The sequence below is a fragment of the Mytilus californianus genome, unplaced genomic scaffold, assembly GCF_021869535.1.
Source record: "Mytilus californianus isolate M0D057914Y unplaced genomic scaffold, xbMytCali1.0.p SCAF_7, whole genome shotgun sequence".
Taxonomy (NCBI): Eukaryota; Metazoa; Mollusca; class Bivalvia; order Mytilida; family Mytilidae; genus Mytilus; species Mytilus californianus.
This window is the reverse complement of record NW_026262723.1, coordinates 2,979,528-3,051,616: the sequence shown is the minus strand read 5'-3', so window position 1 is coordinate 3,051,616 and position 72,089 is coordinate 2,979,528. Positions and strand designations below refer to the sequence as shown.

Sequence of the window (72,089 nt, the reverse complement as noted above, 5' to 3'; positions counted from 1 at the left end):
ACCAAAGAGCAGAAAACAGCCCAAGGCCACCAATGGGTCTTCAACACAGGCTCCTGACTAAGCCATTTTCAACTGATTTTTATAGTTTGTTCTTATGTTGTGCTGTAACACCACTATCCAAGGTTAGGGGAGGGTTGAGCGCTCACAAACATGTTTAACCCCGCCACATTCTTTATGTGCCTGTCCCAAGTCAGGAGCCTGTAGTTGAGTGCTTATCGTTGATTCATGTCTGTCATATTTGTTTTTCGTAAATTGTTTTGTTATAAATTAGGCCGTTAGTTTTCTCAATTGAATTGTTTCATATTTTTCATGTCGGGGCCTATTATAGCCGACTATACGGTATGGGTTTTTCTCATTTTTTAAGGCCGTACGGTTGCCTATAAATGCTTACATCCACTTTCTCTCCGAGCACTATGGCCTCCTTCAACAATAAAGCTGACCACCACGATATAGCCAATAGTACTGAATGTGGCGTTACTACACCAAAACAATCAATCAACCAATCTGTTGTGTGAAAATGTTCATTTTTTTGTTTATAGTAGATCTATTTTTTTTATCTTCACAGAACGTCACAAAACATGACTGGACTATTGCGTTTTATACTAAGTCTTGTAAAAACAAAATAAACAACTGAAACCGCCGAATCCGAAAAATAACCCGTTTGAAAACGGTCTAAAAATGTCAAAGAAAATTAAGTGTAAAACGATACCCAGTTATATGTTGAAATTGGAATAATTGTATTCCTGGTCCATATTACTTTCTATCAGAAAACATTAATCCATGTATATTTACGAGAGCATATATTAAAAAAAATATATATGAATTTTGTTACATAAAAATTAGAATATTTTTATAAATCGGATTTCGGCCTGCAAAATGTGGTTAAATTTTGGTCTATATAAAAAGGGATATAGTTTTCATACTTTGCCAAATTTAAAAATAATAATGCACAGTATGGATCGCCGACCTTTTTTAAGCTTAAGTTTGTAAATTATCATATTTTGTAAGGATTATAAAATGGAGAATGGAAATGGGGAATGTGTCAAAGAGACAACAACCCGACCATAGAACAGACAACAGCAGAAGGTCACCAACAGGTCTTCAATGCAGCGAGAAATTCCCGCACCCGGAGTCGTCCTTCAGCTGGCCCCTAAACAAATATATATACTAGTTCAGTGATAATGAACGCCATACTAAACTCCAAATTGTACACAAGAAACTAAAATTAAAAATAATACAAGACTGACAAAGGCTAGAGGCTCCTGACTTGGGACAGGCGCAAAAATGCGGCGGGGTTAAACATGTTTATGAGATCTCAACCCTCCCCCTATACCTCTAGCCAATGTAGAAAAGTAAACGCATAACAATACGCACATTAAAATTCAGTTCAAGAGAAGTCCGAGTCTGATGTCAGAAGATGTAACATATACATGGAAAAGGTACATTTATGTGAATAAAAAGAAAACTAAACGTTAAAGTTTAAAATAATATATATAAATGAGACGATAGCTCTTATAATGTGCTTTCCGGTGAGGATTATTTGTCCGGTTTTAACCCGATAAAATATGAAATATGAATTATAAACACTAGTTTAAGCCACACTTTATGAAAAAAATAATATAACGGACCTCTTATGAATCAAGTGTTGATAAAATGAGATCATGAAAAGAATATCAACTACTTTCAAAGAAAAAAATTAAGAAGCATTTGAATATTAATGTAAACTGAAAAAAGACACATTCAGAGAGAGAAATTTTTAAATAACAATAAACAAAAAGAAACGTATAATAGGAGAAAGAGACAAAAATAAACCACCAAAATATTAAACATTTCACTCGCCAAGATTGAAGAAGTCTTGCGATAAAGAGAACATTGCTAAATTCTAAGAAAAAGAAGAAACTGATAATACACAAACAGTAAAAGAAAATTAAGAAAATAAGACATCGAAGGTTATAAACGAAGACATTCGTTGTGATATTTTGGAAGCAAGCTCGTCCTAAGAGTACAGAGGTAGTATCATTTTTTCCCTGCATTTGTTTCATTCATTGTATCCAATAAGTTTTAAAGTTTCAAAACATTCATATTTTGAAAATGAAAGACGCTAAATAATATACAAAAAGATTTTAAATCATGTAACATACATTCAAGAAACCAACATGTTATTCAGTGCTAATCATTGCTGTTGAGTATAATTTTGACACAAAAATACAAATGTTGCACGAGTATTTAATATAAGATTATAATTCTATGGAAATTTGGATATCATCGATGTTTGCATTTATAATTATAATTTATAAATGCAAACACCGACTTGAAAAAAAAAATATAATGAAGCAACTTTGGAAATCTCTGCAAAAGAATACTTATTAAAGAATGTAAATTCTACGGTCACTTTAAATGGCATTTTCACATATACTAGTAATATCTTAATTGTCATATATAAGACTTCTGCCCATTAGTTCTAAAGACTGTTTTATAAAGGAGCCAATATTTTTTAACATGTTCCATGATAGAGGGGTTTAGCATTTCTTTTACTTTTTGTTCTTGGGTAAGAGACATAACATCATGAGAAGGTGAAATAATTAAAAAAAGATTATCCCTTAGTTTTTTTGTTAATTTTACATTCAAGGACGAAATTAAAAGTGTTTACGCTTGAATCGTTCTTTGAAACAACGTCAAATCCTCGTTTTATTGAGAACGTCGTGTAACGCTCAGTGGTACCAATACCGTGCGTAACGTCATAGTAAAAAGTGAACTATGTCGAAGAGACATTTATTGTCGAAATGCTCATCTGGTGCAGTTAAATTGGTATCGTTAATGTTATTTATAGTAAGTATTTTTTGTCATTTTATTTTATCTAAATTTTAATTTTTAAAACACATACTTCTGTGGTTTTTATATGGAGGTATGATGCTTTCTCGTTGCTGTTTATAAATTCTACTAATTACCACTAATTACCTGCATTAAACCAGCGTTCCCCATTCCACGAAAACGTAACCTTCACTTTAATATGTTCCAAGTATCTTATTTGACAGCCACAATGTTACAAGTTGTTTGTGTATCACAATCAATGAAGATACTGTCGCTGCGGAAACGTCCTGTAACTGTACTAGAGAGCGAGAAGACTTAATAAAGTAAGTTAAACGCTTTGGAAAAGTCAGGTATGAAATGTACAAGAAGTGTAAGTCATAGAGAAAACGGAATTAAGTACCTGAAACGCTTTGGGAGTGCGTGTACTTATATTTGTACTAGAATCTGTAACTGTAATTGTACTAGAAAGAAAAATGAATTTAAGTAATTGAAACGCTTTGAAAGCTCCCAGAACTTTTAAAATTACTAAAATTAACAATCAATTAAAGTAAATGAAACGTTTTGGAAAATTCCAGAACTGTACTAGGATAAACAATGAATTGAAATAGCAAAACATTTTGGAAATGTCCTGATTGAATACATGTAAAATTGTACCTAGAAATGACAAGAGGACTTAATTAAGTTACTGAAACACTCTAGAAACATCATTTGACTGTGCCAGATAAAGAAACGACTAAAGTAACTTAAACTTTTAAGAAAAGTCTGCAACTGTACTGTAAAAAACGTAAAAAAATATTTTTTAGAAGACACGACCCGCTGTATCTGTATTATTATTTTACATAATTAAAACCGAAATGTATGTATCAACAACATATAGTTTTTTATTTAGAATTGGATATTGGCTGATTTAAAGACAAATTTAAGATAATTTTTTCGCCGATTTCATGTGCTTTCTATACAAATATTCAACTATTTTGGAGATCAGCCCCAGTTTTTGGCGGGGTTCGTATTACTCAGTCTTTAGTTCGTTTTCTATGTTGTGTTTTGTTTGCTATTGTTTGTCTGTTTGTCTTTTTCTGTTTTAGCCATGGCGTTGTCAGTTTATTTTCAACTTATCAGTTTGAATGTCCCTTTGGTATCTTTCACCCCTCTCTTGAAAGAATTCAATCAGTAATATTTCAGAAAATAAAAGACATATATGAATTATTTTTTCGATTTTCATTGATAGTTCAACGAGCCAAGGTTGTATGCCAAATTTTACCAAAATCTGTGACATAGCCCATTTACTGTAGCTTGACCTTAAATAAATGTATGGTATATCAATCAGTTTCTTTTACATTATCAATTGACTTACATTTCAGATCTTTTACTTTGGCTGCAGCTCAACTGCTTAGGAACGAACATCCATTGTTCTGCTAACGAAACCATTTTGTACGCATCTATCAACCCGAATCCTAATCTTGGATGAGCTTAAAATAAATATTTGCGAATCGCATTAGATAGGTTAAAAATCATAAAAAAAAGAAATGAATGATAAATAATTTAAAAATTGATATACATTTATAGATGTATTTCTTTGTTTTATTCTTTCCAGTTAAGCAGATAAATATTGATTTTGTTATCAGTAAATTAAAACCATACTAAATATTACACATATGTACTTTCACGGTACTACAATCTGTCGATACCTATATTTTGGCATTGCACAAGGTCATGTTTTTCTCTGACTGTTAATGACGTCTTTACACTAAATCCATTGGATGTTGGATGTGTACTGATTGATATTTTAGACCTAGATACATGATTATTTTTTTTATTTGTTGTTATTGGCTTTGAACTAGCTGTCAGTAACTTCGAGTACTCTCAGATCTGTATACTTAGTGTTTTTTTTGTTTTTAAGGGATGAGGGATTGATACATGTATATCCTGCCACGTCCTGTCTATGTTTGTGTTTGGTGTTTTTCTTTGTATCGATCTGATGATTTAAGCCTTTTTCAACTGATTTTTATAGTCTGTTTTAAGACTTATGTTGTGCTGTTGCACCACTGTCCGAGGTTAGGGGGAGGGCTGAGCTCTCACAAACATGTTCAACCCCGCCACATTCTTTATGTGCCTGTCCCAAGTCAGGAGCCTGTAGTTCAGTGGTTGTTGTTGGTTCATGTCTGTCATATTTGTTTTTCGTTTTGTTATAAATTAGGCCGTTAGTTTTCTCAATTGAATTGTTTCATATTTTTCATGTCGGGGCCTTTTATAGCCGACTATACGGTATGGGGTTTTCTCATTGTCAAAGGTCGAACGGATGCCTATTATTGCTTATATTCATTTCATTTGAACTTATGTGGATAGTTATCTCATTGGCAATCATACCACATCTATTACTTTTATATTTATAAGTATCAGAAAATAATCGGTTTCTCATAAGAATTGATTAATACATACTTAAAAATCCTGCGCCATTCCTTTGCCATTCGACTAACGTGCCTTTTAGATTAGTGTTTGCTGTACAGACTATAAGATGTTGAACATCACGCCATGATAAATCAGGTCTACAAGGAACGACAGAATGTGTTATGTTTTCACGTAATGACAAAACTGACAGTGGAGAAACTGTTAACATAATTGGAAAATTATCTTCCTTTCAAATAGAACACTTAAAGATAAAATATGCTTATTATTTTGTCTCACGTTTGTCCACAATAAAGGTTCTAAAAAAATCTCGAATAGGCGAGTCAACTATCAAAAGCAGGCTACACATAAAAATTTATATAATGAAAACCCCATCATTAATTTTTGCTGGAAATGGAGCTAGGACGGCCTGTAATCGTCGCCTGATCACCTCCTTTTTTTAAACATGTTTAACGTTTCGTTATTGCCTCTAAATTTCTACAAAATGTTGTCGATAATTGATTCTAATGGCAAAAAATACTTACTTTCAAAATATTTTATAAATATTAGTTACCTAGCTTCCAAGACAAGGGCAATAACTCCGCTAACTGTGGGAGCAGCAATTGATGTACCAGAATCCGTCTTACTACACTCTGATATTGGGTTTAGTAAATTCTAAAAGAAATGTATAAACTAAATGTCCTGTCATTGAAAATTGTTATGAACACAATCTACACTATATATAAGAATCCGATTTTTATATTTTGAAAATCTCAGAAATATGAACACAGACAACGACTTTCTTCCCTAATGATTTAACTTATTGTCAGACCTCAGATGAAAAAGACATTGTTCATAAACATGTTGTTTCAAATAACAGCAACAGACGATATCTATGACTTAGCTTTATTCGACCACAAATTTAGACTGAGTTAAAGAAAAATAGTTGCATGGAATTCCTCCATCCTTGCAAAAAGAAGGTCGTCGATTTAGATGTGGCGGGATGTAAAAATACACGGCCGAGTCCGGCCAAACTTTTCTGCCCCTAATGCAACATACCCTTTATTCCCAGTAGCATTTTACATTTTCCGCCATTTATTTCGACCCAGGCTTTGCACATATTTTTGAATTCATAGTTAGTTTGTTTTAGTCCTGAGTGTTGCTTACATATTTGTCACATGATGTACCATGTGTGCAACCGATCATTGAAGGCCCAATAATTTGTAGAGGAAACAGTAGTTTACCGATGGTCAAATCTAAACAATTCAGGATACAAATCAAGGTCAAATAAACTGTAGGAATCACGTGACCTTCAAAAGGCGCGAGACCGGATGTTTCGACAGGGTGAGCGTCTTCTGCTACAAATGCATGCACCATCCGCCATGCGAATCTATACTCATTCTTTATTGATTTCGTGGTGTTACATGTTAATGTATTCCTTATTTACCACTTTTAAATCGTCGTCACCGCCATATGCTACTACCATGATTGACGATCCGACTGGAGCATAAGATGGCGGTTCCGTTCTGGCGTTGACAGCAGATACAATAATAGCATATAAGCTATTTCTAAGAGAAAACGTATTTGTTTTGAAGCGTGGACCATCATTGCCTGCTGACATGACGTAGATATTTCCTTTGCCTTTACGACCCTGTAAAAATAAGCTAATTATCAATTAACACGTTTTATGTGTTTTATACTGTGAATTGCAATATGAAATATTTTAAATTAAATAATGTAATTGTGTCTACACAAATCAATAGTTCGCAATATGTTTGAAATTCATGTATATATATTTAAACTTAATGAAAACGCTCATTCATCGTATTTGCCAGTCACCTGTCACTGAATACAATTTTGGTAGTAGTATGACGCCTCTTAGCAGATGAAGCTTATTTAATCATCTATAGACATTTCAATGCATGTAACTCTGTTTGAATTCTATATGCTCATTCTCTTTTTTTTTTTGGCTTGAAAAAGAGAGGCGAAAGATACCAAAGGGACAATCAAACTCACAAGTCGAAAATAAACTGACAGCGCCATGGCTAAAAACGACAAAGACCAACAGACATACAACAGTACATTAAACACAACATAGAAAACTAAAGACTGAGCAACACGAACCATACCAAAAACTGGGAGTGATCTCAGGTGCTCCGAAAGGGTAGCAAATCCTGCTCCACATGTGGCACATGCGTTTTGCTCATGTACGTATACACCCGGTGATAAGTCTAATTCATTTGGTAGTTAACATTAGAGGAAAAGGGGACGGGATTGTAGTTACGACAATTGGAAAATATCCGTCGTCATCTGTGAAACAGATATTCCATATCAGTCAACCAACTCGTGATGGCGTCAGTAAAATTTACGAAGGGATGATTTCAACTTCACCACTTGGAACTCTTGGTTTTATAGCTTCTTTGTGAGCAGCATCCCGCTATCAAGGAAATCATGATAGTAAATACAAGCCCTGGAATATCGTATTAAATGGGATAAATATACTCCGTATGCAGGCGTAGCTGTAATGTTGCTACATACAAATGGAAAGTTCACAATTGGGAAGCTGAAATCATCTCTTTTTTTGTGAAGTTTTGTTTTCAACCGACCCTCATTGTCAATTTCTAGATGTAAGTTAAGATATATGAGAACGACTTAACTATATCTGTTGTATTCTTAATCTCAAATTATTGCAAATTCGATGGGATAGATGCATTCAACATAGGCACCAAATTTTGAATTATTTTAGTAAGAGAACATCATCTGCATAGAGGAACATGTAGTTAAAGTATACTGCTTACTTCTTTTCTTTCTTCCTATGAAGTTCCTGTATGAAATCAGCCTCATACTAATAAAGGAACAAGTCGGCAAGAGTGTCCGATTGTTTGCTGAAAAACACGTCCTTCAAACGTAACAAATATGTTGTCAATCAAGAAATCAAGCATCTTGATAATGTCAGTTTCAGAGATTTTTTTGAAACAGAGATATTTTCCACAAAGTACGATTTATCCCTCCCTAAGATAAGATACTTGTTCCTACGTTCTAGATTATAGTCTCTTTTTGGTTATTTGGTACCTTTATTCGTATTTAGCTTCTGAAGGTATTTTAAAAAAACTGCATGGTTGTAAAACAAGGAGTTAGGAAATTTATCTCAATTTGTGATCTATGTCCGTCCCAAAATACATTTCATAAGTCAGTTTTTATCTTCCAGGTTTTAAAAAGACAGCAAAGAGAATTTCCAAAGTTAATCTGATAAAATCTAGGTTGTTTACTGAATACTTTGCAATTATTTTATGTAGGACAAACAAATTAGACATTGCTTTTAGACAAAAAAAAATCAATGACTCAAGCACACATTGTACTTACCTTGGTACCGCCTTCCGCCATTGCAAATTCACAAACGGGAACGTGCATGAATTTACTCGTAAATTTCTTTGGACCCCATGATCCATTGTAAATGTCAATTTTACCCAGTATATGTGTCTGTGCAGATGCACAGTCCGAATCTGTTGCTTTTCTACCAATGGATATTGCTGAAATGATAAAAAAAGTAACCTGCAGTTAACATGTAATGTAAATGTGAATGTAATTTTTATTTTTGATATCTTATTTCTCAGCACTATATCGAGAGCCGTCTATATATGACAAAGGTTAGATCTTGTTCCTGATCCAACTCATATATATGATGGGTTGGGTTAGGTTTAAAGCATACAGAAATGAAGATCTCCCTATCTAGACCTTCAAATAGAGACTTAGGGAGCTACCATTTGATTTTCATGGGGGGGGGGGGGGCTAGGATGAAATTTGAAAAAAAATAGGCAGGAAAGGAGTTTTGAGTAAAAAAAAAGGCAGGATGAGATTATTTGCAAAAAAAAAAGGCAGGATGAAAATTTATGTAATAATATTAGGGATAATCTAAAATAAAAGGCAGGACCGAATAGAGTGAAAAATAAAAAGGCAGGACCAAATAGAGGGAAAAATAAAAAGGCAGGACCAAATAGAGGGAAAAATAAAAAGGCAGGACAAAATTTTTCATCCTAGCCCCCCCCCCCCCCATAAAAATCAAATGGTAGCTCCATTACATATTTCCGCCACATTCAGTATGTGCTTGTCTCGTCAGGAACCTGTAGTTCAGAGCTTTTCGTGTGTCGCTGTTTATGTTTTCTTTTTTGAATTGTTTCACATTTTGTCATTTCGGGGCCTTTAGTAGCTTACTGTACGGTATAGTTTTACTCATCGTTGAAGTTAAAACGGTGGAATATAGAAAAAAAAAACGGTTGCTACATGTAACATCTACGTCATTTACACTCTTGTGAACCATTGACAATCATACCAATTGTGTACTTTTCTTTAATTTTATAATATATATATATATATATATATATATATATATATATATATATATATATATACTGAAGAGACATTAATTGTCGAAATCCGGATATGGTGTAAACCTTTGCACCTTTTGTTTGCGGTATACCATCTTTTCCGCAAGTTTATTGTTTTCTGTTTAGTATTAAATTTATAATTAAGATCCATTTATTACATCGGTGATCCCTTTATTTGGCAATCGCCAATGGCATTCCGCAGGGTTTAAGAACATTTGTTGTTCGACCTGTTAGTCAAATGCGTTTTGTTAAAATATACTTTTTCACTTTTTTGGTCTTTTGGAAAATGTTGTTTGTGCTGTATTTAGACCCCTCTAACAAGAAATTTGTTTTGCATGCACACGTATAAAAATTGCGGTTTTTATCCAACGCAATCATAGGTTTGAACGTTGTTTTCAATTTAGACTTGTATATATATATATATATATATATATATATATATATATATATATATATATATATATTATATATATATATATATATATTATATATGGTTTGATGTTTCTTGTTTCTTATCGGTTTCCAAAAATAGAACCATCGAATCAATGTCATTTTAAACTACACTATTTACATATGTAATATATAAATTAAGGACTTTTACTCAGTTAATACGTTATTTATATGGACCTGTTAGATTCGTCCTCGGTCAATATAATCTGAACAGGTCCATATATAACGTATTGACCTCGTCGAAAGTCCATAATTGATGAGTATACAGTGTTACATTTATTTCATATATAAGAGTGACATTAGTTACTTTAGAGCTAAGAAGGTAGAATGTTCACGTGATCCAAACATGTTGAGTCCTGGGGAAAAAATGCATATGATGGAATAATGAACAATGATCGTCGGTTAGCTATATAACATGTCTGTAAGGAGCATTCGCATTTTCATATCTTCGAGAAAACCTTGAAGTAAATCCCAAATAGGGAAATAAATAAAGAGAGAGAACGCTCACATGTGCATATATCCGTTATTTGATATGAGGTATAATAAAGTGTTAATGAAATACTTTCTGCAGACACGCGATATTTTAGAACAAAATAAAGACCATCTGGGATATTCATAGGGGCTAAAAACTATCTTAAATCCATAAAGCAAACTAAACTCTTTTTTATTACAGCAATTAGGTGAAATAAAGTGTTACTTAAATACTTGCTGCAAGAACGCGATATTCTAGGGATTCAATGAACTTAACAATTGGATGGTCCAAGGAACTTAAACATTGGAAGCACATTGATCAGAAGAAAAATGCCTACTCTTAATTATTTTTAATATAACATTAACATATATAGAATAAACACTATTGGAAGCCATTTTTATTTGTATGGTTTTTTTTCAAATTTACATATTCATTTATCCGTTTTTCTTTTGTAAAGGTTACTAGTTTTGACGAATAAATATAGCACTACTATAGATACACCATTTTAAAACGGACAGTTTGATAAAGCTAGTTGACAGATGATTAATTTAATTGGTGCCGTTTTCAGGTTGTCTGCATATTGATATTGTAAAATATCAGCTGCTAGTCACAATATGAAGTTTTTTGTCGAGTGAGCACAGCGAACGAGTTCAAAAAGGCTTCATATTGTGTCGAGCAGCTGATATTTTACAATATCAATATGCACACAACCTGATAATCGATTTATCGGATTGTACATGTATGTGTGTAGTTGAATGATAGAAGCAAGTGTTTTTTCTTTGTTTCACTAACAAACCGGAAGATGACGTGATAAGTTCAGGTCAAACTTATCAACGTCGGTTCATACATTATGACGTCGATGATATATCCGGGTCAAAGTTATTAAGGCCAGGTCAACGTATTTGACGTCTCAAAGCCGTGATATGCAATTTTATGAAGAGCTAAGCAGAGTGATACAGACAGTTGGAACACAGATAATAACGTGTTATTGCACATTCTGTTATATCAGTTCAATTAAACCAGTATTTTTGTACCGATTCCCGTAGCATCAGGAGCGACCCCAACGAGACAAAAATCATTTCCACCTTGTGCAATGGCCACACCTGCTACGTAAGTACCATGCCTGTAAGTATAACAATACTATATTTAGCAATTACCTTAAATGCCAATATATATATTTCATATTTCAAATTATAGCATGGCCTATAGGGTACTATATATAATAACGATGTCCGCGCATTTACTATGTTCATAACTAAAAAAAAGAACAGTGTCCGTGCACTTTCTATGTTCATATCTAAAACAAAGAACAATGTCTGCTCATTTTCTTTGCTCATAATTAAAACAAAGAACAATATCCTCTCATTTTCTATGTTCACAACTTAAACAAAGAACAATGTCTGAGCATTTTGTATGTTCACAACTAAAACAAAGAACAATGTTCTCCGCCATTTTCTATGATCTTAACTAAAACAAAGAACAATGTTCTCCGTCATTTTCTATGATCTTAACTAAAACAAAGAACAATGTTCTCCGTCATTTTCTATGTTCTTAACTAAAACAAAGAACAATGTTCTCCGTCATTTTCTATGTTCATAATTAAAAACAAGAACAGTGTCTATGAATTTTCTATGTTCATGATTAAAACATAAAACAATGTCCGCGCATTTTCTATGTTGAACTTCATAACTAAAACAAAGTAGTACACTTGAGTTCTTGATATTTTGTTCCAGAATGTTGTACATGTACAACTGATTTACAGATGATATGCGACTCTTGACTCTTCCGGAGCACCTGAGATCACCCCAAGTTTTTGGTGGGGTTCGTGTTGCTTAGTCTTTAGTTTTCTATGTTGTGTCATCTGTACAATTATTTGTCTGTTTGTCTTTTTATTTTTGGCCATGGCGTTGTCAGTTTGTTTTCGATCTATGAGTTTGACTGTCCCTCTGGTATCTTTCGTCCCTCTTTGATATGTTTGCTTGCTCTTTTATATCCAAATTGTTTTGTTTTTGTCACTAGCCTATAATAAAGAACTGAAATGAAATGAATGTATATTGTGTTCTAGAAAACCATATTTAGTTACACATACATATAAGACTGCATATCTTCTAATTAAAGAACGAGTGTAGAGTATATATGAACTGGTAGTGTAAACCAATCAATGGTCGATTGATGTATACGAAACGGCAAAATAGTTATTTGGTGTTTTTTCCTAAACTACATAACGGTTGATTAGTATGTTTTAGGAGCACAAATCAACATTCCGTACTTTTGTATATTGCGGTTTCTCTCCATGTCATTGCCAATTTATTTTAAGTGTGTTGTAGTACTGATCCTTCCCCGTTTCCCCTCATATTTTTAGCAGTTAAGTAAATTATTAAACAGTACTTACACATAGGGTGAAGGTGAAGTCGGGTATGGTGAATTCTTACTGTAATCCCAATTAACAGTGTTGTCTTGAACCTAGGTCACAATAATATACATAAAAGTATATTGTGATATTCAACAGTACAGTTTTACACAGTAAAATATTGGGTATTCAACACGTACAAATGTACCCTGATGAAGTGCCAACTGTAACCATGTATTATTCTGTCAAGCAGTTATAGTTAATATATGAACTGATTCATGCCATGCGGAATATTAATGTATGGCAATGGGTTGCCCTGATTTTTTTCTATAATCGAGGAGCAGGATTTTCACGTAACAATTACAGTATCGTCAACTTCGGAAAACCCTGCGTTTGATGTCAGCTTTATAAACAAGAGCTAAAAAGATTTCTAGCGCAACCAATAATAACCACGTTATAAGTATATACTAATCAAGAAAAGCTGGCATGTCAGTTACTGCTAGTAGTCCTTTGTTGATTTATGTTGATCATTGTCATTTTGCTTAGTTTCTTCTGTTACCTTTTCTAACATATGACCCGGACTACTTTTTAATTTAGTTTTACTGTGTGTATTGTTGTGGGTTTGTTTATTCTACATTAGCTAGAGGTATAAGGGGAGGGTTGAGATCTCACAAATAAACATGTTTAAACCTATAAACCCGCCGCATTTTTGCGGCTGTCTCAAATCAGGAACCTCAAGCCTTTGTTAGTCTTGTGGGCTTTTTTTTAAATTTTGGTTTATTTGTATGTTTTGGAGTTTAGTGTGGCGTCGATTTCGCTAAACTAGTATGCATTATTGATTAGGGGCCAGCTGAAGCCCGCTTCCGGATGCAGGATTTTCACGTTTAGCTGAAAATCCATTGGTGGCCTTGGGCTGTTTTCTGTTTTTTGGTCGGGTGGTTGTCTCTTTGACAAATTTCCCGTTTCCATTCTCTAGTTTAAGTGTTCTGTGTATTTTGTAAATCTCTTTAGCGTATATTTACCACTCGCTTGACGAGATCTCGATGATTTGTCTGTATATATTCTAGCTCAACAAAAGCAATTGTTTGATCCTTTCCTGTATACGACTTACTTTCCCATGTAATTGGTATACTTTGCGAGGGAGTTATTGAACCATTCTGAAACGAAGAAAATTGGATATTTTTAAATTCACTGCCGTTTTTTCTTCCTACATCTTTTATCAAAAACAAAGTATTTTTTCAATTACATACAAGAACAAAGTTATTTTTTTCACACCTTTTTCTATTCATTTTTTTTATAACATTAACGATACCAATTTTCTGCACCAGATAAGAAAGTTTGAATCAAACGATATATTTCTAATCAAACGATGTATTCATAAAACATATTTCCCATAAAAAAAGGGAGATTTTGGTCGGTGCCTATAAGCCTATTTGTTCTGAAGAAACGTTTGCCTGGTTAATGTAAAAAATACTAAACATGGATATGATATGAAAGCGCAAAATGTTAAGCTTTATTTTTTTTTAAATTTGCTTATTTTTTTAAATTATTACATATTAAGCAAAGCTCAATGATAAAAACTCTGAAATCAAAATCTGTTGAAACATTGTCAACAGGAACATCATAGCAACCCTCTCACAGACAGCTAAAACAATCAATCTTCTACCTGCATTCAATTTAAAAATACATGATGCATGGTTCAATTATAAATCCTAGCTAAGTAAACACATACTAAATTCCATAGCCGCTGTACTTCAGAATCATACATCGTGTCATCCATTAAATATTCAAATTCAACTTCAACAGCCGTGACCTAAATATATAATTGAAATCAGATAAAACACAAACGATGGATTTTTTTAAAAGAATTTCGCTGAATTCGGCACAACTCGGCAGATCTACATTTAACAACCAGAAGCGTAATCTCCCGAAGTGCTCACATTTCTTATTGTTCATAATATTTTGTAAACCATCGGAACTTTTTCATAGGAAAAGCATTAAACAAAATGTATACAGCAATCCTTATATTTCTTTATAGTTTTAAAAGCATACAAATAATTCTGCCGAAACTTCTGCTATTTCTAATATATCAGTTTTAAACAGCCTGCCATGTCAATGATTTATTCTAAATTACAAACAATTTGCAAACAATCCGATATTTAGAGAAAATAAAGTAAATTCCGTTTTCTCTTATTCTTCGAACTCCTTCACACTGTCAGTATAAAATGAAAAAGTAATACCTTTGGTTCCTGCCGTAAAGAAACTAAATCTTCATCAAACCATTGGTTATATACAAATATTACATCTCTAACTTCAATGTTAATCTTTAACAGATAGTAAAGATATGGTCCTATATTAACCTGGAATGATAATATATCATGTATTTAGATATTTTGATAATTAATTGAATTGCGACTGCACATTTGACTCAGTACGAGTGACAGATGAGTTAATCTCGAATCAGTTTTGATTAATGATTTCTTTTAAATTGTTGTCTTACGTGAACTAGCACTGCTAATACATTCAACAGTTGCAGAAATGAAGTAATTTAATAATGGTTAATATCGTGAACATATAGTAAAACTTCCTTGTCTTGGCGTTTAAGATTAAGGGATTACTGTGTACTAAGGAGTCTACTACCAGATTGAAGTGTGGACATTTGTTATATTACCTTTTTTGTTCTTCAAACGAATATTTAAGAAACAATATTAATACTTGCAATATAGAAAATTCAGATGGCGAAATAAAAACACGAAAACAGAAAAAAAACTTGAAAAGACGAAGAAAGAAGAAACAAAGAGATTTGAGTCATGATTTAATGCATTTGTCAATCTTATTTACTAGTATATCCATTTCAAGGATGGGAACATACTCTTGTTAAAGAAAATACTTACATGTACTTACTTAGCTGTGTGTCGATCTGAAAAATACTTACATGTACTTACTTAGCTGTGTGTCGATCTGAAAAATACTTACATGTACTTACTTAGCTGTGTGTCGATCTGAAAAATACTTACATGTACTTACTTAGCTGTGTGTCGATCTGAAAAATACTTACATGTACTTACTTAGCTGTGTGTCGATCTGAAAAATACTTACATGTACTTACTTAGCTGTGTGTCGATCTGAAAAATACTTACATGTACTTACTTAGCTGTGTGTCGATTTGAGGTGCCAAGGCTTTTTGGACTGATCTGCAGTAAGTTCTTTTGTTGTTATACCTCTGTCCCAGACTAAGGGAGGATTGAGCGCTTGCAAATTACATTACAAGTCACACTATGTAACTATGTGCGTGTCCAAGTCAGAAACCTGTTATTCAGTGGTCGTTGCAATTGTTAATTGGTGTTTATCATATTTGGTTTTCGTTTATAAATCAGGCTGTTTGTTTTTCGTTTGAATTGTTCCATATGTTGTCATGCCTGAGCCTTTTATTACTTACTATACGGCATGTGTTTAGCTCATTGTATAACTAAAGTTGCTTAAATCCACATCATGTCGACTCTAGTGGATAGTTAACGCATTGTCAATCATACCACATCTCCCTTTTTAATGAAATTCAATACAGTTTAAACATTTATTGGACTTACCAATAAAAGATATCCAATTCAAAGATTGGAAAAGTATATATAAGAATAATTATACTTATTGGTATAAATATGCTTAAAAATGATGTAAAGGAATGTTTGATTGGAGTATAGCGTTCAATACACGATTACTCCATTTGTATCAATAAATCATCTAGGTCTTCTTTGTATTTAATATCATAACTGTATTATAACATCTATGAGCTTTGATTTAATTTCGATTAATGTAACATAAGAAAACTGTTTGTCAGCTTTTAAGAAATCACAAAGTTCGATTTAACAGTCGTCATGTGAACGAAAGTATTTCACCCTATACTTTTTTAGATGAGATTAAAATTGCCTCTTTTGCTTCACTCCATATTGCTATTTGTTTTTGTCATATGTAGGACGGGAAAAGTCACCCTTATCCTCATGGGGCACCCCGGTTGTACTTTTACCATTTTCTTCGGCGAGGGGTCGGGGAGAGTTCAATTGTGTCTTTAAGTCATGTGCTGAGGGGTTTTAATATACATTACATGTAGTATATTGAACGCAGTCTTGTCCGATTGTAAAGACAGTAAATCCGATTCCCCGTGTTCGGAAAGTGTCATGCTCGCTTCAAGTTTAAGACCTTTACACCAACTCGTTGGGGTCATTAGGGCCCTATTCATTAAACACTCCTTTTTCTATTGACAGTCAAATTTTCCTGCGTTGCATAATTTCAGTATTTCTGTCATTATAAAATGTGTGCTCGTCCTGATTATCGATAAAATATTTGCTGCTGGACGTACAACAAAAATCAATCAATCAATAAATGAAACTTATTGTCAGCAGTATCAAATACTTATAGTTCAATATGAAACAGTGAGTGAATGAAATACTTACCTCTCGAAGAAAAATGAAATGTAGATGTTTTTTGAGGATTTCCATCAAATTCGAAAAAGTTGCTCCAGGAAAAAGCGCGATTTTTATCTTGTCCGATGTCATTTCAAACCCTTCATAAATCATACCTTGTGTAACTTTGACAGAAAATATTAATAAAATGAAAAATGTAAAAGACCACATCGCATTCAGTAATATAAAGTTTTGACTCTTTCAAAGGTTAGTTATTAAGTAATTGAGCAGTTAGAACTGTGACGCACTGAGAACATTTGGCTCACCTAAATGATCAATATTTAATATAAAAAAGCAATCAGGTACATTGAAATTCCTATAAAACAACATATTTCTGTAATAATTATAAAATCATAAGATAGAATAACGCTAGTTTATATCCGTTTGATATTGAATTAAATGTAGAAATACTACAATTTGATATTTTTTTTTTCAAATTCTTAAAGTTTCAAAAGTTTAACCAAGTCTTACTGTATTTTCATATAGAGAATCGTGTTTCGAATAACGCGTCATCAGTAATATGTCCATACAAATAAATGAACCAACCCATTACTTCAATACTCCAAGGGTTGACTGGAGTAAAGTCTTATGGTCCACTCTAGACTTCTAGCATTCGGGAATAAAACCCTTGCTTAAGTGGGGCGTCCGTTTGTCTTTGCGGGATGTATAAATACGCATTAACGTTGAATCGGAATGTGGACGTAAACACCGACCTCCCGTGTATGGTGCGTTAATGCTTTACAATCTTTACGTTTATAAGCCTTGTACAACTCTCTTATGGGTTCACAGGTGGTCAGTCACAGGGCAAACTATCTGACTCTTTCAAGTAGCAGTTCTAATTTCCCGTTGTTCATACTGCTCGACCTAACTAGCAAAATTTACCGATTGTATTTATTATTAATTTGTTCTCCTCGTCCTGAACATTCGTGGAAAGTTTGCCACTGGATGTTTTTAAGACGTAAAATTGACTAATCGAAAATCTGGTCACTTTCTCATCCAGTTATAATTTGTTAGAAACATATAAAAAAATGTTCAAAATAAGATTTGAAAAGATGTGTAGGACATTCGAAAATTTTACCGACAATTCTGTAAAGGTAGGTAGCGACTCTCAAAAAGGTTTTTTTATGGAACTAAAACATGATTTTAAAGTTGAATGAGTGACTTCATAATATTGGCATATGATTAATTACTGTTTTGTTCAATTTTGTGTTCTTTTTTAATACTTCAAACACCTCAAAAATCAGAGAGAATCTATTGTTTAGTCAGTCCGCTAATAGATACAAGAAGATGTGGTTTGAATGGCAATAAGACAACTCTCCATCCAAGTCACAATTTGTAAAAGTAAACCATTATAGGTCAAAGTAAGGCCTTCAACACAGAGCCTTGGCTCACACCGAACAGCAAGCTACATGTATAAATTGCCCCAAAACGACTAGTGTAAAACCATTCAAACAGGAAAACCAACGGTCTAATTTCAATTTTAATTCCAAGAACACAGAACTAACACAAGAGACATGAAAAGAAAAAAAAAACATTAAAAAGAGGCAACGTATAAAGAACGAATACTAAGCCGAAAGATGGAACGAATAATTAGCCGAAAGGTAACAGAGTATTAGTGAACGTGGAGACGGGGACATATGTACCAATAGGGTTATTTCACCACTACGAACCCATAACTAACACCAAAGACAAGAGAATAAAAGAAAAGAAAGCATTAAAAAAGCGCAACGTATAAGAGGCGAATAAGGAACAAATAAGTAATGAATAAGTAACCGGTTATCAGTCGAGCGCGGAAACTGGTACATATGCGCTAACTGTGTTATTTTAATTCCACGAAGCCAGAACTAACAATAGAGACACGAAAAGAAATAAAAGAAAATCATTTAAAAGGTACAACGTATAAAAAGCGAATAAGGAACAAAAAAATAATAGGGTAATAGTCGAGCGCGGAAACAGGTACATATTCATACGCGCTAATAGGGTAATTTCACCTCTTCGAACTAGAGAAAAAGAAAATAAAGCATTAAAAAGGTGCAACGTATAAAAAGCGAATATGGAACAAATAAGTAGTTAATAAGCAACAGGGTATCAGTCGATCGTAGGAACTGGTACATATGCGCTAACTGTGTTATTTTAACTCCATGAAGCTAGAACTAACACCAGAGACATGAAAAGAAATAAAAAGAAATCATTATAGAGGGGCAACGTATAAGGAATGAATTAGTAACCGGGTATCAGTCGAGCGCGGAAAAGGGTACACACGCGCTTAGAGGGTAATTTCACCTCTACCAACCAAGAACTAACACCAGGAACAAGAAAATAAAAGAAAATAAAGCATTAAAAAGGTGTAAAGTATAAAAATAGAATATGGAACAAATAAGTAGCGAATAAGTAACAGGGTATCAGTCGAGCGCGGAAACAGGAACATATGCTCTAATGGGGTAATTTCAACTAAACTCACCGAAAACCAGAACCAAAACCAGAGACATAAAAAAAAAAGAAATAAAAAGAAAACATTAAAAAGTGCAACGTTTATATAATAAGCGACTAAGGAACGAATTAGTATGAGGGTATCAGTCGAGCGTGGAAACGGGTAAATACGCGCTTATAAGGTAACTTCACCTCTTTGAACCAATAACTAACCCAGAGAAAAGAAAAGAAACCATTAAAAAGGTGCAACGTATAAAAGGCGAATAAGGATCAATAAAGTAGCGAATAAGTAACAGGGTATCAGTCGAGCGCGGAGATGGGGACATATGCGCTAACAGGATAAATTCAACTCACCGAACCTATAGCTAACAACAGAGACAAGAAAATAAAAGAAAAAAAGGCATTAAAAAGGTTGAACGTATAAAAAAAACGAATAAGGGACAAATACGTAGCGAATAAGTAACTGGGTATCAGTCGAGCGCAGAAACTTGTAAATATGAGCTAATTGGGTTATTCTTAACTCCACGAAACCATAAACTTACACCAGAGACATGGAAAGAAATAAAAAGAAATCATTAAAAAGGGGCAACGTATAAAAAGCAAATAAGGAACGAATAATTAACAGGGTATCCGTCGAGCGCGGAAACGGGAACATACGCGCCATTAGGGTGATTTTACCTCTACGAACCAAGAACTAACACCAGAGACAAGAAAATAAAAGAAAGTAAAACATTAAAAAGGTGTAACGTATAAAAATCGAATAAGGACAAAATAAGAAGCAAGTCAGTAACAGGGTATCAGTCGAGCGCGGAGATGGGGATATAAGCGCTAACAGAGTAACTTAAACTCACTGAACCCATAGCTTACACCAGAGACAAGAAGATGAAAGAAAAGAAAGTATTAAAAGGTGGAATGTATAAAAAGCGAAAAAGGAACAATTAAGTAGCGAATAAGTAACAGGGTATAGTCGAGCGCGGAAACGGGTACATACACGCTAACAGGGTAATGTTACCTGTAAGAACCAATACCTAACACCAGAGACAAAAAAGAAAAGAAAAAAAATCATTAACATATTGAAAGATCAAGGTGTAAACGTGTTTGCAGCAAATATTCGGGATATAGTTGATGAAGCACTAGATCTTAGACTACCAAAACGTAGACCTTTTTATAACAGCAATGTTAACCTGAATAACGGATCAAGAGGCGGATATTGTGGACGTGGTGGATATCATGGTCGCGGTTATAACACTTATAACAATTATCAAAGTCGGGGTCGTGGATACGGGTAGCCTTAATATGCTGATACATTTGTATTTAGCTTTTCTTATTAAAGAAGATAAAGTTGCCAGTTATAATTAAGTTTTGTTTGATATATTGTAAACAATTGTAGCTAGATTTTGTTTTGCTTTCTGTTTTATCTAAACTTAAATTGTCATTTATATAGGACAAGAAAAGATAATTTCAGTTTTGCCTTTCCTTAGTTAGAGGAGTTTGTTATTTCATAAGAGGGAAAAGAGTTTTATTACTTTACAAGGATTTCATATTCATATTACGTGTCCAAAAGCTGACTGTCAAAGTTAATAAATGATTATTGTACAATTACATGTAACCAGTGGTGAGAGGGAATTTTAAAAGATTATCATTAATAAAGCAATTATGACCAGTCAAAAGAGTAATAATTTTTTCCACAACATAACAATTTGTGTTTGGAACATAGATGGGCTTATTTCAAAGTACCATATGATAAAATAACGGATCCCCTTTTTTCTTCAAGGGATAAGAAAATATGATGTTATACTATTGACTGAGACCCATGTAGGTTATAACACTACAGTCAATATTGGGGGTTTTAACTATTACCCTATTTGTAGACCACAATCAGCTAATTCTAGATACTAAGGGGCTTAGGTATTTTTATCAAATATGAAGTTCGCAGGGGCATTAATATTTTGATAAATACATATAAAGATTATCAATGGTTGCAATTTGATAAACATTATTTTAATCTAAGTACAGATATATTCCTATGTTTGGCATATATTATACCAGCTACATCATTTTATGCTGATCAATCAGAAGATGACACACAAGAAAACATAGAAAAAGATATTATAAATTTTAGTCATCAAGGTAGTAGTATATTGTGTGGGGACTTAAATGCAAGGACAGGGTCAGAGCCAGATTTTATAATAAATGATGTTATTGATACACATATACCCATGTATGATAATTATAGTTGTGATATTATTCAAGAAAAGAGATGTAGTTATGATATGAAAGTAGATTCAAGAGGTAAACAGCTTCTGGACTTGTGTATTGCGTCCAAATTACGTACTTTAAATGGGAGAATGTGGGGCGATTCTTATGGTAAATACACTTGTATAAAATCAGTAGGTAGTAGTGTGGTTGACTATGTTATCATGTCGGAAGACTTGATTGAAGATACTTTATTTTTTCACGTTGCTGATTTTTTATCAACTCTGTCAGACTGTCACTGTAAACTGACATTTGGCCTGTTAGCTAGTTACTCACATAAAGCTAAGGAGCAAGACAATACTATTTTATTTCCAGGAAAATATATATGGTCAGAAACCTCTACACAAAAACTTCAAGATACTTTATGCCAGCCAATTATTAGAAACAGTATTAAAATTTTTTAGACACAAAATTTAATCTTTCAGAGGACTATATTGAAAAGGCAGCTAATGAATGTTTTGATATAATATATAATGCTGCCAGTAAATGTTTAATATTCCGTAAAACCAAGAAAAAAGTTGTACGTAAATACAAAAACAAAAAATGGTTTGACATAGACCTGGTACAAAAACGTAAAAGCCTTATTTCTAAAGGTGAGCTGTTATCAAATTTCCCTGGGACCCAATTATAAAAGGGTCTTACTATAAATGTTATGGGGAGTATAATAAGCTACGTAAATATAAACAAAGAAAATTTATACAAAACATTCTTGACAGTCTGGATAATCTAAGGGATAATAATCCAAAGAGTTATTGGAATCTCATGAAAGAATTAAAAGAAGACAATTCGGATGGTCCAGAACATTCTATTCAAACTAACGTCTGGTTTTCATATTTTCAATCTTTAAATCTCAACTCTGCCAAATTTAAAGACAGAATAGAGGAAATTAACAAGAAAGTAAAAAAATTATGTGACTGGATTACAAAATAACCCTAAAAGAAATTTTGGAAGCTATAGATAAACTAAAGAATAATAAAGCTGCAGGACTAGATGGTATCCCAAACGAGATATTGAAATCAGAGGGTAGTATATTTGCACCTGTTTTGCAGAAACTTTTTAACTTGATATTCTGCTCTGGAACATACCCTCGCAAATGGTCATTTTCTTATCTATGTCCAATTTTTAAAGCAATGAGTCCTAGTAAACCTGAAAATTACAGAGGCATAGCAATTAATTCATGCATTGGAAAATTATTTAACAGTATTCTCAATAAAAGACTTGACATACATCTTGATAAAAATAATATAATTTATCCATGTCAGGTTGGTTTTTCAAAAAAGAGTAGAACGTCTGACCATATGTTTGTTTTAAAAACCATATTAGATAAATATACTAACAGAAAAGGGGGGAAAATTTATGCTTCCTTTGTGGATTTTAAAAAGGCTTTTGATAGGGTCATACACTGTGGTATTAGATACAAATTATTGGAAAATAACATATCTGGAAAATTTTATACTATTTTAAAAGATATGTTCAGAAAAAATGAAAAATTCAGTGAAAGTGGATAATGTATTAACGCCATCATTCAGCTCGCTAGTTGGGGTAAGGCAAGGGGATGTTCTAAGCCCAAATTTATTTAAGCTTTTCATGAACGATTTGCCTCCAAGATTTGAGCCGAGTCCAGATGCTGTTTATATCAATGGGCGTAGAATTGATTGTCTTATGTACGCCGATGACATTATTATATTATCAAACACTATACAGGGTCTTCAAAACCGACTTGATATACTGCATACTTATTGTATTGATTGGTGTCTAGATGTAAACGTGTCCAAAATAAAAGTTTTAATTTTTAACAAGCCTGGAAAATTTTTGAAGGAATCACTTTGTTTAGATAATGAGGCTATAGAATGTGTTAACAGATATAAGTATTTAGGGATAGTCTTTACTTCTAGTGGTCTTTTTCAGCAGGGGAAAGAAGAGCTATTCAAAAAGTCCTTAAGGGCAAAATTTAAACTACAAAAATCCATGTCAGCTTGTAATCCAAGTATTGATACTGCAATTCATTTATATGATCACACAATAAAACCAATTTTATTATATTGTAGTGAAATTTGGGGTACATTTAAGATTAACTCTGCTGCTTGCAAGAAAAAAACTAATTATCTGTTTGACTTAATTTACATAAATGATTATTTGGAAAAATCACATTTCAGATATCTAAAGTATATTCTTGGTGTAAATAATAAAAGCCTCAAATTTGGCAGTGTTATCAGAGGTTGCAAGATTTCCTCTCTATTTTTCTGTCATTATATCTATGGTATAATATGTACACAGGCTTAACAAATTGGACGATGGGTTACTTTATGATGCTTATGTTTGTAATAAAATTTTAGATGCAGGAAACATTAATTGTTGGTATTCATCTAAGAGATATGTACTTCAATCACTTGATATACAAAATTTGAATACAAAGTTCAATAAATTAATTAAATTTGTAAAATGTAAACTTTGTAACAGTTTTAAAACATTTTGGGTGGTCAAAAGATCTGATACCTTATCACAAGGTATACGTAATAGTTAATTAGAAAATTATTTAAACCTTAAGACTTACTTCGTAAAGGAGGCTTATTTATCAATTAAAGATTTTAATATAAGAAGAGCTATATGTAAAATGAGAATAAGTTCACATGATCTTAAAATTGAGAAAGATAGATATAGTAAAAAATACATAGAGAGAACTCAGCGTCTATGTCATCACTGCCTATCACATGGTTCAAGTTCTATTGAAGATGAGACACATTTTATAGCAATTTGTCCTTTATATAACGAACAGAGAAAATTATTATGGGATAAAGTAAACAGTTTTTGTACTAATTTTAAAGAATTACCCAAGGATAAAAAATATTTCTGGCTGTTCACAAATGAGCATTTACCAACTCTTATGTTTCTAGGCAATTATATTATTAAGTGTTTAGAAATAAGATCCAGGTGGATACAAAATATATAAAATAATATTTAATTATTATGAAATTATTGTAATAGTTATGTAAGACACATGATGTGTTAGGCTCTGATCCTGTCCATAACATGATAGTATTATATTAGGATCTAGTTTTTCTTTTTTCCAATCATATTGTGCATAATATTGTTGTAAATGATGCCCTTTATGGGTTCTTGATTAGATTAATAAAATTCTTATCTTATCTTATCTTCTTATATTTGATTTGCCTCCTTTTGCACAGAAGCGTAATCTGTCAGATGGGATTTGTCGAACTGGATTTCAATCAGATTGAAATGTTCGAATATACACGGTCGTCAAATGCACAATCAAGGAAATATTAAAAACATGCCAAAATATTCACTTGTTTCAGTAATGATATTATAATAATAATTTAAATCAAATACTAAACACGAATATGCGTAAAAGCATTTCGACAGGGCATTAGTCGTAATGCTCATGTAATATAAAAATAAGAAGATGTAGTATGATTGCCAATGAGACTACTCTCCACAAGAGACCAAATGACACAAAATTTAACAACTATAGGTCACTGTACGGCCTTCAACAATGAGTAAAACCCATACCGCATAGTCAGCTATAAAAGGCCCCGAAATGACAAATGTAAAACAATTCAAACGAGAAAACTAACGGCCTGATTTATGTAAATAATGAACGAAAAACAAAAATGATATACAGCAACAAACGACAACCACTGAATTACAGGTTCCCGACTTGGGACAGGCACATGCAGAATGTGGCGGGGTTAAACATGTTATCGGGCGCCCAACCCTCCCCTAACATGAGACAGTGGTGTAACAGTACAACATATGAACAAACAATAAAAATCAGTTGAAAAGGTTTTAACTCATCAAATCGATACAAAGCACTAACACAAGTAACAGAAACACAGAGTGGACGTGGCAGGGAAATCATACATCCCCACAACAAAACGACACTTAGTACAAATCTGAAAGTACTCGTAGTTACTAACAGCTAGTTCAAATCCATTAACAACGAGTACGCATTCGGTAATAAGTCTAGTTATTTAATAGATCGACACAGAAAATATCAAAGAAAGCGATTTATAAAAGCTTTAGAATATTCTCGGTACAAACATATATGTCGAATTCTCAGCATTATCCTGTTGATTTATCATGTAATTTATTTGACTCATTATTAAAACCAGTATAATTATATATATAATAATAAAATTTGGTTTATGGAAGAATATAATTCAATTTTAAGAGACATTATTAGAGCAAGGATGCATGGAACTTACTGTGACTATGGCCGATTGATAGAGCTTTGAATGAATGCATCATCAATTTTAAAAAACAAGTCTAGGAATTAAGAAAACTCCATGCAATATTGCTGCAATTTTGAATTTGAACGGTTGCCATATATATATTTGTTCAGACTTAACTGTCAAGGAAAACACCCTCTTGTTCAAGCAGCCTTCAGAAAAAATGCCTCAGAAAATTTTGAGGTAAATTTTAATTAAAATACGCATGAAACTACTTAACACCTCGTTCCGATTATGCAAAAAAAATTTATAAAAGAAAAACAATAAGTCAAACACTAATTTAAGAGTTTTTTTAAACTATAATTCAATACTTTCAAGTTTTAATCAATGATTCTTACAAAATCAAGTTAATTCATCATTATTTTAGCTTGACGTCTAAATTTAATTTAGCTTATTTCAAAATACATTTTTCTAAATATAAGTTTATCTTGAAATACAACTTTTTTTTTTTTTTTTTTTTAAATATTTAACATCTTCCCACCAGAGATGGCGGCCTTTATTTGTTGCGATCTGCAGACATTTAAACTATATTGAATTTTTTCGTACATATGCACAAGGACATTATAAAGCTTTGTTTGTTAACGCTTCTGTTGTCAATGCAATCATACTTTGAAAACCACTAACCGTGATTTTTATCCAGGTAAGCATGTTATTTAAATTGCGAAGATCTTCATCGACATAAATGAAACATGATTTACGTTATTTTGAATAAGCTTGTTTTTATCATAGATCTAGACTAATAACTAAAGGGAAACAGCTGTAACAAAATTTATTAAAACACACTATTCATGTTCACCAAGCTTAAAGCGTGAGGGAAACACGTTTAAAATATTCTAACTTTGATCATAAAAATAAACAACCTTTTAATTGTTCAACCTATTGTAACGTTAGATGCGTGAGCTCTTTTTAAAACATGATTACTTGGTGCATTATTTCTTTGCAGAGTATATTTATATGTTTACTGGAGCAAAAAGCCATATTCTAATAAACACTTCCGGTTAGGGGCACATGTACATACAATTATGTAGTAAATTTTAGTAGCAGGTAATTTTAATGGTTATTCAATGTTGCTTTGATTTAATTATATGTATTGCATTGACTGAAAACAACGCTATGTGTGTATGGCCTTGTCAAAATTTCTAATACAAGGAAGGAATCGATCATTGACTGTAAACAACCATATACATATGCTCTCGTTGAAACGTTTCGAATAGAAGGAGGATCGATCAGTTGGATTTCATAAAACTAAAATTTTTCATTAATTTCCTTACAAGATAGTTGAATTATCAGTTTACATCTTATTCAGATACACTGTCGAAAATCAACATAAGATACATCGAATTATTGAGACGAAGTTACTTCCAGCGACAAATATTACATGTTTATTCAGGGAGAAGTCGTATGAACCTTACTTACATTTATCATGTAATCTATAAAACTGAGAATGGAAATGGGGAATATGTCAAAGAGACAACAACCCGACCAAAGAGCAGACAACAGCCGAAGGCCACCAATGGGTCTTCAACGCAGCGAGAAAATCCCGCACCCGGAAATGGTCCTCAGCTGGCCCCTAAATAAAATTGTGTACTAGTTCAGTGAAAATGGACGTCACAATAAACTCCAAAACATATAAATGAACTAAAATAAAAAAACATACCATTGCACTATACATATACAGCTTGACAGATAACATGAAGCGACAAACGTATCATGATATACGTTTATAGTCTCCTGACTCCCCTCTTCCGACCGGCAGTAAACCCCTTGCCAAAGTGGGCGTCCGTTTGGCTGTGCGGGATGTACAAGTATGCAGCCACGTCCCGTCAGAATGGGGACGTTAATCCTTTGTCTTATGTAGTGAGAGTGCCACGCTTTCTGCGCGTTAAGAACCCTTGTAACAACTCTTTGGGGGGTCCGTAGGTGGCCTGTTGCAAGGCAAAATGTCTGTCCTTATCCAATATGCCCTAATTTTCCAGTGGCAGTTTAAATTTCCCCGACCTTCATCCAGGACGGCCTTTATTGCAGGACATACCTATTGCATTTATTGTTAATTTGTTCTCGTCCTGAACATGCATGACATATTTGCAACTGGACGTTAAGCCACCAACAATCATTCAATCAATATAGTCTCCTGGTGTCCCTATTCTGATCTGAGCGACCGGTTATATTCCAATTAAGAAACAGTTCATGGCAGCTGGAAATTTGTTTTCATTAAACCACGGGTTAGGCATTTATATTCGATTACTAAAATTTATCCCGAGCGATACAATTTGAAACATGAAATTAGATTAGCTTAATCTTCCGAACTTGAATTAAACATTTCACAATAAAAAATAACAAAATCCATAAGTAAAATATTGCAAATATAAAAAAAACAATGATTGTACGAAATTCTGTTGTAAAATGTTCTACGATATGCTCTCTTTTGGTTGACATAGATCACGTGACATAGATATGGGATCCGGTTGGAGAATTGTTAGCTGTTTTCACTCTTCGAATAGATTTGGTAAGATTTTTCAATATATTTTTCAATTTTATAAGCCTGTGTGTTATACATTTTTGACATACTATAATTATAAACAGTACAAGAAATCACAATCAACTACAGGATCACCGGGGCATCTAATGTTATCTTAAGCTATTCACTGATGATAATCGACTATTACTACATGTACCACTAGTGGACAAGGAACGAAGTGATGGTCGACTTTTATTGTTGCCGTATATATTATGTTGATGTTTATTTTCAGCATTGTTTTTAGAGTTTACATTAGTCCTGTTAATATATAACTCTGTTTTAAAGAAATTCGTGCGCTCAAGGTAACTATGCACTGTGTTTTAAAGACATTCGTGCGCTTAAGGTATGCACTGGCGTAAATTATTGATTGATTGATTGTTGTTTATTTAACATCGATCCAATGGCAAATATTTCATTTATATTTTATGACGAGAACACACTAATAATAATAATAGGATGGCTTTGATAAGTAGGTCGATCAAGGTGATCATACACCTACGTGAAGGGGCAGAAAATTTTCCTTGTAGCTGGCCACATATAGACCCCTTGAATAATTCTTGTATGGAGTTAACGTGTCACCATCCTACACAAGGCATATGATTTAATATGTCCATTCGGATTGAACGTTGCTATGTAAAATACACCCCCAAAAGCAAACGGGCTCCTCTTATAATAAGTCTTGATTTATATATCCTTCTTATTTAAAGGGACATTAGCTACGAGATATAAAAATAATTAAAATCTTTTTTTCTGTTCAATCATTAATGAAATAATAATTTGCTTCTGGCAGCCAATTTGGTTCAATTTTGTCAAAATAAGCTAGGAAACTTCGCTGATGAATTATTCTCTTGCAAGTGAATAATTCGACCCCATTGAATCCGTATTCATGTGACCATTAATTAAACCCCTTAGATGGAAATAGGTTACACATGTATTCAGCTATAAAAAGGAAAAGAATGTCAACATTGAAAGCGAAACAAGGATGAACCATATCGTTCACTGACTCTATTCACAAAAAATCATTCTTACACAGGTAAAAACGATGATAAACATACTTTTTAAACTACAATATGAAATCAAACAGATCTAGAAATATCCAATCGCACGTTGTCGCTATCTATTTATATTTATACTTAATATGTTTATATCGGGTTATATGACCGTCGGCAGTCTTCGGAAGTCATCTCTTTGGTTAATAGATGACGTCTAGACAAACATACACATGATATGTTGATACATATTATCGAGTCCATGCATTGTTAATTGTTTATTTTCGATTTTCGATTTTTTGTAATTTGGATATACGTTTTAGTATATCATAAATCAAATATGAGAATTTGAGTTAAATCGATGAACAAGAATTTGACAGGTAATGCTCCTTTAAAGTTACATCTTTTATTTTATCAATTTCCGTTGCGTATAACGATCGGTCATCAGTGTACATTTTAAATGGCTAAGGATATTTTAACTAATCTACTTTAATGTAACTTATCTTTAAACCCCTTTTGTAGAGGAACCCCATTTTTATTTGTTGAACAGGTACTTTCTTTATATACAGAGCTGGTACTACCTCCACCTTTGGACACCTGTTGTGCATGCACATATTTATAGTGAAAATATGCAACAAAAGTTGATGACTCAATGTCATAATTTTTTTAAATATATAAATTTAAATTTTGAACAGTTACCATGAATGCGCCATACGCATTTATTCGTAGACATATTATATTGTCCGGGTGGGTTTTACAGAATAGGGAATAGATGGACACAAAACATAAAGAATAGAAAAGAATGGTAAAAACAGATTAATAATGCAGAAAAAGATACCCCTTCCAGAGCCTCGTAATATATACCCATAACTTTTACATGCGCATCGATATCAAATTGTATTCGACATGTTTTCGGATTGTTGACTTTGATTGTTTGATTGTTGTCCTTAAGTTTGGCGAGTTGTTAGCCGATCTGTTAAACATTTCATCTTTAAGCCACCTTCTCTGTAATACTTTTCTACCATAAGTGTGTGTGTGTGGGGGTGGATGGGGATGGATGTGGGTGTGTGGGTGTGTGGGTGTGTGTGCTAATTTCTCCCCCAGTTAGTCCTACCAAGGTGTTCTTTCCCATAGTATATATTTCAAATATTTAATTTTTTACTACTTCTCTACTCTTTGGAAACAAAAAAGTCGGTTATTGATAAATGAAATATTTTGATATTATGTCCCTTCAAATCAATTGTCAATTTATCTAGTTGCAGTTTTCGAGTAGTACAGGAAAAACTTTGTTTTTTTTAATTTTTCATTCATTTCTTAAACACATCCTTTCTGTTTGTTCATTCGATACAATTGCGATGGCTTTTGCCGTTCCAGAAATATAATCCATGGTTCATCAGAGGCTCAACAAACCTTTTTTGTTTTTGTTAACTTAAAATATGTTTCATTTTTTCAGCATGTTTTATTTATTTGTAATTTCACTTCGCTTCAACTGTAATCAAAGTAAAGTAAAGTAATCTTTATCTAAAGTCGGGTTTTTCATATAATAACAAATTTACATAGAACATGAGCTTTTTAATCGACTGATATTTAGAGATTATCGTTGGTCATCTCAGCGAGATTGATTTTCTCACTTGAGCCGGTAAGGCGAAAGTGAGAAAAGCAATCGAGTTGAGATGACCAATGATAATCTGTTTATCGCTATTTTACCTATGACGACGTTGTTAATTTTGATTTCATTGACAACCGGCACGTGCGCCCTAAATTTCTAGCGATAATTTTTTATATCACTCTACTGTGCTGAGAAAGAAAATTATCAGTCAGTAAGATCAAAGGAAAAATTCGTAAAATAGCGATAAATAATAATACAACAGAAACGATTAATTGGAATAGAATCAGATACATATACAACACATACAATCAAAATTGAGAGTAAAAGGGACTGAAAAAGTTTGACGCCCAAATTTTTTTTATTCCTTTTTTTTTTGGCGTGGAAATTCCACATTGCCATGTCCAGCTCGAAAGTAATGAAAATATGAAAGACAATATCCGTATCATATAATATCGTTGTCCAAGTTTCCGACACTTTGTTGCACACGAAGTGTAATTTCTATAAATATATTCACAACGGTACTTTTCTAATGTCTACTTCGTGATCCTACATTACTCCATCCACATGTATAATGGTCTGGATCAAGGGGGTGTCCTTCATTTCTATATTCTTTAAATTTTTTTGGATTATTTTTCTCTATTCTTTATATTTTTCGCCCTTTATTTTAAACTTTCATCCATTATTCTCTATTCTGTAAACCAGACCCTCTGGCATTAGTATACGTAAAAATGGTACAAATAAATGTTTGGAACATAAGAGGTCATTTTCATCGTCTCCTAAAAAATTGTAAGTAAATGATAATATATTTTAAAAAAGTTTGATTCATCTTTCTTATTCCATAAGGAGTTTTAAACAACAATGGAAGGGGGAAGAAAGGGAACTTAAAAGGGTGTTATGATGAAATGCTTTCACTGTTATGTTTAAGGCACTTTAGAGTATGATACTTCCTAACTTTTTATGTACTTTGCCTCTCAAATTCTCGAGGAATTCGGATTTATTCCAGAAAGACATGTGTGGCATACAAAAAGAACCGTCTGTATAACTATTAAATTGGCATTTGAGTTATACTAGTTTGTTTGAATTGAGATGCACATATATTCTAAAGAAACAAAAATGGAAAATCTTAAATACTAACTTAAACTTTTTTTTTAAAAAGCCTAGCTCCGTAGGCAGGTGCCAGGATGTATCAGGATGTACTCGAGTCAATTATAATCAAGTACAGAGTCAGACTCATAATGGCAAGCACATTCTTACACATGTAGAATTGTAAGCTTATGCAAATAGGTCCAAAAAATGGGCGGGGTTTTAGACTGTCTGCGTTTTTGTTTCGTTGACTAACGTCCCTAGGAAATATTTTTTTTTTTATGTAATTATAAATATTTCTGTATTTCAGCGGGATACATTGGTTATTCTCTGACAGTTTTATATATGGGATATGATAAAAATTCCTTAAACTAATTATTTATATATTATTTGAAAAAAAAACACTTAAAAATGCGGATTTGAAAGAGTGTTGGATGCCTACTGCTTCTATAGTATTAAGGACTCATATTATTTTTTTAATAGGAACAGCGAGAAAAATTGCAGTAATTTTCTTACTTCTGGCAGGAATTCACTATACGTTTTTTTACCGACAGTCTCTGCTTGATTCACTAAACCGAAATCCTTCACACAAATATAACTGTAGTTCGATTGCTTATCAGGATAAGATAGGAATCAAAAGAAACAAATCTGTGTGTGTTAAATTCGGAGGAGGATTAGGAAATCAACTTTTCCATTTTTGTTTTGGATATACCGTAGCTCGAAAGAAAAACATGCAGTTAATAATAACAAGAAAAAATATTTTAACACAGTATTTCAAATTGGTGCCAATTTATTGGAAGCATTATGATTTAAATGCAGATATTTGTGATGGTTTACCATTAATAACCGATAAGGGATATGATTGTGGATATGACAAGAAATTAGAACATTTACCAAGTGATCAGAATTTATCATTTTTAGGATTTTTCCAGTCCTGGAGATATTGGAAAAAATATGAGAATGAATTAAGACAGATACTTCAATTCCAGGATAATATTCTACATGAAGCAAAATCTAAGTTTATTACTATTCTTTCAAAATACCAAAAATATGAAGGCATAGAAATTATAGGAGTACATATACGTAGATTCGATAGGTATGATACAGATGAATTTGGTAAAAACAATGCACCAAAAGAATATATAATTCATGCCATGGACTATTTCAGAAATCTGTATAAAAGGTGTTTATTCCTCATCTTTTCAATTGAAATGAAATGGACTAAAAAGAATATTCCACAAACTGGTGACATTTTCCTTGTCGAAGGAAATTCCGCACCGGTAGACCTTGCAATGTTAACGCTTACAAGCCATACCATAATGACCGTTGGAACATTTGGCTGGATGGCTGGATGGATGACTCAGGGGAAGACAGTTTACTACATGCACCCTGCCACGCCTGGATCTGCATTTTCTAAACTTTATTCGAACTATTCTGATCATTTCTATCCGGGATGGATTCCCATGGAATGAATCGAGTGTGAGATTATACGCCTCTAGTCTAGTGTCATGTAAAGTGTCTATGTTAACTTGAATCTGAAAGAAATAAATTTCATGATTTTTGCGGAAAATCTAATATTGATTAGAAATTATTTTTTATAAATTGTACTAACTATAAAATATACCAAACAGTTAGTACAATCACTAAACACACATTAAGAGTTTAAGCTAGGATTTAGAGGGCTTCAGTCACGTTTGAGTGATACAATAAAAACGACCTTTTTGAACTAAGCCGTAAGGCAGTAGTTGCATGGGCTTAAATACATGAAAAACGCATGTTTAATGTGTTCTTTAATTTTTCCCTAGCATTTCATAAGTATACTAATAAATATATACAAATAAAAATTAAAACAAATCAGCTGTTAAGCTGTAAAAAGATGCATATCACATTAAAAAAAGTTACTTTGTGATATCTCAAGCAGCCAAAATATCGTCCTTCATCTAAAATAGATTGGAAATTAGATTCGGAAAGTCAATAGAGCCGCTCTTTTATCAAATTGTAAAAATTGGCGTAAAATAAATTAAGAATACAGAAAAATGGCCTACAAAATAGAATACAAATTGAAGAATCCCTCTTTTTCTTCCTAGTCAAGTCATGCTTTGCTATGCAACACGACACACAAGACATAGACTTAAATGTCCTAAAGTTAAGTGAATGATGTTAGGAAAGGATACAATTTGAGTTATCTTTCTTGGAACCTAATTCCTATGGTTTGTACTCAGTATACGTGAAAACAAGATGGCGTCAATTAATCAGACTGAACTAGACAGACGAAACTCATCAGATTTTAAAATAACGGATTTCAGAAAAAACGATGTTTCATATAAGTTCATTGTAATTTTCCTCTTTACTGTAAATAACGTGTTTATCATGAAACTAAGGTAAACGTTGCAAATGATGATCATATTATTTTTTTTATTGAACTCGAAATGAAGGCAAATCAATTATATTTATAAATGGTTGGATTACATTTTATATCTGTAACAACAATTTTTCACACCTGTCGTCGATTTACTTGAAGTTCATCTACCTGACATAAATATGTCGCCAGTTAAATTAGTGTACGATGTTTTTTTTTTTCTTTTACATATTTTATTGACGATTTTGATGAAAAATACTTTGAATTCGTCATTTTGAAAATCCTTTCGTAAATGGTAAAAATGACGACAGTTGCAAAATCATAAATGATATGTAGAAATATTATTTGTGTAATTCATAACAAATCGACACATTCAAAATATTGGGGAAAATAATTAATATATATGTCTTTTATATATATGTAAAATTAGTTATAATGAGTTTGACAGCAAAATTTCTAATATGTTATCAAAATTGTTTACATCAGCAATGTATATTTCTTTTGAATTTTGTATTTTTTTTTATGCATGAATATATGAAAATTGTTACAAAATCTAACTAAATTTATCTAAATTCAAACTAAGTCGACAATAAACGGACAATGCCATCGCAAAAAATGAAATAAATGATCAAAACAGAAACAACAGTATACAAAACACAACATGGAAAACTAAAGACTAAGCAACACGAACCCCACCAAAAACCGGGGTGATTTCAGGTCTCCGGAATGGTAAGCAGATCCAGCTGCACAGGATTCAAGTTACAGATATTGATACCGGTAGTAAATTAAGCTAAGTGAAATTGGCCATACCACTTTTCAGTAGTACTTTTTATACTCAGGAACACAATCAATTTTATTTTTTTTTTATTTAAAAAAATTACACACTTTCTTCTAATTGATTAATTATAGTTTTCAAAATCAGACTTTATATTCTATACTTAAGTTATACTAAATGATCTAGATGGAGTTTACAGAATAGAGAACAATAAGGTACACCAATATTTCATATTCTCTATGTCAACGTCATATAAATGATATGTTCTTCAGAATAAATATGCGTGTCTATTCTAAATAATTTTTATTTTACCGCTAGATGCTCAAGAGATTGTCATCCATAGAATTGTACGAACCGTTTGAAAAAATGCGGATTTGAAGCTGCTACTACCGAATCCTGAAATTATGAAAATATGATATACCTATGTGTATATCCCATGACCTACATTGTATATTTTTTTATTGGGATAGGTAGGGAGGTGATAAAAAGGTTGAAGATATACAGACTGAAATTAGTAGACATTGGAAATCCGTAATATAATTCATGTATAAATCTCAAAAACCAAAGATCAGTTTCCTTTGTATAAAAGTAATAAATAATACCATGGTTAGATTGCGTTTTCGAACAAGTGCCCATACAATAACCCCAAGTATTCCCCCTCAATACCTATGCATTACACATTGACCAGAGACATCTCATTTCTATATCATGTGCAGGACTTTAGGCTAGTATTACCAAATTACTTAAAAGTTATTTCCATTCGGTTGAATTGAAAAGGAAAAACACAGTGACCAGATATCATTTCCATATGAAGGTCTTTGTAAAAGAACATGGTCCTAAGTAATACCTATGTATATGACCAGCTTAACAAAATATCATTAGGTCATTCGTCTTTTTGTTTATGATTTGTATAACATAGTGGACTTATGTCATCTCCGTTGGTATATTAATTATAGGCAAAAACGCTCGTTCTAAATGTCATAGGATATGCGTTTCCATGGACTAACCGTTATTTGTTAATATTTTGTGAACATTTAACATCTGAGGCGATTAAAATTGAGTCTGAAGAGCACATACATATCTTGAAAATTTAGAACATGTTATTGTTCACACATATGAGTGGTTACTTTCCAATGTTATTAATGAAACCTGAAAATAAGTACACTTTAAAATGTTTATGAAAAATTTGAATCATTTTTGAGTACAATAGCCTACTGATATGAAATAAGGAGATGTGGTATATTTGCCAATGAGACAACTATCCACCAAAGCTCAAATGAAATGGATGTAAGCAATTATAGGCAACCGTACGGCTTTTAACAAAGAGAAAAACCCATACTGTATATAGTCGGCTATAAAAGGCCTCTACATGAAAAATATGAAACAATTTAATTCAGAAAACTAATTCAATTGAGAGGTTGTTTTTGTGAGAAAAAAAAAAGAAATCATTTTAATAATGGATTTTTTATTATTAGGGTCTGTCTAAGGTAAAAAATTGCTGTTCGGTGTGAGCCAAGGCTCCGTGTTGAAGACCGTACTTTGACCTATAATGGTTTACGTTTATAAATTTTGACTTGGATGGAGAGTTGTCTCATTGGCACTCCTACCACATCTTCTTATATCTAAGACTGAATACTTATATTTATCAAATTCCTTCATTTTTAGAACACCACAGTGTTTTCAAACATTGTACATATATTTTATAATGATAATACTTAATGAATAAATATTAAAATTGAGTTGCATTCTTTTATATCTATTAATGTTTACTTTTGTCTGAAATTTTCTTTGATTTATATAAAAACAGTTAATTTAAAATAAGAACATGTGGTATGATTGCCAATTAGAAAACCCTCCACCGGAGACACAATGATATAGAAGTTAATAAACATAGGTCAAGATGTGGTCTGGATGCCAATTAGAAAACCCTCCACCAGAGCCACAATGATAAAGAAGTTAACAACCATAGGTTACCGTACGGCCTTCAACAATGAGCTAAACCCACACTGCATAGTAAGTTTTAAAAAGCTGCGAAATAAAGAATGTAAAACAATTCAAACGAGAAAACCAACGGCCTCATTTAAGTTCAAAACAATAAACAAAAATCAAATATGATATACAGTAACAAACAACAATCACTAAAGTACCGGCTCCTGATTTGGGATAGGCACATACAGATGTTTGCTCGCGACAAACCCTACCCTAACATGGGACAGTGGTGTTACAGTACGACATAAGAAAACACTATAAATTAAAGTAAATTGTAAAAAAAAGATTAAGTCATCAGATCGATACAAAACACACAACATCCCTTACAAAAACACGAAAGACACAAAGTACAAATCTGAGAGTACTCGAAGTTACTGAAAGCTAACAAAACCAATAACAACTAATATCATGTATCGAAGACTAAAATGTCAATCAGTTCACATCTAAGATCCAATGAATTTACTGTTAAGACGCCATTAACAGTCAGAGTCATGTTGACCTTGTACAATGCCAAACTATAGGTATCGAAATATTGTAGAAGCATAAATGTACATATTAGTAAACCAATGATCTTTAGTTTGGTTTCAATTTATTGCTAACTAAGTAAATGTTTATACCGATAAAAGGATAAAAACAATATTCAAAGAACTAATTACAGTGTTGAATTTATAACCTTTAAGAATAAGTTTATTCAAAGGATCGATAAGTTTACCCGGATCGTAATTAAATTTACGGGCTCGGTAAACAACATCACCGTAAAAATTAGGATATGCTATCCCGTATGAAATAAGTTTTCTAGTGGTACAGTCAAACTTCCAAACCAAATTTTTGTATCTATGGAATAATTATGTTTAGTAATTTGTGGTAACAAAATCCTTCACTCAATAATTTACCAGTAATACATAGATTACGTTCATTGAAATCCAAAACGTCACTACAGACACGGGCATATAGAAAGAGTTGTGCATGTCATACATAAACAAAGTAAGATGGTGTCAAAAGAAGATCACTGTCCAAAAAAGGAAATGAAAAATCGTACTTTTTGTCGCAATTTATTGTGTAGAGTTTCCCGTGTAAAACTGAAATATCCATATATAGGAAAAGATAGTTACAACCGTTTATATCTTATTTATTTAAAGTAAATTCCTGTGGGTAAATTTTGAGAGTATATTTAGAAAAAAAAATTAATTGTTAAGCGAAAAAATATCACCAAGATAAAGGTGAGTTTTGTTGAATTTATCAATTAAATAGAATTTAGGCGTCGTCCGGTCTTTACTGAGTTTGGCCATAAACTGTGATTCAGAAAAGTACAAGAACAAGTCTGCAATTAAAGGAGCGCAAATGGTACCCATAAGAATACCTACAACCTGTTGATAAACTTTATCACCGAAACGTACATTAATGTTGTCAAGGAGAACATTTACTGCTTTAATTATCTCATCATACTTCCGGTTAGTACATCTAGCATATTTACCTTTCTCATTAGAAAGAAGGCTTTATATAAGTTGCAATCATATTTTTTAAACGACCATTTAATAAATTAGAAAAACGTTTGATTGATAAGATTGTGTGGAAGTGTAGAGTTAAGAGTTGAAAAGTCAAAACTGTCAACTGAATCAAAAGGATAAAAAATGATCTTTCACAAATTTTATGAAATTGACTCGACTCTAATTAGGTCTGGTATAACAACTACATTCAGTATCATTTCAACTTCCCCTACTCCTCCTTTTTAATTGCATTTTTACTTTATTTGAAATAATATAAGAGAAGCGAATGATACCTAAGGGACATTCAAACTCATAAGTCGAAAATAAACTGACAACGCCATGGTTAAAAAGAAACAGACAAACAGACTGACAACAGCACAAAACACAACATAGAAAAACAAAGACTAAGCAACACGAATCCCACCAAAACCTGGGGGTGATCTCAGGTGTTCCGGAAGAGTAAATTAGATCCTGCTCCAAGTGTGGCACCCGTCGTGTTGATTGTTAAGATTGTGTGAAATTGTAGTGTAACGTTTGCAATATAAAAAACGCAAACCTTAAGGTGTTTGTAATATTTATCCAAGCAATAGTACTCATCAATAGTTTTTTTTTTCATTTGACTTTTGTTTTGACAAAGTTGCTTCATTAGGATTGCACACTTCGTCATTGCCGATATTAAAGATTCAGAATTGATATTAATCTACGATGAAAAACAATTCATATTTAACATTTTATAATGTACGAAGAGGCATCTTTTAATAAATAGAAGTGAACATACTGATTTTTTATCGAACGACAAGACATGAGTATGTTCTTATATAGAAGACAATGACCCAAGGTTATCCAACTTTTTTCTAGGAAATATATCACGATGATCCTATTGATTGATTGTTGTTTGCTAATCGTCCGGTGGCAGTTTTGTCAAGCAGGTTCCACAGGCGATTGGGTGCAGGATTAAAATACACAAATTCTTTGTTTGCACTGAATATTCAATTTTCCATTGTTATACCACACACTGTACACCACTAAGCTTGCCTTACTTGGTTTTGGATGAATTTAGCCACGTTTTGAGGCACGTTTATTGAGAAACAAAACTTTAAAAGATATTTGTATAACTGTGACCTTCACGTTTGACCTGTTGATCTCAAAATCATCCGGTTTTGCTCTTTTCTATTATGTACTACTTGCATAGGTGTTATAAAAAAGCCAGCAGGAATATTGAAATAACAAAATGAAAGGCGACTGCAGTTTATTGATGCTTATTCTCATAAAAAAGAATTCAGGTAAAAAACTCCAAAATGAGCGAAACCGGATGCTTCGAAAGGTAAGCATTTTTTGTTATGCAAGCATCACCCGCCATGCGAATCCACGCTGAGTCCTAATCTCACAATCAAGTATAAGACAAAATTGGAAAATATACAGATTGCGGTCGACTTTGCTGGAATGGAGACCTTATACCGTCCTAACATATCGTACGAGAACTGAGACACAGACACACCGTACCAGAAATCAAATTCGTGATGGTGACTGTAAAACTAATGTAGTTCTTCCGTATAGCTTTAATCAAGCAGTTTTTGTGTAGAGCACAACCCTGTTTACTAAGTCCGTATAGTATGAACATGCACGAGCTAAACGTATTAACTGAGATATAAATGCTATACGATGGAGCAGGGGGTAGGTTAATTCTGAGTTGACAATTTGAAAATTGAAACATCACTGTTGTCATAGAATCTAGTTTGAAGTCGTCCATTTGTGTCAATATCGAGAGAAAGATCAACATATGAAGCAAACCATTTACTTTCAGGAGCATTCCTTAATCTCTAATTCATAGAAATATATGAGATGTAAAAACTCATTGAAGAGTGGCTTATTGAGCGAAATAACATCATCGAATATATATAAGATTCAAATTAAAAACCTTTGCTAGGATTTCTTCTTTTTTTCTATGAGAAAGTTCTGTATGAATTCTGCTTCATATGAGTACAAAAACTCGGCCAGTAGTGACAGATCATCGGTCTCGGCCAGTAGTGACAGATCATAGGTCTCGGCCAGTAGTGACAGATCATCGGTCTCGGCCAGTAGTGACAGATCATCGGTCTCGGCCAGTAGTGACAGATCATCGGTCTCGGCCAGTAGTGACAGATCATCGGTCATCGGCCAGTAGTGACAGATCATCGGTCTCGGCCAGTAGTGACAGATCATCGGTCTCGGCCAGTAGTGACAGATCATCAGTCTCGGCCAGTAGTGACAGATCATCGGTCTCGGCCAGTAGTGACAGATCATCGGTCTCGGCCAGTAGTGACAGATCATCGGTCTCGGCCAGTAGTGACAGATCATCGGTCACGGCCAGTAGTGACAGATCATAGGTCTCGGCCAGTAGTGACAGATCATAGGTCTCGGCCAGTAGTGACAGATCATAGGTCTCGGCCAGTAGTGACAGATCATAGGTCTCGGCCAGTAGTGACAGATCATCGGTCTCGGCCAGTAGTGACAGATCATAGGTCTCGGCCAGTAGTGACAGATCATAGGTCTCGGCCAGTAGTGACAGATCATAGGTCTCGGCCAGTAGTGACAGATCATAGGTCTCGGCCAGTAGTTACAGATCATCGGTCCTCGGCCAGAGATCATAGGTCTCGGCCAGTAGTGACAGATCATCGGTCATCGAATGCAAATTTATTGAAAAGTAATAGGAATCATAGATGGCATGAAAGTAAATAATTAACAAATAATTCCAGTACTATGAATAGAACATAATATATTTAATTAGCTCAATATGTCCGACAGATTGTGGACTTGTTCAGTGACGGTGTCTTCTTTTATGACATCGTTTCGTAGGTTGAGTTGTTTCTTCAGTTGTTGTTGTTATAGTGGTGGTAGATGGTGGACACCCTTGTGGTAGCGTGTCATTTACACCACATAGATTTGTGCCTGGACACCCAGATACCGTACAAAATGGAAGTGAAACTGTGCCTGAAGCTGCAAGAACAAATTAAAAACGCAACGATGAGCAAACAAAAAGCCTATACAACTAGCAGAAATATATCGTTTAAAATGGTAATTATAGATTGCCAGTAATGCAATTATTTATTCTCAGTTCAATTCAATATACACTGCTTATAAAATGCACGCTCGGTCTGCAATGAAGGACCTACACTACGCTTCTATGTTTTTAAAACTTTACAGCGGAATGTGCACGTGATTATTCAAGACTGACATTTGCAATTTTATGACAAGATTTACTTTTTATGATTCATTTGTGATGCTACAAAATTATATTTGCTATTATAATAAGACTTTCTTTAATCGCTTAGAGTAAACACCCGTGGTAAAATACGAATATATTGTATGTCAATTGATGGACAGCGTCATAATTTGTTTGGGCTGTTCCAAACATACTTCCACATCGTATGCTTTTGATTTATAAGATATCCGAGGTCAGTCTGTCTAAATGACGTCAAAGAACGACCGACTTAAACTTAAATTTTGTTGTGTGTTGAAGTCCTTGTTGTGACTTTAAAGCGCAAGGGCGACAACATGAGCACCCAGACTTGCTCGTGAGTCTTTGGTTCCGTCATCTATGTGTGAGAATATTGCGTTATGAAAAAAATACATCATATTACATAGAAACATAAGATAATTCATTATTTGTTCAGCAAAGTTTTAAAACAGTAAGTTCTGATATAGCGTTTTGGGCTTTTAGAACATCTTTTTTATTTGTCATAAAAAAATGTAGCATTCACCTCTTCTGATAAAACTTCTTTCGATATATCTACAACTTGCCAAAAATTGTTTTACAAATATATTCTTTAAATTGTGGTTTATTGCTATGTATACTTACGTGTTGTTCCTCCAGATTCTGCAAATAATCAATTTCGGTACTCGAATATGGAAGGAATCATTGTTTTAAACTTATACATATGAAGTGAGTCTATTCAATTTTCATAAATTGGAGAAAAGAAAAACATTATATAAATTTAACTGAGAATCTTCAATCTAGTGATAATAGAAACCCTGTTACTTTAAAGTCTTTTTTTCTGGATTATTTCAATGTATTTGATATCGTAATGAAAGAAACTGGAAAAAAACAAAGCCTATCATGTGTCGTATTATATAGTACGTGCCATTATATTGGATAAGTCAAAATAGAACTCTCACAGAAAGAAGTCAAAGAATATTAGCTGATCGTTTGTTTGACTTTTTGTCAGATATTCGGAATTCTCGGGCTTGAGTCATATTGTTTGAAACATTTTATTAAATCCTTTGTATTTTTTCCTTGTTTTGAGAGAAAAAAGGGTACCATGGTTAAATGTATGAAAAGTCAAGAAAAAATCATTTCCCGCAAAATTTTGGACGTTATTTGTATATGATCAATTTATAACAGTCCTTTAAAAAGCTTGTTACTTTGAGAAAGAGCAGCCAACATCCTTAATGTATTTTTGATCAAGCTAAATCTGAGATATATTTACCTATAGCTAGATATGAATCGAATCCATCAGTATCACACAAAATACATGGATCAGGCATGACCGAAGTAATTGTAGCTTTTAAGTAAAAATAAAATGTACGTTAGTCTGTGTATGATCATTGTGATAAGGATAAAGCTAAGCATATAACCGACATGCTAATATAACATTTATTTAAATCTATTCAGTGGAGTAGTTATGTTATGTAGTTATTATTTTGTAACTTCTTCATAAATTCGCCGTTTTAATTGATTGAGTGAACGATCAACGGTTTTTAATCCTTGTTATTTCAAAGATGATATAAGATTTATATTAATTTAAATTAACAGACAATTTTTTCTGAGTGTTTTGATTTGAGGAATTTAAAAAATATATTTCGACCAATCAGAAAGCAATTAATACACATGTTTGCATTAAGGATAATTACTTTTCAATCTTCGATGAACTAAAAGTACCCTTTGCAAATTTCAAGTGTGTTGGGTAAACCATATTTAACCCCAAAAAAATGTTTGCATTAAGTTATTTTGGAAATTCAAACCAATATATTGTTGAATAATTTTTGACATTTCTACTTTTCACGTTTACTTGATATTATTCTTTCTTACCTCCAAATCCAAAGCTAAATGAAATTGGTATCATGCCAGGATTGTAGTCAAAGAAAAAACATGTAAACTTGTCGTCTTCGTTCATTCTTAAAAAAATGAAATAAATACGAAATTCTGCGACTTTTCTATATATGGATCAATCAGTCGATTGAGAAACGTTCATTTACAGTTCAAAAATGTATGTTTATATCAGAATTTAAGTAGTTAAGGTGTAAACTTCACTTACTATTCTGTTGGTTGGACATCTTGTCAGTTATGCCTTTTGATTAAATTGGGGTTCTACATGCATGTATTACATTGTATTGTGAGACAGCAAACAGACAGTATTTCCTAAATCTCAAATATTGTCTGGCCATTTAAAAAGAAACTAAGTACCATAACTTCCGTTTAAGAATGAAAACAATACAGAAGGTACTTGCAATCTTAGTGAACTATTGAAGATCAATAATCCCAAAGACGTCCAAAGCTGATAAGCACTTTTATATGTATTTGTAGGGATTCTGCCCTCAACGGAATAAAAATATAAGACCTGAAAGTACTCGATTACGGAATAAGAATTTTTTCTGTTCTAATACCCATTGTAAGATTGACCTAAAAAATTCAAAAACAATTAGGGCGACAGTAGTTTACCGATGTTCAAATTTTGTAAATCGATTTAAATCAGAAAAATTAAGGTAACAAACAAAAACTGAGGAAATCGCAGGAATTCCAAAAGGAACAACACCGGGTTTACTGACAGGGTAAATAAACTCATCATAGATACCAGGATCAAAATTTTGTACGCAAGATGCCCGTTTCGTTTTCAAAAGACCTATCAATGACGCTCGAATAAATAGGTTAAAAAAGGCCAAAAAAGTACGAAGATGAAGAGCATTGCTGACCCAAAATTCCGAAATGTTTTGCCACATACTGCTAAGGTAAGCTAATCATGGGGAAGAAAATCCTTCGTTTTTCGTAAAGTTAAAAGTTTTATCAACAGTTGATTTATAATCATGGCCATATCAATAATAATTCATATCAATGCGCAAGTGCTGACTACTGGAAAGCGTCTCCTGCTGAGTATGCAACACCCGCCATGCGAATTCACACTCGGCACAATCGGTTATAAAACACATTCAGTAAAACTAGAAATTAGACAATTATACTGGTATCTAAAGACCTAAGACCGCAAAAACATGTCACTAGAGAGTTGAGACAACGACATATGATATCGGTTAACATAATTTAATAATGTTAAAATTTATGTAGTACTGATTTCAGTCATTTTTCCTCATAACTCCGTTGGAGTAGTTTTGTTCAAGGAGTACACCCTGTTGATGAAGTCTGTATAGTGTGAACATAAACGAGCTTACTGTATAAGCTTATGTATGTAAACGACATAAGACGGAGCAGAGGGAATTTTCCTACGACGAAATGGTAAGTTTACAATTGGAAAGTTGAAATCATCACGCCTGTCATTGATGCTAGTTTGAAGTCGTCTATCTACATGCATGTCAATATTGAGTTCAAGATCAAGATATGATTCAGACCTCGAACCCAAACTCGGAAGTATCTATATTTTCATGTTCAATCGGATATATGAGATGTAAGCGCTCATTAAAATTAGAAGGTTCTGTTTGAATTCTGCTCCATATGATTACAAAAACATGTCAGCCAGTAGTGGTGCACACTTAGTATCTCATTGAATACTAACGAAATATTAATCAAACAAAGTCAACAAATAGAACGTCGATAAAAAATTCAGAATTGTGATGATTTCATCTTTAGTATATTTGTTATGGAGATCAGTGATTTTTTATGATTTTTCATGACCTTAAACAATGAATTTGTATATACGTTTTCAATTTTTGTAGAAAAGCTATGCTAATTTGGATGATGAAGTCGATCTTTCAATCGAGCAAATTCTGAAATAGATTGTTTCCCTTCCGAAACCATTGCAAAAAACATGGGCGGGCGAAAATATTGTAACGGTCACACATATAATGTACCCAATTAGATTTAAAAAAGTGGCGGTCTGTGTAAATTCATATCAATCATTGAATTGAGTGTTTTTTGTGGTTTTGTTTGGGCCCAAAATGCGTTGATTGAATCATTTTTTGTATAGAGCACATATGTACTTAACATATTTGTTAAAGAAATCAATAAAATAATAATAAAACCTGAAGATGATGAATCGTTCAACACGTTGATAGCAGGTTAGAACATCCGTCGATTCGGCGCCTGACCCAGATATTAAGGTAAATGAACTTGTTATTCCGTCGTTATCAAACATCCAAATACCTCGCTTTATTTCCCCAATATAAAAATCAAATGTTTGACCTCTCAATTCACATGGAAACTCACAAGAAGAGGCATCTTGACCTGCAAATGTAAAAGTCATCATATGTTTACTTGGCATTTATAAACCTGGTGTATGTTCAGTTGTTAAGGAATCAAACCAAAAAGATCAATGTTGGATAAAAATCATATTGAATAAAGGCAACAGTAGTATACCGCTGTTCGAAATTCATAAATCGATTCAGAAAAAAACAAATCCGGGTTACAAACTAAAACTGAGGAAAACACATTAAATATAAGAGGAGAACTACGACACAACAGAAACACAACATTATAATGTAACACACACAGAAACGAACTATAATATAACAATGGCCATTTTCCTGACTTGGTACAGGACATTTTAAGAAAAAATGGTGGGTTGAACCTGGTTTTGTGGCTAGCCAAACCTTCCGCTTTAATGACAATGTTAAATATAACATTAAAATGATAACATTACATGACAGGACTACAATTCAAATAAATGGGGGGGGGGGGGGGGGGGGGTGCTCGGTGGCCGAGTGGTCTAAGTAGTTACTACTGTTATCACTAGCCAGTCAACACTGAGGTTGTGAGTTCGAACCCCGCTGGTGCGGGTGCACTCGACTCCAATCTTAATTGACTAGGATTTTCAGTTTTCCTATCGAAGGTCGGTGGATTTCTCCGGGCACTCCGGCTTCCTCCACCAATAAAAACTGGCCGCCACGAAATAGCCCAAAAGCGGTGCTTAAAAGTGGCGTTAAAACACCAAAAATCAAAAATCAAAATCAAATAAATGGGAGAACATATAGGACAGAGAAACATACGAATAATAGCTAACAAAAGGTACCAGGTTTAAAATTAAATACGCAAGACGCGCGTTTCGTCCACACAAAACTAATTAGTGACGCTCAGATCAAAAAAGTTCGAAAGCCAAAACAAGTACAAAGTTAAAGAGCATTGAGGACCAAAAGTTCCAAAAAGTTGTGCCAAATACGGCTAAGATTATATGTCTGGGATGAGAAAATCCTTAGTATTAAGAATAATTCATACTTTTGCTAACAGTAAATTTATGAAACAAATGACTAAATAATAGATATACATGATAACACCGAAACATAGTTTTAGCGGATCGGGTAAAATGAAGTTGTCTTATCCTAAATCAATTGTTTCACAACTTTATGGGAAGGAAACTCATGGACGAATTATCACCGGAAATTTTGCACGTACTAAAACGTATCTAGGCACCAACTATTTAATGCTCAGTAGCCACTTCTTCTGTACTAAACAGATCTATAACAATTCTTTTTTTTAAAAATCCGTTCATAATTTAAGATTTTTTTTAGAAACTAAGGTTCCAGCTACATCAGGCAAAGTTGACCTGAGATGGATTTGACTACCATTTGTTGGTCCCTTTCTTTCAGTCATATAGTTCTTTATGTGATTCGTTACGTATATAAACGTTAATAACTGGCTTTCAATGTTCTTGATGAAGGAAAATTCAGAAAAGCGCATCGGACGCTTAACATTTATAATGTGTTATTTTTATTTTCTTAATAAAGGCATTTATTTGACTGAGATGTATGCATCTACCTATTGAAGCTGTTTATAATTTCATTATAGGATATATGAGATATTAGCACTCAATACTGTCCTTCTTATTTACTTTTTGCGGTAACGCCTCGAAATTCTACAATAATCATATTATTCAGTCATATTTATGTACTGAAAATTTGGATTCATATTCTGACACACGCCATAATATTGAAAGAAACACAAAATGCACATTTGAAGCTGTAATTGTTTTTAAGTAAAGATTGGAAGTCGATTTAACCACGGCATGAACTTAATTTCAGGGGTAATGGGAAATGGGTCCTTTTCCAGTAATTTTAAAAACATGTTACAAGTGAAACTACGTAACAGGATTAATTTTCCATGCCTCTTGTATCGTATGAGATAAATATAACATTGCCTAGGCAAAATCGTGCATGTATGGCCTTAATTACGCTGAATAGAATAAGTATGGTTATAATTATCTTCTTATATCATTTACGGTACCTATTTTACTGCACCAGAAGCACATTTCGACAATAAATATAAAAAAGAAGATGTGGTATGATTGCCAATGAGACAACTCTTCACAAGAGACCAAATGACATAGAAATGAACAACTATAGGTCACCGTACGGCCTTCAACAAATGTTCTCTTCAGTGATGCTCTGGTCCAAAATATATGAAAATCCAAAAAAGCGAAAAGCTCATAACAATAAAAAGGACAAAAAGTATAGCCAAAGCCGGAGCAAGGAGTTAGAGCCTCGCTTGAAGGCGATATAAATGAAGATATGTCATTCAGAAGAGCAATTGTTTGCCTTTAAAGCACAAAAGCTATACAACTGCAACATGATCGAGGTTAATTTATGTTTTGAGCAGTTGTCAATTTTCATAACGTTTATCACAAGCAAATCATTTAACAGAAGAAACCAATATACGATACGTATACGAAATTTTCATGCAGTTGTCATTATAATTTAAGGGATTTTAATACCCGCCTCATCTTTTGTTTATGATAATAAGTTTGCAGAAAAAAGCAAGTCATATAGAAAGCGTCTTACCTTCAGCATGTTGAGTATGTTTAGTGACGATTAAAGCAATGATTGTCAGTACTTTTGTGTACATGTTGTTCTTATATAGACTAGTTTTAAATATAATGAAGTTTCACAATGAAAACCCTTCAACAATCTTTAAGAAACTGACTCGAATACTAGTGTCCTACTGGATGTATTTAATAAAACGTGTTTTTTTCTATCATCTGTTACAATAAGACAACCCTAAACCATTTGAATATTTAAATTATAACATATATATTTTTGTTTATATCAATATGTTTTGAATTTAAGCTGTTGTATTTGTCATAGGTATACACAATAAAGATATGTTGACTTGAGGATTGACCGCACACGAAACTTATTTGGACACAATATTTTAAACCAAGTCAGGCTATCTCTATATTTTATTCCTGGTATCTATATATGACGAGTCAATTTTGGCAACTTATATACAAGTCAACAAAAGAAACGTTACATCAGTTTTTATTAATTTTCGAAAAATTCGTGAATAATTAGATTATTTTCTGTCAGAACATTTAAAGTTATGTGTACTCTTACCGATTTTGGTCGTTGAATACTTTTTTTAATGTTGTAACGTCGTTTTCCGAAATTGACGTTTTTGACTAATTTCTAAATTCAGCTAAATTCGCAATGTATTTGAATTGTAATGAAGGTAAAAAATTGTGTCGTTTAAATCAGTAATTAACGGTGATTTTGAAAACGATAGAACTTTACACGTAAGTCAACGCCCCGTCTACGTCAAGATGAGAAGGAACGAACCATTGGGATGTTGCAAGCAGGAATGTCACAAACTGCAGTTGTTAACCAATTTAATTCCTCCAGAAAGACAATTCATAAACTTGTGGTTCATATGAGGGAGACAGGCACACAATCTGATCGCCCGCATTCAAGAAGACCTCGAGCGATGACGTTAGGTTAGGACAGGCAAATGTGTCTTATGCACCTGCGCAATCGCTTTGTGACTGCAGTAGCCACAGCCAGTCGTATACGCAAAAGAGCCAACAACAGAATGTCATACGAAACTGTCCGAAATCTCCTGCGTCATTGTGGCATTCAAGCACGTCGTCCATTAATACGAGCAATACTGAAACGACGTCACAGAGTTTCCCAGCTTCAATGGTGTTTTATCCTTATAGAGGTTAATTCTTGAAATATTTGTCTATTGTTATCAAATACTGTTTGTATCTTTTAAATTATATGACATGAAATTAGTGTAATGTTTCATTTTATGACTATTGTTTAATAATTGATTTTATCAGATTTTTAACATTTAAAGACTTTTTTTCACACATTTCCTATTTGAGCAATCTGGCCTGTCCTGAAATGTCTCGACGAAAGGGCACTACTAATACAATTAACGGTACAAATTTTACAGTACCAGATAAGTATTGTCTCTACAGTGATGCTTTTATTCAAAATATTGCGGAATATTGATAATGTGGAAAGGATTAAAAGTAAAACCATAACCGAAAACGGTATCAGAACTATGCACGATCGAAACAATAATTTCCCTAATTCAAAATTGTTTCAAAAATTTTAAAACAAAACATATTTCAATAAAACACTATCCATAATTTCATTCCAGTACAGAAGAACATGCAGCTTGGATTGTGATACCCTCGGGAATTTACAGACTACAAGCAGAGCTATCCTCCAAATGGTTGTGATAACCATAACGGTAAAAACGTTACTGCACCAGCTGCTCATTTCCAGATATAATGTTTTTTTGTGATGATCTAGGTCTAAAGACCATTTCGCAAAGATCTCATCCATTTAATTTGCAAAACGTCATGTAAGTTCAGATTAGTCCTAACATGTCTTAAAACCTGTCAGGATCGATCAGGCAAAGTGTTCCAGAACAATCGATATCTCTACAACAATTTTCCTGTCACCTTTATAACAGTTACGAACAGATGTAACAGTTCTACTTGGCAGTATTGAACAAGGCTATACTAGAAAAATAGTGCCACATATTTACCAGTATGCAGTCTTTAATTTTGTTATTTTGTTATTTTTTTTTTTATTAAATTAACAAATCGATTCATAAGCATGACCTTAATATATCAATATACAAAGTGAATTTATATAAATTTAAACACCTCTACTTTTTAAAGATTGATAGTCAAAAAGGTAAAGCTCATAAACATAGGTTTGTTCTGGTTATTCAAATGTCTTCTGAAATTGTATTTGACATAAATTACAACAAATCTTACTTACAAACCTGTAATAGTTCCAAGAGCATGCAAACAGTCATCTTTGACAAAGTAACATTTAAGACAGACAGACAGATACCATGAACATATTGATATATAAATATATCAGCCAGAGTTTGAGCTTGTTTTGCTATATATATAAAAACAAGATTGACGAAAAAAGGTCATTTATTCAAAATCATAAAATGCAAAAAATTACAATTTGCAAATAAAAATTTTGACATAAAAGTTCATAATTAATATGCAATTATAATACATAATTAATACGAAATTACATCAACTAAAATCATATCAATTGAATAAATGACAAAGAATAGCAAAGGTGGGGAGAAAAATCTGCCCAACTAAAAAAAAAATATATTTACAAAACTACTTGTAAAGATAAAATAAAGGGAGGTTTGCGGGTGGGAAATTTAAATTTCACGCAATGTTTTAGAATCACAAGTTATCAAGACGAAAGTTAATGATAAAAGGAAGTGCACACATGGCACGTAAACTTGTGTTGACCCCGCAAGATCATTGACCAATAAGAAGTAAGGAATCCACTCACATGGTTTTCTACACGTGAAAAGGTGTTATACAATTTAGACAATTAATCAAATAGTAATGTTAAACAAATCTGACCCACTGGTCACTACAGAGACATCGTAAAATTTACAAAAGTTCTCATTCTTTATATCAGTTAAAGCTATAAAACTACATAATTAATCTTCCCTGCTGTCTTGAATTATTTTATTCCGCTTCTTAATTAGCAAATAAAATTGGTTTTTCAATATACTAACAAACCAAACATTGGAACGACAACAGTTGTAAAAATTCTCGCAAAATTACGCGAATATAAATCGTCGTGAATATGTAAAACGTAAATCTTTCCTTATTTAACTCCATCAATTAGATTTTAAAATCGCGAAATAAAATCGCCATGAAATAGGATAGAAACGGCTTAACGCGAAATAACGTATCCGCAAAAACAAGTTGGTTTACAATAGTCAAGCATCTTGGGATGGTAACGATTGAAGCTTATTTTTTAAAGCTTTATGTGTGGCCTTTTTCAATGAATTTGGTTTGAAACTTACTAAAACAATCTTAACATATAGACGAAACGCTGGTCTTGAATTCTTATTTGTAAGCATAGCATTATTGTTTACTTTTTTAAATTTTATCTAAACAGATGATTGATACAACCGTTTAGTTTTCGTATAAATATAATTGCAAAATCAGCATTAAACTTATAGAAGTTACATAATTACCATAAATGCTAGACTTTTTTGGCAACTGTAATACTTTCATACATTAAATTTCAACAGTGCAGAAACGACTAGCGCAATCCACACTTTCAATTCGTGAAATATACGAAAACTATTGTTTTTATCATACATACTGATAAAACGCAGAAATTGAAATGTCTTAAAGGAACAAAATTTGGAACCGATAATGTATCCATCATATGTTATGATAACGGGAAAAACATAGAACAAGAAAGTGCATACTGAAAGCACCATACCCAACTCTTCATTAATAGTTTAATGAACCGCGAAATTTGTATTAAAACCCTAATCTGCAATATATTTGAAAACGCTCACTTTATAATACACATGTGGCTTAGTATCAAGTTGATATGGTTGCAGAATGAACAAGCCAAAACATGTTACCACAACTTTTAACCGATACAGAATATACGGATTCAAGCACGCGTATATTTGAAAACTAATGCTCCTCTAGTATCGTATGCAAGACATAACGAAAGGGCGAAAGATACCAAAGGGGATAGTCAAACTCAAAGTCGATAATTAATTGTCAAAACGGGAAAACGACGAAAAGATAAACAACAATACAAAAAACACAGCATAGAAAACTAATCGCCTAGCAACATGAACCACTTCAGAAATTAAGGGGGGATCCCAGGTGTTCTAGAAGAATAAGCAGATCCTTCTTTACCTGCGACACCCGTCATGTTACTCATATACAATATTTCCATTAGAATATTGTGATTAATAGTGATTAGGCATCACACAATAGCGTATTGGTAAAATAGGCTAAACTGGTCAACAATCAATGTTTCCAGTGTTTTATTTGTATGAATGTCGTTTTAATTCTGGTAAATAGTTCACAGTGATGGGATCTTTTGAAACATGGAAATTCTATGATGCATTTGACACTAAATATAAGCATATATCGACCTTATTTTCAGCAACGAATTGAGATAATTTCCATCAAATATCCAATCAATGAGCGTTTTACTATTTATTGTTAAACCATGGTTTTCCTCGTCTATTGCTTTCTATCTAAAATACATCCGCGACAAAGGATCCATCATTCAAAAAACATAACAGCTTAAATATTTTATTCAAAATGCGTATAACGTATACACTGTCTAGATTATATTTCTTTTGTATTATTACAAAGAAAATGTAGTTGTTTTGTAATATTAAAACGTCATTGTGGATTGCAAAAGGGTCACAAATATCTGCTCTAACCAAACCCCAAAATAAATTACAATATGAAACATTGTGAAATGTACTTTAATCATTTAGGGCATAGGATACAGTTACAGGGGAAATAATGACATTGCTAGCGTGAAATGTTATTTTTCGCGACATTAATTGTGACATATTGGGAAGAGATGCATTCTAAGACTCATTTTTATCATTAGCTTGACCAGTATTTTTCAAAATGACATTTGGCTTTATTATACATGAAGAAGATTTGTACTATTTTTTATGAACAAATCACCGATGAAATTGTTTTGAATTAGATATATATACGCTGTTTTTAATCTAAAAGTATGAAAAGTTTATAAAAATTAATTATTTCCAAAGAGTTGAATTGCACAAATTTAGAGCATACTTATGTAAATAAGATATTCCAAATGTTTTTACGAAAATACTTTTGTGTTTATCTTTTTAAAATAAAAAAAGGTAGGAATGTCTATCCAATTGATAGAAATATCCGAGAATCCGAAAGTTTGAGTAAATGTCTAAATATTTCGACCTGATTTATCTCTTAAAGTAGCACATGAAGGTATGTATTTTTAATACATATTTAAATTGACTAGGTATATAGGAAAATATCTCGTAAGCAAATTTTAAAAAAAAAACGAAATTTTGAGTAAATGTCTAAAAATTTCGACCTGATTTATCTCTTAAAGTAGAACATGAAGGTATGTTTTTATTAAATATTTGAATTGACTAAGTATATAGAAAAATAGCTTGTTTGCAAATTTTTGTTAAAAAATCACCGTGGGATCAAAACTTTAACATATGCCCTTAATTTATATTGATGTTATCGTAATAGTATTTTTGAAAATGAAAAAAATATAGCCTTACCTATACTGGACACTTTGTCTGAATTGACCAAAGCTATTCGATCACGCATTCAGAAGCGCATACAGAAACTACGATGTACTATGAGCACAAGGGTTTCTAACCCATTCAAGAACCCGGAAGTTGTGAATGCCTCATCCTCATTGTATGACAAATATGTGGTTGTTCCAGCAGATAAAGCCTCCAATAATATTGTCTTCGTATGTAAAAACCATTATTTGCAATGCCTCACAGAAGAGCTTGGAATAAACAGCACAACTGGTAATCCTACATATTCTTATCATTATTTACAAAGGATAAAACTACGTATAAAGAACGATACATAGCTGGATCATAAAGATGTTCGACTAAACATCTTTCTAAAGTGTTGACTTCTATTCTTTCTACAGTAAAAGATGGTCTTCAAAAATATTGTGATGAGATATATTCAACCAGTGGTGTCAATCAGATGTGGATTCTTAAAAATTCTAAAGATCTACTGCTAAATCTCAGATCACAATCTATGCAATTTTGCAGCAACATTAAGACCTTTGATTTTTCTACGCATTACACTACTATTCCCCCTGCTCAATTGAAAGATCGACTTCACCATCTCATTAAATAGAACTTTTTCTATAAAAATGGAAATCGTAGATATAAATTTCTTGTTTTGTGTTATAATGATTCTTATTTTGTGAAGAACCACACTGATTCTATCAGAAAATACAGTGAAGATGATATTATCAAAATGCTGGACTTTTTAATTGACAATATATTTGTTGAGTTTGGAGGATTGATATTTCAACAGTCGGTAGTACAATTAGTACTAATTGTGCACCCCTTCTGGTCGACTTGTTTGTGTACTCGTATGAAGCAGAATTCATTCAAAACCTTCTAAAAGACAAAAAGAAAAAGCACCTTGCAAAGTTCTTTAATTTTATTTGAGATATACTGATGATGTCCTATCACTGAATAACCCATATTTCAGTCAGTACTTGCATCTCATATATCCCAGTGAACTTGAAATTAAGGATACTACTGATACAAGAAGGACTGCTTCATGCCTTGATCTTTTCCTCAATATTGACACAGATGGACGACTTCACACTAAAATCTATGACAAACGGGATGATTTCAACTTCCCAATTACCAATTTCCCATTTCTCTGCAGTAACATACCCTCTGCTCCGTCGTATGGTGTGTACATATCTCAATTGATACGTTATGCTCGTGCATGTTCACACTATAATGACTTCATATACAGGAATGTGCTCCTTACGCAGAAACTGTTCCAACAGAGTTATGAGGAGGAAAGATTAAAAATGACACTCCGTAAATTTTATGGACACCATCCCGAATTGGTTGATTTATACGATGTGTCTGTGTCTAAACTATCTAATGACATTTTTACCACGTCTTAGATTGTGGTTTAATATCTATGTCGTCTGTCTGCTAAGTACCAAACGTGACCTATTTCCTAATATGACTATTATACCGAGAGTGATTTTACATTGCTATACGACGTGTCTCGGTATTTTGTACATTTAACATTCATGTGTTTTTTTTTGAGGTTTTTGTTATGGATTTGGTTGAATAATGTGTTATGTCGTATCGTTTGTTGTCCAACTAATTATAAAATTGCCATTCAATACCATCATTGTCATATTCCCGAATATGACTGTTATACTGAATGTGATTTTGCATTGCTGTGCGGTGTGTATCGGTGTTTTGTACATCCAACATTAATGGATTTATTTTGATGTTTCTGTTATGGTTTCGGTTGGATAATCTGTTATGTCTTATAGTTTGTAGTCCAAATAATTATAAAATTGCCTTTCCATACCATCATTGTCATGAAAATTGTTTGGACGAATATTGTGAAAATAATTGTATAAAGTTCGAGATTGCATGTTAGATACGTAAGCGCTTCTTGTGGTGTTTTTCGTTGATGGAATATGTTCGTTGTTGTTCTGTGGTTTGCATGTTGTGTCGACTATTATATTATTTGTTTGTGCGTTTCTCTGTTATGAATTTTCTTGCGTGTGTTTGTGCTGTATTTCTGTCACGTAGTGTTTTAGCGATATTTTTTAACATTGTCATAAAGTGGGAGGTTTGGCATGCCATGAAACCAGGCTCAACCCACCATTTTTTCTTAAAATGTCCTGTACCAAGTCAGGAATATGGCAGTGGTTATCAAATAGTTCGTTTCTATGTGTGTTGGCGTTTGTTTTTATTGCACTTCGGTGTTCCTGTTGTTCCTTTGTTTTCCTCTTATAGTTAATGTGTTTCCCTCGGTTTTGGTTTGTAACCAGGATTTGTTTTCTGTCAATCGATTAATGACTTTTGAACACTATAATACTGTTGCCTTTATCTTTATCATATATCATAACAATTTTCATAAATTCATAATTTATTAGGTTTTTTTCATTATTCAAGAAGTGAAGAAATGAAATACAAACTTACTTTCCTTGTGGTATGTTACAGCGTCGGGTTCCAAAGACAATGATAAGGGTCGATTGCATGTTGTGATAGCCAAATGCAGGACACAATGCTTAAGTCAGCACTTCTTTGTTGGTATGAAGTATCCTTGATAGGGTAATAATTATAAATTAATTGGTTATAACACTTTGAATTATTCGAATAACTAGGGCTTTACTACCCCAGAAATAAATTACCTTAGCTGTATTTGACAACATTTCGGAATTTTTGGTCCTCAATACACTTCAACTTTGTACTTTATGTTGTCATTTACATATTATACGAAGTAAATGACAACAATTAAATACGACTTTATATGTCTGTGAATATTTCATCCTTAATACTGCTGACAAGTAACGAACTATGTTCTAGTAGATATATACATTATTGTCAATCATTTAAACCCCTGGGTGTGAAAATATGATTCTAATATAAGGCTTTGAAAAGAAAGCCATCACATAATTTCAATAAAAAAATGGGGCGCACATACGTCACATAAAATATGAAATTGCAACGTCAGTTGTATTTTAAACTACGCTTGATTAGAAAAATGACATTTTGTTGGTGTTGCTCGCATAGAAATTAAATAAAATCGTTCTACAAGTAGTATATACATTGCATGTATTTATACACTTTTTAATCATGAAACGGTTGGTTTCTTGAACGTTTAGTTTCGTCAATCAGAATGGCTACCTTTCTAACATGTCCACATTAGGTCAGCTTCGAAGTACTAAAGTTCTGAATTTTCCTGTTACAATTGAAACAATTCGTTCATGTCAGGCATTTTGCTTATCATAAAATAGATAGGCATTGTATTGCAAACAGATTGCTCGGCGAAAACAAATATTATGCCTACCCATATTAAAACGCGCATACGTCACATGTAATTGGAAAACACTTCATCTGGAACGCACGTGGCTTTGTCCTTTGATTGTACCATTACATATGAAAAAAATTCGTTAAATAAATGGCAATCTAATTTGGTTATTAGAAATTTTAAACAACATGCATATGCTCAAAGGATTTTCCGAAAAATCCACAAATTCAAATGATAATAAGTCATACACATTCACACTTCAGACAATTTTCATCGATTTATTTTGTAGTTTAACAATAATGAACAGATCCGGAATTAAAATCTATTTATTAGCAATCTTTCTATATTTTGTCGATATTATTTTGATTTGTGTTTGATGTTGTTGATAAACTCATCATAGATAACAGGACTAAACTTCTTTACGCCAGACGCGCAAAAGATCCACAATCGACGCTCGAATCACAAAAATTAAAAAGACCGAATAAAGTACGAAGTTGAAGAGTATTGAGGAACCAAAATTCCGAAAGTTTTTTTTTCAAATACAAATAAGGCACTCATTACTATCATATTCTATCAAAACTGTAAACATTAAATAATACCTTAAATATTAGAATTATGTTATATTGTTCACAGAACACCAAATTACACCAAATAGCAACATACGATGATTTAAGTACAGTCTAATTTGTATTACGCTTTAGAAAAAAAAAACAATATTAATACACCTCTTTTTTATATGATATTTATATAGTATTTGATGCACAATTGCAGACAATATTTCAGCTAATTTCTTCTTATTTTGTATAATCGGAATAAAAAAAAATCATTTGTTATATATAAAGAAGGAAAACAAAATTTAAAGTGTATTTCTCGTTCTTCGTTGCCTCCGTAAATCTATAAAAGTATAGTACAAGTTATCTAGAGGCTGCATTAATAACACAGGAGATGATTTTTGTTGGCTCAGGACATTGTGTCATGTCATTTTCCTGGTCTGTATATACTCCAATCAGCTAGCCTTGATCACTGTTATGTCCCTTGTTGTTGTCTAAATTTCACTGTTTTATACACTGTTCGATATAACCTGTATTCCAACTAAAACAAAAGGGCTTCATATCTCTAATAACATTGTTAATCGTTAAATGATGAAGGTAATTGTACAATAATTTCAAGTCAGAGGCAAAAGTGTCCTTATTTGTATATATTTTTTTATCACTTCTATTTTTGAATAATGTATATTTATTTATTTCAATGCAGTACAGTACTGTTTGAACATACACTTAATAGTACCATACCAGCAGTGGTAGTATAAAATTTGACTGAAAATTTGCATGACATTAGTATGTTTTATTTAAAAAAACAATTTCACACAGATATTGATACACATTAGTGATATTGTCATGGCAAACATTTCATCCTGCAATAGGCCATTTTACTTTACAAATAAAGGGGTTACAGTTAACACGAAGCGAAATACGGATAGTAAACATATATATTCTCCTGGTATCCTGCTTCTGTTGCGACCAAATGGTTACATTCAAATAACTGTTCACGTCACAATTCACTTTCTCGTCCGCGTTTCATCCGTGCAGATGTAATTGAAAATCAAAATTAAAGCTTAGTAGTTAAAAAAAACAACTAAGCGTTTTAAATTTTAAATTGCAGGATAAACATAATATTCGATATAAAAAAAAATATGTAAATGTGCTCGCTACAAAACAGACTAAAAGCTAAGCGAGCCTCGATTATCTCACTGTTTCTCAAGATCTAACAAATGAATTTATATTTTCTTACAATAAAATTGATAATGAAAATTGGGAATGTGTCAAAGAGACAACAACCCAACCAAAGAGCAGAAATCAGCCCAAGGTTACCAATGGGTCTTCAACACAGCGAGAAAATCATGCACCCGGTGTCGGGCGTCAACTGGCCCCTAAACAAAAATGTGTACAATGTATGAATATTGTATATATAATGATTTAATATTGAGAACGATTTGTGTACAGATACTTATCTTTTGTTGTGGTCAGTATATTGTCCTATAGATCTCTTTTTTTCTGGTCAGTATATTGTCCTCTAGGTATCTTTTGTTGTGGTTAGTATATTGTCCTCTAGATATCTTTTGTTGTGGTCAGTATATTGTCCACTGGCCTTTGTTAGTCTTGTATGTTTTTTTAATTTTAGTTCATTTATATGTTTTGGAGTTTAGTGTGACGTGTATTTTCACTGAACTAGTGCACAATTTTATTTAGGAGCCAGCTGAGGACCACCTCCGGGTGTGGGATTTTCTCGCTGCGTTGAAGACCCATTGGTGGCCTTCGGCTGTTTTCTGCTCTTTGGTCGGGTTGTTGTCTCATTGACATATTCCCCATTTCCATTCTCAATTTTATCCACTAGATTTCTTTTTGGACTTTGTGTAATTTTGTTGCTGTTTAATTTACATATATCCCACGTGTCTCTTTATTCATAATTTCATTTACTTTTTGATATGTTGTTTACAAAATACAAATATATCTTTTGTTTATACTGCAAACTTTTTCTTACATTTTGAATTGAAACATGAACTCAGTGTAGTTTTCTCTAACAGTTAGTAGAAAATATGCCAATTATTTGCCAATACTCAAAATTTCATGTTAAATATTTGACCCGACTGTGACGTTTGCAACTATTGTTTGGTGTGCAAACTATACTTCTTTAACTTTTCGAACTTGATCTTTATATTAGCTATTACTATTTTACTGTATATCTTGGTATCTTCCAATCTGTTTGATCGCGGTTTCGGCTTTGAGCGGGTTGGATTAACTTTTTCCATGCTTATTTTCCTGCTAAGAGGAAAGACTGTAATTGGTTTGTGTAGTGTTAATTTCAATGTAAAATGATTACCGCAAACAGAGCAAAACTAATCTTAGTACAGACATTCCCCTAGAAAAACAGGTGTTTTCGGAAATATTTCATCGGACACTAGTACAACAAAACAAAAAACCTCATTTGAGAGCATACAAACTTCGAAGGTCATCTTTGCCTGAAATAATTGCAATTCTAGTTTAAGCACAGCTACATGACTTTCATCAATTGGAAACGTACAAACAATGCTCCTGTAATTTGCACTGACTATGTTACAGTAGGTGACATTTTGTCAAAGTACTTGTTAGGCTTTTTGTAAAAATGATGTTTTTAAAATATCCCTTATGTGTATTGTGTAAACGCGAAGACGGTTGAAGTCTGTTAGAGGAGGTTCCAAATAAGCGTACAACCTGCAAAATCTTTAAAACAGATCTCTCAGTTTGAGCCTAGCGGTTTCCTAAAACATCCTTAAATTCGTTCATTTAGGTATTATTGATGCTTCTTTATATCTTTATCTGTTACAGTGCATGTGTATTGTAGAAGGAGATAACCAGCTGATATAAGATGCAATAACTTGTGGGTAGGATACATTGTGATACAAAAGAAACTATTTTCTGGATTAAAATTTGTACTGAAAATGAAATATCCCATTATTTGCCGTACTTCTATTAATTCTCGTGGCGGGGTTTGCTCGCGATTTTAGGTGTTGGAAGGTGCTGATAAGTTTTCGACGGGTTCAGTGATCGAGTTTTCACAGATTGAGATTGCAATGTTTGTGAAAAGTAAACTTCTATGTTGAATAGTAAAAGTAAAGACGTCAAGTAAACATTTCCCGATAAACAAAAGTCTGTACATACATTCATGCAATTCATTCATGTTGACCCTTCCTTAGTCTTAACTGTCAAATATTGGGGTACAGCAGATGACATTGACAATCTTAATCACTATAAAAAGAAACATCTATGTCAACAAAGAAAAACAAAATGACATAAAGACACTCTATAAACAACGGAAATAAGCAAAAATGAAAGACAAGAATACAAAATAAATGCCATAGCACAAAAACACAATAACACAATGGTGGGATGTATAAATAACGAGACACGTTAAAAGGATATTACATAAATGGACTAAACAGAAAAGATTAAAAATATACAAAGACAAATAAAAAAAAACAGTATAACACGTAATTAAGATAATAAACAACTTCAGTACATATAATCTATACTTCTAGACCATCATGGACTATTTGTGAAGTTGATACGGAATATTTATCAACAAGATCTTGGTATCTTCCGATGAACTTTGTTTGAAAAAGGACGAGTAATGTCTCTTCTGGTTGTATAATAGATCCGTTAGTTTCAAGGGAACATTTTATCTTGTATTTCACTTTTATTATTATATTTATTGATGTTATCCGTCAAAATTATTCATATCTAACTCCCTTGTTAAATAAATCTGTAGCTCATTGTGTAATGTTTACAACATTGTGTAATGTTTAAAATGTCAAAGGTCGAAACTATGCTTTTTTCCATATTACATGTATGTCATCAAATGTTTATTTTGCATAATTGAATATTCAACTACCAATGCAGGCCTAGGGAAATACTGTTATTGGATGCATTTAATAGTACTATATCAGCAGTTGATGTTCTAGATGTAATTGAAAATTATAGATGGTATGTATTCTATTAAAAAGAAATGTACAAACAAAAATACACAATGTAAATGTTGCCAATTTGGTGACCACCGTCAACCAGCATTGATTATGTTGCCATTTTTTTACAACTATTATGGATTAGGCATACTGTGAGACCACTTGACTGTTGTTGACAAATTGTTATACCTACCGAATTAGACCTTTCACCGGGTTTGTACTTACATGAGCAACACGAGGGGTGCAACATGTGGAGCAGGATCTGCTTACCGTTCCGGAGCACCTGAGATCACCCCAAGTATTTGGTTGGGTTGCTCAATCTTTAGTTTTCTATGTTGTGTTTTGTGTACTGTTGTTTGTCTGTTTGTTTTTTTTCTGTTTTATCCATGGAGTTGTCAGTTTATTTTCGACTTATGAGTTTGAATGTCTCGTTAGTATCTTTCGCCTCTCTTTAATAAAATGCTCAGTAGACTTAATGTCGCCTTCTAAAAATCTTTTTTGTTGTTTGTGTCGTTGAGTGGACGTTTTTTTTTATACGAAAACAACTGATGATCATCTGCAAAGCAAGCAATTTTAATTTTAATCGGTTGCATTAACATAAGAAGTTATTCGTTTTGCTTTGATCTTGAATTGATTTGGAACGAACAATTTCTTCAATATTGAAAAAAAATATGAATAATATCTTACCTGTTTTAAAGACTAGTTTGTTACAGTCAGGTTTTGTTCTTACAGTGATGATACAAACCTTCAAAAAGTTGATTGGGTGACGTATTAATTATCATAGTATAGAAAGTTGACAGGAGAGGTCTTTTTGGCTGAAAAGCATATTACACAGTATCTGAATATCGATCAGATTATGGATTGTCATACAAAGCATCATCAAAGACTTAAAGCAGTACTTGAATTACGGAGTAAGCTTGATTTGTAAATAAGATTATAGAGTTATAATCATGACCTTCACCTTATTTGCGACAACTTTAAAAGTGCAGTAAATAATAAAAAAAAAGTTCGTGTACTATTCTTGTAACTTCAATTATAATTAATGATATACTACCAGAACAGTTTATTATTATACCGGTTGTGTCCTCTCTCCGATACTGATGTTTTGACAGAGTGTGTAGATTCACAGTGAGGGGTATTGCAAGCATAGTTGATGACCAATTAGGACTCGCTTTTTCTGTTTTGTTTGTTTCCTTGATTTATCGACTGATGGGATTTGAACGTACGTATTCTATTATTGTTACCACAAATATAAACCGAACACGGGTTTTCATCATGGACTTTGTCGTTAATCTTGTGATTTTGACATTAAAGAAAGGAATCAAACTTGATTTCGTTACACTTCTGTTTTAGGGTAATAATAAAACAAATTAATATTGAACTCATAATATCGATTGAGTTTAAGGTTCACGCTTTTTTAAAATTTAGTTTGAGACCTTGATCTAAAACACTATTCCGCTCCACTAGTGGCACCCGTTGTGTTACTTATTGCAACAATACAACCATAAGTTGCATTCGGAAATGTCACAATCGAAGACCTGAAGTGAATACATTTAGTCGAACATATCATTGGTCTTTGGGGACACATATGTTATATACTCGTCCACCTTATCATGTTTGCAACGGTAAAACTTTCGAAGTAAAGACTTCAATTCTACCACTTGGAACCTTTGGTGTTATAGCTTCTTTTTACGCAGCAACCCTGTATCAAAGAAATCATGACAAAAACGAAAACCCTGCATTATCGTTTCAACTTGGAGATAAATACTCCATATGCAGGCGCTGCTTGAAATATAACTATACAGAAATGGAAAGTTCACGATGGGAAAATGTGGTTAATACCTTGTGTCGAAAAGTTTAGTTCTCAATCGATTCTAAATGTTAATTTCTCGATAAAGTCAAGATATGGAGCAGACTTAATCTTATCTGGTGTATCGTTTATTACATGTTCTTTGGGATAGAAGCAATCCATTTAGTGCTCTCAGATCTGTACTTTGTGTCTTTTTTTTTGTCGGGGTGTATAAATACCCTGCTTCGTCCGATCTGTGTTTTGTTAGATGTTTTTGCTTTATATCGATCTGATGAGTTAAGCACTTTTCAACTGCTTTTTATAGTTCTTATTTTGTGCTGTAACACGACTGTCCCACGTTAGGGGGAGAGTTGAGCGCTTTCAAACATGTTTAGCCCCGCCTCATTCTTCATGTGCCTTTCCAAATTTAGTAGCCTGTAGTTCAGTGGTTTTCGTTGGTTCATGTTATTCATATTGGCTTTTCGTAAATTGTTTTGTTATAAATTAGGCCGTTAGTATCTCAATTCAATTGTTTCATATTTTTCATGGAGGGGCCTTTTAAAGCGGACTACTAGTATACGGTAGGGATTTTTCTCATTGTTGTAGGCCGCACAGTTGCCTATAATTGCTTACATCCACTTCATTTGAACTTTGGTGGATAACTGTTGTTTCATGGAAACCATACCACATCTCCTTATTTTTATATGAATTAAATAATGAAAAGACGTCATCTATATAGCAAAATATGAAGTTAAAAAATTATGTCAGCTTCATTTCATTTCGTTTTTAAACGTTATGTTGTCCTTTCCTAGAACAAAATATGTGTGTCGGTTGTCGCAATGTTTTATGTAGCAAGTTGAATTTAATATTTAAATTGTCTTTGATAACCTTATCCGTGCTCATTTTATTGCACAAGATGCGTATGTCAACAATTAATGATTCTTCAGTTATGCTCGAGGCCAAAATATTTTTGAACGTCCAAAGCCAAATACAAAAACGTTGAAATGCGTATAAAACCAAAAAGGACCAAAAGTAAAGCTAAAGCCGGACAACATTCCTTGATTTTAAATGATTTGGAAAGTTAAGAATGAAGACACAAGCACGATGGTAGTATTTGATGTTTACCTAAAGAGGCATATATCTTTCTTTTATTTAAACATTCGCATAAAGAATGATGTGATATTATATTTTGGCACATAGTTTGATTTTTGTATATACTTATCAGATTTCCACGGTTCTTGAGGAGGACAATTCAAAACGTATCCCCCACAATATACACAGATCAGGCTTGAAGCCAACAATTCAAATTAATTCACCGTAATCTAAAAGTAGCATTATTAACATCTAATAACATGTTATAGCCAATGTAAATAGTTTCGTTAATTTCGTAAACCTTTTATACATTTCGTTCATTGGAAGTGCTTTTTTGATTTTACCTTCATCAGCATGCCCAATATCCAAACATTTGAAAGCGAAGAATGTAAAAATACGTGGGAACATTTGAAGCTATATGACTATTTAGAGTATCAAGAAATGCTTAGCCTTTCGGGGCATCAGTTCTAAGTTTATCCCGGTCTTTTTTGTTCTTTTTTTAATGGGTAAAAATCTACATCTATATACATCTACATCGTACGATGATCCATCAGCATATTGATGATTATATGTCGGCGCATCGCCAACATACACTTATTAAAAGATAACAATTTTATAAGTGCAATAGTCAAAAATAATTTTGTGCAAAAATTAAAAAATAAACACATTTACATATTTACAAACAGGGTAGATATCTAAATGTACTGACTTTAAATCAGTATTTTGAACTGATCCAAAGAGTTAACGCTGATTATGTTTTGCGGAAGTGAATTCCACAGTTCAACTGTGAATAGGAAACAGCTTTACTTAAAGTAATCTGTGCTGGTGCTGAATGGTTGATATTTGATATTGTAGTGAATTAGTGAATGTGATGTTTTTACTGGCTGTGGGGAAAGGTAAAGGTTGGGATCTACTGCTATACGTTTGTGTGTGTTTTTGTACATCATTGTAACTCGATTGATGTTTCTGTGAGTTTCAAGTGACTTCCATTTAAGATGGTCAATCATGTAGGGGTCACTACTGGTGTTATGATACCTGTTGGTGACGTAGCGTGCTGCCCTTCTTTGTACTTTTTAATGTTATTTCTTGGGGGGGGGGGGGGATGTTAGGAGACCAAACTGAAAAGCAGTATGATCGTACCATAGATTGTAAGCCAAACTTTTTGTTTCTTCCTGATTTATTTTTAAAGTTTTTTTTTTAAAGCCCAAGATCTTATTTGCTTTAGCAGTGATGTATATAAAGATATAGACTTACATACCGCTGGAAAGGGCCTTTTTTATATGTCAAATATATCAAAAAGGAGGGGGTAGCAATTACACTAGAATAATATATCAATAGTTAGTTAATGATATGTCAACATTTCATCGTTTGATACGATATCTTAAAAGAGGGAGCACCACTCCTATACATCTGATTTATATGAATAATCATGTGGTTAAAATATTTATCTGCTGAATTGTGTATTGGTACAAGTTGAATAACCCTTAAAAACTCAGCAAGATACCACAGATCGAGAAATATATGAATGTGTTGTGTTTTTACCATGAAATATATTCATAAATATGGGTCGGTATTTCAACTTAACTTCAATATATAAATTGGTTTTGTTTTATCCCAACCTGCAAGTCTGGACATACAATTTAGTTTTCGCCCATTTGTTATGTTTTCGGGTCTTTGTATTCTATCGTTTTTTATCTTAAGTTTGCGTAGATATCCGTTTTCTTTGACTTATGGTTTTTGGTTGTTATATAAAAATGTTATCCACATGGAATATCTTCTTCGGACGCATGCATTGAATGTATACATTGTTATTTTCATTTACTAGCACTGTATCGATACCTCTGTGGGTTGACTGTTAGTGCCAAATGGTATCATAATCTCAGTAGTCAATGCAACAGTATTGACATTATTTATAACATTCATTTGCGTTGGGAAATAAGACATTATTTAGAAAGTAAGGTTCAAACTCCCTCATCCAAAGTTTACCTTATGATAATTTGACAATTCTTGTTTGGTCATATAGCTCCTAACGTTTATACGTATTTTTACATCCCTGGAATTCAAATGATTAGGTTTGAATGTTCCGGATGAGGTTAAAACCCGAAAGACACTTCTTTAGATGAATGAGAATTGTCATTTTAATTTGGTATTATCGCCCTATTTTCTAGATCATTGAAATAAATGAGATGTACATTATCTTTGAATTTGTAATTTTAATTGAAAGTAAATCATAATGACTTGGCGAACCTTTTTCTTCCTTGTCTTAATCTATAACATCAATATTGGAGGACTGACACTTTATTACAGTAGAACATTTCAATAAACAAATTTCTAAACTTCGTCATGTTGCAGAAATTTCGATCATATCATTTTTATGCGGGCTTTTGGTTGCGCAGTAACCCTGACACTTTTCGGGAGCCTTCCATTATGTTTAAGAAAAAAGTGTATCGTATAGTTTTTTCCACCATTTGAAAAATGCAGATTTCAATATACATTCCATCTATTTAAACAGACATCTTGCTCAAACAGGTAACATCTGCCGTACGTGTATATATTAGCTGATATAAATATTGTCCTTGGCTAGTCGAATACACAATATTTAAAGTGTCATTGTCCGTTAACAGGAAGATCGATGTATGTGAACACGTGTTACAGTTTCCATTGATGGGCCATATCTTAATGTAGAAAAAAATTGCTGCAGTGTTGTTTTTATTTTAACAACCAGTTGTTTACCCTTTTCTTTATATTGTCTTTAATTTGTACTTTATTGAGGAAGTGTATACTATTTACTATATACTTTATGTACTATCAACTACGACAACTTTTTAGGTTGGCGTCTTCGTCGTTTATTAGATATGTGAGACTCGGAGGTGCTTCTACCAAATAAAATTGACTTCTACATCGACATGTGAACATGAAAAACACTGACAATAAAGTTTATGTATTCCATCGTATTTTGGCATTACGACCAACGCACATCGACGTAGCTATCAACAAAATAGGTCACAATATCACAATCGAACTAACATTTGGTTTTGTCAGTTTTGAATTGACTTTGGAGTTTCGATATTTTTGTTATAATTTATACAGCTTAGTCGAACATCTTGACGACCCGGCTATAAATCGTTCTTCATAAGGAAACTTGAATTTTAAAAGTACTTAAAATGTTCTTAATTGTCTACTAGTTGATCAGGAAATGCTAACCCTGCCTTTTTTTCTTGATCTTTTTTTTAAAGGCAAAAGTGGAGCTACTTCCTGTATATGACGGTATACACAGACATGCCGCTGGAAAATGTAATTTGTTATATTTCAAATTATTACTGGGGTGCAATATCACTGAATGATATAATATATCAATGGGTAGTTATTGATGTCAATATTTCATTTCCAATTAGATTTCTGAAAAAAGTGAGCACCACTCTTTTATATCTTAATAGTTTGAATGATTTCATGTTGATTGTTCGTCCTACTTAACATCTGCTGAATGGTGAATGTAAATCCGGAAAAGTGCTTCGGACGAACGAAAATTATAAAGTGTCATTTCCATTTGGTGTAATCGCCCTATTTTCTAGATCATTGAGTTCAGGGAAATCTATTTTTCGTTTAATTTTCTCTTTTAATAGAAAGTAAATCTCAATGACTAGGCTAACATACTTCATTTCTTTCTCAACATATCTAGATCAATACTTGAGGACTGACATTTTGATACAGTAGAACATTTCAAAAAACAAATTTCTCAACTTCCTCATGTTGCAGAAATTTCTGACCAGGCTTCTAGATGCGCGGTGTGCACATTTTAAATAGCACTGACACTTTTAAGAAGCTTCTCACTTATGTTAAAGAAAAAAGGATGACGTTTTCCCTCCATTTGAAAAAATACCTGTTTCACTGCACATTCTATCTTCTAAAACAGACATCACGCTAAAACAGGTAACATCTGCATTATATGTTTATATTAACTGGTATTTAAAAGTTCCCTTGGCTAGTCAGATGCATCGAAAACAAGCTGTTAAATGTACTATTATCCGTAAACAGGAAGTTCAACGTACGACAACACGTGTAAGAGGTTTTATATGTCTTATTATCAGAAACAAAACAATATTAATCTTTGATAAAATCTGTTCAATAATTAAAACTTATACCGACTAACTATGTTTTATTATATTTATGTTGGTTTGAATATGACCTTTTTTTGTTTTGCCTTTAAAACTATAGAATAAAAATATTCAAGTGAAGTTTTAAAATCAACCAGTAAAGCATTTTACTTGATAAATTGGATAAAAGGTATTGTATTTTCCTGGCATTTTGGTTGCTCGTTTGTTTCCAGGTGAAGGAAGTATTTGTTTAGCACTTTATTTGGCCGCATTAATATATATTTAATATAAACTGTGTATAAATTACTATTATGAGTGCAGAACTTGAATTAACAGGAAAAAAGTATATATTATTAGACTTTTTTGTAATTCTGTTAATTTACTTCGCAACTATGTAAGCACCACTGTTATCGGTATTGTATGTAATCTAAATGAGAAGATAGCATTGTCGTCATTTAATTGACTTTTTTTATAATTTCTTAAATCAATATAAAGGGTGCTTCGATTAAACAAACTGTGTTGTCCACATTTTTATCATTTAATTTCAAAGTCAAACTACGTATACCTTCAATTTGGATGAAGCATTTGTAATTGCAATTTTATAAATAAAATATCATATAAGGAAAGACAACTCAGAATATTAAATGCAATAGTGGAGTGAATCACAACCTTAAAGTGACAATCGATCACATTTATAGGACATGGCAGATAATTATAACATTTTTGGTTGATTTTTTGTCATACGTAACACTGGCTGATCATTCTAAAATCGTTCGATGATTTTTCGTCCTACTTAACAATAGCAGATAATTTTTAAATCTTTGGTTGATTTGTCGTCATACTTAACAAAAGCAGATTAATTTTAGATCGTTGGGTCATTTGTCGCTTATGCATCTTTTAAGTATGTTTGATCTGAAATAACTCACTTTTAAATACACAATAGTATGGTGGCCGGATGCGGCCAATTCGCCTTTTCGCGTTTTGGCGTTTTTTCCTTTCACTTTGCAAACGTGAAATCGAGAAATCGGGAAATCGGGAAATCGAGAAAGCGAGAAAGCGAAATCGAGAAATCCATTTCTCGTTTTCGCGTTTCCGCCTTCGCGTTTTCTCGTTTTCGCTTTCTTGATTTCACGAGTAACAAAAATGATGAAATAGAGAAAATTGACATCAAAATAAAGAGAGAATAGAGAAAAATATGGTAATAATATGTATCCATTACATAGCAAAAAAAATAGGAATAAAGAAAAAAGGCCTACCAAATAGAATACAAATTGAAGACCCCCTTTTCTTCCAAAATCAAGACTTTTTTTGCTATGCACCACGACTCATAGACCTAAACATGTATGTCATAACGTTAGACGGATGAAGTTGGTCTCTCAGTACTGAGGAAAGGATACATTTAGAGTTATCTTTCTTGGAACTAAATTTCTATACTCAATGGTTTGTGCTCGGTAATCCGTATACGCGAATACAAAATGGCGTCATTTAAATCAGAATTAGACGGAGGAAAGTCATCTGATTTTTAAAATTTTAACGGATTTCAAGAAAACGATGTTCTGATTTAATTGACGCCATCTTCTATTCACGTATACTGATTACCGAGTACAAACCATCGAATATAGGAATTTAGTCCTACATATAAAAGATAGGTGACTTCGGCTGATGTCTTTTTTTTTCCGTCGCAAAGCATATCCAGAAAATCTAATTCCTTCAACGTGTTTCCGTCTGTAACGTTATCCGACTCCAATGTAAATGTCCATCCATCCATCGCTGTCGAAGAATCTTGTCCAACTGATATTCCCGCTGTTTCAAAAGCACGTGATGTTTTTAAGAAAGTAGGTGGAGTTTCACGTGTAAGACCCGAAAAGGGTGTATTTTAACTGATTATTTTTAAAATAAAAAAAAAAATGAAATAAGAAATTTTAAGCAGCGAAAGTTGCTATATTAAGTTAAACAAGATATTCCATTTTTTTTTTTTGGATATTTGTCGGTGTATCGTAAATTATACCATAGTTTTTGTTAAAACCCCTCGGCAACCTTATGTCATTGCAGAGTATTTCACATTGTCTACGTCACAGAGATATGTTCTTCAGACTAAATTCTACTTTCGGTTTTTAACCACATCATATTCATGAGATCGACAACCATAGAATGTGAGGATATAATAACTACTGCCTCTGAATCATGAATATAACAATAAGTTTCATCTATGAGTGTTTAACATGACCCATCGTTTTTGAATCAGGTTAGGGAGGGCATCATAAAAAAGTCAAAGATGGATAGATTGATTAACCGCCTTTTCCTACAAGTGTTGAAACAATAACTCCAAGGAATTAGGACAGAAAGTCACAGGACAAAAAAATCACAATTCAGGTTTGAGATTATTTTTCTTTGAATAAGAAAACACTTATTTTTAAAACTTGATATTTAAAAAACTATTGTTATATGTTCAACATTTTATAATGCGTGGAAAGGCATGTTCCAATGAAAAATGATGCGCACATACTGATTTTCTATGGAACGAGAAGGTGTGAGTATGTTCTTATATAGAAGACAAGGATCCTATGTTTCCCCCTTTTTCTATAATAAGTTTATCCCGATGATCTTATTGATTGTTGCTAAACGTCCAGTGGTAATTGTGTCATGCATGTTCCACAAGCGCTTGGGATCAGGAATTGGATAAAACAAAATCATTGTGTGCATTGAATATTCATTTTTCCATTTTAATACCTAATACTAAACACTATTAAGTTTCCTTTTATAC

The 72,089-nt window shown here is 32.8% G+C and overlaps 1 protein-coding gene across 3 annotated transcripts; it reads left to right on the top strand.

Moving 5' to 3' along the window:
* The first annotated feature begins 27,214 nt into the window (after nucleotides 1–27,214).
* Nucleotides 27,215–71,425, top strand: LOC127708009 (galactoside alpha-(1,2)-fucosyltransferase 2-like). 3 transcript variants are annotated; one of them, XM_052212797.1, is made up of 3 exons: nucleotides 27,215–27,287; nucleotides 28,682–28,749; nucleotides 32,926–36,186. In XM_052212797.1, exons 2-3 carry the CDS (start codon nucleotides 28,698–28,700, stop codon nucleotides 33,912–33,914), a joined length of 1,041 nt encoding a protein of 346 aa, XP_052068757.1. In that variant the 5' UTR covers nucleotides 27,215–27,287; nucleotides 28,682–28,697; the 3' UTR covers nucleotides 33,915–36,186. The 3 variants fall into 3 exon arrangements, 2 of the variants coding, with proteins under 2 accessions (XP_052068757.1, XP_052068756.1); XR_007985120.1 differs by lacking the exon at nucleotides 27,215–27,287 and adding an exon at nucleotides 71,404–71,425 and having other exon boundaries at nucleotides 27,896–28,749; nucleotides 32,926–35,839; XM_052212796.1 differs by lacking the exon at nucleotides 27,215–27,287 and having other exon boundaries at nucleotides 27,896–28,749.
* The last annotated feature ends 664 nt before the right edge of the window (nucleotides 71,426–72,089 follow it).

Bases quoted from the DNA above. Each gene is read 5' to 3' on its own strand.
- LOC127708009 (XM_052212797.1), top strand. From the start codon at position 28,698: ATGGGATCCGGTTGGAGAATTGTTAGCTGTTTTCACTCTTCGAATAGA. The intron at 28,750-32,925 runs GTAAGATTTTTC...TTTTTTTAATAG, and splicing joins TCACTCTTCGAATAGATTTG to GAACAGCGAGAAAAATTGCA.